This window comes from Hordeum vulgare, chromosome 7H, assembly GCF_904849725.1.
Source record: "Hordeum vulgare subsp. vulgare chromosome 7H, MorexV3_pseudomolecules_assembly, whole genome shotgun sequence".
Classification (NCBI taxonomy): Eukaryota; Viridiplantae; Streptophyta; class Magnoliopsida; order Poales; family Poaceae; genus Hordeum; species Hordeum vulgare.
The window spans coordinates 613,891,444-613,963,532 of NC_058524.1; the positions used below are offsets into that span (position 1 = coordinate 613,891,444).

Sequence of the window (72,089 nt, forward strand, 5' to 3'; positions counted from 1 at the left end):
GTGCTACCGTCTCCCACCGGTTGCATCCAGTAGCCAAAAGCTCCATGGACTCCACATTTGTGAGTAATGACCATGTACGGATCCACGTCGTAGCTCTGTAGATAACCTGTAAAAAGTTCTTGAAGTTTTTGTTGTTAAATATGATATCATTTCTGCAGTTTCATATAGCCCAGAATAAAGCACATATTCCTATCCGAATATGACCCGCAATATTTGTTTGCACTCCATTTAGCCACGTCCCAAATAACGTGTTCATACTAATTGAAGGGCCAATGTTAAAGGCTACATGTATAGTATGCCAAAGCAATTGGGCAAGCGGGCAGTCAAGAAAGAGGTGTTTAATAGTCTCATTATGATCACAAAAACAACATCTGGTGTTTCCGACCCAGTTTCTCTTAATGAGATTGTCCTTCGTCAAAATCACTCCCTTGTGAACGAACCACATATTTTTTTTTGATTCTTAATGGTACTTTAACCTTCCAAATGTGAGGTGATGTCGGTAATGTCCTAGAATCAATAAGATCTAGATACATCGATTTCACGGAAAAGCTGCCATTCGCGGTTTGTTTCAAGTGAATAGTATCTTGCTGGTCCGTGAGTTGAACTTCCATCATCCTACGGACTAAGTGTAGCCAAGAATCCCATAGCTCCCCCACCAAAGATCTCCTGAATTGTATATTTAGGGGAACCATGTGTAATACTGTAGCAACATATTCTTCCTTACGTTCAGCAATCTTCTATTTCTAAATAGCTATAACCCACTAGCTATTTTTTTCTAGACATGTAAGTACGCCACATGAGCAACTCATACATGTAAGTCATAAATTACATTTTCATTACTCTATGCATGCAAACACCACATCATTAATTCATGCATGTTACTCTTAAGTTACTTTTTGCATCAGATTTTGTATTGATAATATATGTGTTGGTCGCATGTACCATATATCTGTAGTTCACATTCACATTTTTGTTAAAAATGACATTCTTTTTACTGTATTTTCTCTTTTTAAACTCTTTATATTTCTTATTTATTTGTAAGCTTACATTTGCTTGCCATAAGTTATAGCTGTTATTTTTAGCAACTTTCATGATTTTTTTAGCAAGTTTCCCGTAACAAAATTCTTTAACATGTTTCCGCAGCAACGTGCCGGGGCACCATCTAGTATTATACAAGGAGGGATATTATAGAGCCAAGGGCATCTTCCCTAGCCATGTATCTTCCCAAAATCTAGTAGTGGCGCCGTTACCAGCATTAAATTTTACCCTATGGAAAATAATAATTTTCATCTTCATTAACCGGCCCCTTCCAGAAAGGTGAATCAAAGGGTCTAATTGTAACCTGTACCAAAGTCTTAGACTGTAGGTATTTATTCCGAAGAATTTATACCCACATTCCTTCCGTCTCAATAGCCAATCTGAAGAGCCAACTACTAAGAAGGCATCTATTTTTAATTTCTAAGTTCTCAATCCCTAACCAACCTTGGTCTGCGTTGAACGTTGGAAAGGCAGGAAGCGGAATCTTGGTAACTAGTGAAACTAAAGATGCATTATTAGCTCTGGATGCTGTAAAAGAGAGAGATATTTCAATATCTAACCAGGATGATGTAGTAGTCCTTCAAATGTTCATATATTGCACTTGGAGGTGCAATGGTAGGTGGACATTACCAAAGAAAACTTGAAATGATTGGAGGGGACATTGAAGAACTCGCATCTGGCAACCACGACAGTGGGTGCACGGCTCCGTAAAACCTCACAAGGTGAGATTTAGATGAATTTTTTTGACTAAAAGTAGCCCCCACACCCCGTTGCATAGTTAAAAAAGCAATTTTTCATAGGAAGCAATTCATAGGGTTGCATATTATAAATACTTGTAGAAATAAAAGAAAAACAGAATAATGAAAATGAGGAATTAATTTTTTTGAGTGCTGAGTAAATTTTGTTTTGAGAGGTAAAAGATGAAAATAGTATTTATTTTTTGAAAAAGTGTCTATTTCAACCGACTGATTTCTTCCTCGCCTCAGCCGCGTCGCGAAGCGTCCGATCCAGGTGGATCATGCGGTGCTTGTGTCTCTCGCGGGCACTCGCGTCAAGTGGCTGCAAACACGCCATGCTTTTCATCAGCTCCACACACCGCAACCTTTACACATCAAGTCAAGGCGTTTCGAGGGCGCGACGAGTCGAGGGGCGGTGATGTTGCATTGAAGCTTTGATCATATCATGGCCGGCGCTTCGCCGGCAGTGCTGTGAGAAGGGCGCTCCTGCAGGGCATGGCGACTCGAGGCGGCGATGCTGCACTGAACCGTCGACAATGTCGTGGGCGACGCTTTCGCCTGCAGTGATGTGGGGAGGACCCTGCTGTGGGCATGATGAGTCGAGACGATGACGCTGCATTGAAGCATCAACCATGTCGTGGCACTTCGACGGCAATGCTATGAGTAGGGCACTGTCGTAGCGACTAGCGAGTCGTGGCGATGATGCTCCAATGAAGCTTTGATCATGTCGTGGCTGACGCGTCTCTGACAATGCATGCAGCAAGGTGAGCGCTGGTTGTGTTGTGCAGTTGTGCGGCAATGATGCTACATCCATGCTCGGGCGTCCGTCCGTTTGCAGCTACATGAGGAAGGAAGCAGAATGTCGTTGTGCATTGACCAAATCCAATGACCATACATCATGCAGATCATCCAAATCAGACGATCATTGACCCAACTAATTTTTCGGGAAATCAGTCGGTTAATATATAGCATGCGCCCTATTTTTCAGGGATAGTTTTTTTTAACGGTGTTTTTAGGGATAGACGAAAATAGTAAAAAAAAAGCAACGCTTCATACTCTAACTGGCCCGGCACAAGTGGTGTGAGCGGGTGCGAGATGGCCGTCCGGACGGGACCTCCTACTGAACGCATTTTGCGTCCAATAGCAATCGCTTCGCATAGGAGGGACGAAGCGACTGGGCCGCCGTCGCTAGGGAAACAACTAGGCCAGCTAGTTAACCGTCTCAGGTTTTTTCGCCTTTTTTAGTTATTTTCCTTTTTTTTCTCTTTTTTTCTCTTCTTCCTTATTTTCTTTTGTGTTTCTCTTTCTCTTTTGTCTAGAAGGTTACATTTTTTTTTGAATTTATGAAACTTAAACAGCCTTTGTATTTACGAATAAAATTTCTAAATGAAAATCTTTTTGACTTTCTGAAGAATTAATAAGAACAAAAAAATTTTGAAAACAGGAGCATTTTAAAAACTTAGAACAATTGTTTTAGAAAGGAACATTTTTTGAAATTTATAAATAGGTTTTAAATCGGGAACATTTTTCAACTTGTGTACACTTTTCGAAACACGAATATTTTTTAAATTTACGAACATTTTTTGAAAATACAAAAATTCTTTAGAAAATGAAGAATATTTTTCAAATGTCGGAACATTTTTTAAAATTATGGATCATTTTTTCAAATTCCAGAACATTTTCCAAATTCCAGAACATTTTTCCAAATTCCTAAACGTTTTTTCAAATTCCGGAAGATTTTTTCAATTTCCGAGACATTTTTTAAAAATCCGGAATATTTTTTGAAAATATGGAACATTTTTTAGAAAAATGCAAAACATTTTAGTTAAAATTCCAGAACATTTTTTCAAATTCTACAACATCTTTTCAAATTCCAAAACATTTTTTCATATTCCAAAACATGTTTCAAATTCAGGAACATTTTTTAAAATTCGAAAACAATTTTCGAATTCTGAAACATTTTTTCAAATTGCGAAACATCTTTTCAAATTCCAGGACATTTTTTCAAATTACAAAATATTTTTTCAAATTCAGGAACATTTTTTTAAAATTCCAAAACAATTTTCGAATTCTGAACCATTTTTTCAAATTCCGAAACATCTTTTCAAATTCCAGGACATTTTTTCAAATTACAATTTTTTTTTCAAATTCAGGAACATTTTTTGAAAATATAGAATATTTTTGGAACAGAAACAGAAAAGAAAAAAGGAAAAAGAAAACAAAAAAAGAAAAACCGCTTCGGGGAATCTTCTAAAAAGTTTCCAAAACCAGGAAAAAACGGCTGAGAAAGTATAGAAGGTCCCAAAACCGACATCCCTGCACTTGTTAATGGGTTGGCCTAGATCATGTTAACTCGCAATCTCTGTGTGCGAAGGCGCGACAATTTGTCGTAAGAGCAACTTCAATGTGGCGATCCATTTCGTCTGCCGCCGTCCGTTTGGATCGGTGCGCATAAAAATGATGGACCAACGCGCCGATCCATTGTCTAAGACGCGTTCGCGCCGACCCATTTCGACCCAAATTTGAGATTGAAATGCGTCGGCGCGGACGCTAAGCGGACTCGCGCCCGCCCCCTCGGTGTCTCCCCCCAACCACCGCGGTCAACATTATTTATGACGGCCGCCATGCTCGGGCCCACGCTTCAGCGACCGCGGCCGGTCTTTTTTAATCTGAGCGTGCGATGGGTTCCGCTATCTGCTTCGAGAACCCCGTCCGTCCACATCCAGTCCCCTCCTTGGCGACCAAAACCATAACACACCATGGCCGGCGGCTTCCCAAAGAAGGGCAAGGCCCCGCTCTACATCCCTGCCGCCGTCTTCCCACCGGCATCGCCAGCGCGTGAGCGTCCCGGTGCACCAAGCGCGGTGGCACTGGGAGCACCGCATGCCGCTCCCTTACCCCAATGTCACGCTGCCGCACGGCTCGCATCTGGATCCGGAGAGGATTCCGGTGCCGGCCGTGCCGCGGTCGGCGCGGGTGCATGCGGAGGAGGTGAGCCACCGTCGTCGTCTGCTGACGACGGAGCAGTGGTGAGACCATGCATACGTGTCAGACTCCCCTAACTGGGAGGTGTGGTTCGCGGTGGAGCATGAGTCGCAGAGTCATCGTGGTGTGCGTGAAGTGCAGCCAGGAGGCCCTCCGCCGCCCCCGCTTGTCGTCAGCGATGAGGACCAGGAGGCTGAGGCCGCCTACCAGGCGTCGCTCGCAGCTGTCCTCCGCGACAGCGAGGAGGAAGCGCGGCGTAGGGCCGATGAGGAGGCGACGTACCTGGAGCAAGCCTACCTCGAGCACTGGAGGTCGCAGCACCTGCTGGCGGAGCGCGTCGAAGGCCTTCGGCTCATGGAGGTGGAGAAGGAGGCGAAGGAGGAGCGGCGGGAGGCGGAGGAGGAGTGTGCCCGTGCTGTTGCGCTACCACCGCCACCAGCACAGCCCACGCCGGCGGGATAGACGACCGAGGCGCAGGCAGCTGCGCTCTGGAACACGACTTCCCCTGGGTCGGCCCTGCGCCTACGCTGGTCGACCTCACCGGCCTCGATGACGACGACAACGACGCTTAGGGCTGCCCTCGTAGTTTTAGTTTTTTATGTTTAATTAATGTAATGCGGATCTGTGGACTCTCGCCGGCCTTCGTGACCGGCTTTTAATGTTTAATTATTCATTTCGTGGCCAACTTTCTATTTTTTCGAACGCCGGTAAAAATGAATCCGGTCAGCGCTGAACGAATGTCGACCCATTTACGAAAGCGGATATTTATGTCCGTTTGATCGACCCAAACAGATAAAAAACAGAGAAAATCGTGTCGCGTTGGAGTTGCCCTAACCCGCGGCTAAACCTGGGAATGGTTATTAGAAAACCAGGTGTAACGGTTCGGTTATTACTTTGGGTTTGATTGGTTTAGGTTTTATTGGGCTGAGGTTTTTTTAGTTTGGTTTTGGTTTGGGTATGTGGAGAAATCAGTTTTGGTATAATTGGTTATGGGTTTAAACAGTTTGATTATAAACGGTTATAAACTATGGGTTCAAACCGGTTTTTAGGCATTGGTTAGGCATTGGTTATGTGCAATAACCAATGATGACCGAGAATGAATATCTTTGATCCGCATGCATGTTGTAATGCACTGTGTAACTATGAGGGTGTTTGTTTTCAGGGATTTATTGGTTTAGGGACTTCAAAAAGTCCCTATAAGTCCCACCTAAACCAAACACAAGGGACTTATTGTGGTGATTTGGGACTTATCAAATAAGACTCTCAGGGAGGAGCTTATTGGGACTTATCCCGGGCCGGACCTACCCCGCGTCGCTCCAGGCTCGTTCCCTGCACGCCGCCCCGCCTCTCGGTCCAATCGCCGCCGCCGCCCCGCCTCTCGCCCCGTCGCCGCCCCGCCTCTCGCTCCCGTCGCCGCCCCGTCGCCGCCCCGCCTCTCGCTCCGGTCGCCGCCGTCGCCGCCCCGTCGCCGCCCCGCCTCTCGCTCCCGTCGCCGCCCCGTCGCCGCCCCGCCTCTCGCTCCGGTCGCCGCCGTCGCCGCCCCGCCTCGGTTCGTTCTGCCTCGTTTCGCCGCCCCGCCTCGGTTCGTTCTGCCTCGGTTCGTTGCAGCGGTGCCTCCAATCGCCGGACAGGCCCTCTCCTGAGCCTCGTTGCAGTGGTGCTTATCCTGTGTGCCGTACGCGTTGGCTGATGACGATCCATGTGAATAAGTATATTATTAGGTGCAACATGGACTTATAAGTCCCTGTAAACAAACAGTTAGGGACTCGGGACTTATAAGTCCCTGTAAACTAACAAGTAGGGACTTACGACTTATAAGTTGGGACTTAAAAAAGTCCTAGGACTTATGAAACAAACAGGGCCTATGTATTATGGGGAAATACCACATGAAAATCGGAAGTGTTTGCTTATGCTTTGACTAAGTAATTTTGTTTTAATACACTTGTTAGTGAGCTATACAGACGTGGGCATTTTTTTTGCCTTTTGTTGTGTGTTGACTATATCTCAAGGATAACTTTATTCTTAAACTATTGTAGATGCACTTATGCCTTTTCTATCTCATTTGCTTCTTAACTTGTCAATTTATGCAATTATATGTACATTAAAGCAAACCCATAGTTATGTATTGGTTTTAAATCCACGGTTATGTATTGGGTTTAAGTTGGTTTGGGTGGAAAAAATAATGGGTTTAGTTCTGGTTGGACTAAAAATGACATTAAATGGGTATGGTTTAAGTATGGTTTTGAGAGATAAATGTATGGATATAGTTTAAGTATGGTTAAGTATGAAACCATTCTAGGTTTACTGCCGCGGCAAATAGGGCTTTCCCGTCCGGACCACAAGCTTCCCGTTTCCTCCGGCAGCAGTCTAGCGGCGATGGAAGGCGGCCGACGTCTCCGATGCTGGTCGGCGGAACTTCGATCCGCCGGTGGGAGCCGACTCGCCGTCCGAAACTCGAGCTGCCTATGGCAACGACGCCGCCACAGGTCTCCGGCAGGTGAGCGCAAACCAGCGAGTTCTCTGACTCGGATAATCCCTTTTCCATTCCCGTGTGGCAGCTTTACTCTTGGATTAATAGTTAATTTCCAAATTTCTGAGAGACCTTCGGATTTCATCAGAGGAGAGATGCAACTCGATTTAGGGGTAATTGTTTCTCTGAGAAATTTCGCACTGTACTGTTTTGTACAGATTAAGTTTGATCTTTCTTTTTAATTCGCTGGAATAGGGTAAAGACAGTATATATATCTGGAGTATACAGTTAGGACTGGACCGTGTTGTGTGGTCGGCAATAATTTTCAGACAAATGACAAGAACTGACCGTTCTGTGTAAGAACCTACCTGGAAACTTGCTGCTGCCTTCAGGGTCAAGCGTACCGCGTAGTACTGTCCTAGTATATATGTTTATACTACTGCATTATGCATTATGCGTGCTGTTAATCAGATAACCTTGTCGTATGTAAAGCAAGGCAGTGGGTACCAACCAGAGTGGTTACACATGAGTCGTCCAATCTGAAATTGGACCGAGTCTTGTTCATCTTATATTAGTTCATAAGTCATTATGTTTTTTGTTTTTTCGTTAGTAGCATAATACTGACATGATAGGATCCATTTGGCCTTATTATAAAAGCACACCAGAAGGAAGCAAAGCATTAGTTCAAGCATCTCTCTCAACTGCTACTATTTGTTTATGGGTCTTAGCTAGCTGTCACCGGGTGCATTACCAGGAGTTATATTATGTACATACAGGTCCTGGAGTCAAGCTATCTAGCCTTCTATCCCCTCTCTGAAAGCTTGCCATGGCGGATCCAGTTTCCATCGGTGCTGCTGTAGGCTGGGGCGTATCCGCAGTAGGCTGGCTCGCCTCGCCTATCATTTCAAGGGTCCTCAACAAAGGTTTCGCCCACCTTGACTTTGACGCGACAGAGAAGATGAGCATACTCGACATACAAGTTTTACAGCTGCAGCGCATAATGGAGGTAGTCGACGAGAGCACTTACAGGGTTCACTTGGAGCCACTTCTAAACAAGCTTAGATCCGCTCTCTACGAAGCCGAAGACATCTTGGATGCTGTTGAATATCAGCGTCTCGAGAGGCAGATCCAAGATGCCAAGTCAGAAGGAAACATACCTCCAACTCCAAGTATGATGGATTCGCTGTGGAGGATTCTTTGGTCTTTCATGCCCAGCTCCCTACTAAAAGATAAGGTATTTCCCTGCCCTCATGCTTGGATGTTTACTTTTTTTACTGCAGGTCCTTCATCTTTTTATGCCATGTAAATACTCCCTCCGTTCCTAAATTAATATGAGGTCTGCTTCGGTAGACCCCCGTCTCACAAACCGTATAAAGATAATATGATCGACCTCGTAATCTAACAAGAACCACACTAACCAACTAGGACAGCCTAATGGTTGTGTCTATTTACTTCTTTTTCTTATCTGATGCTAACCAGTCCTTTTATCACTATTCTTTTTTGTCTTTTCTATTCGTTTTTTCTTTTTTCATTTCTTTTAATTTTTAAAATATCTCACATTTACAAAATTTTGTTCAGATTTAAAAAAAATGTTCGCTTTGTAAAATTTTGTTCATAAAGTACAAATATTCGCATTATAAAAAATTAAAGATATGTCAAAAAATATTTGTTTTAACAAAAAAATGCTCACATCATATAATTAAATTTCTGAACATATATTAAATAGAAATTTTGTTTGTTTAAAAGATAATCGTTTATTGCTTGTTTCAATAGAAACACGCTCACATAAGAAAAATCAAACACAATCAAACAATTTTAAGTTATTTATTAAAGAGAAAAGTAAAAATCAAACTATATAAATCAGTGACTTGTTTATTATCCATTTTTTGTTCCTTTTACTTTCTTATTGTTCTTCGTTTTGCCTTATTTTTCTTCCTTTCCTTTTTCAAAAAATGCTCACATCAATAGAATGGACCTAAATTTTTCCACACACACTAGCATCATCATGCCAGGCATACATCATAAAATTTATTGCGTTCTCACACTTTACGCATTTTCTAAGGTTTTTCGGGTGAAAAACCCTAAAACACTAACCTTACACATGTTGCGTCATGTTTAGCCGGTGTTTTAGGGCATTTTTCTCCGTTGTGCATGCATACAATGTATTTTTTTAAAATTACATGGATGCTTGTGATGATGATGACAGCGTGTGAAAAACAATTGAGTGCGTTTTATGGATGTAAAACGGGAAACTTTTTAGACGTGACCTATCGGCACAGTAAGACAACACTGCTTGTACATGATCTACGTCACTTTATTCATGTAATGACACCAACTTTTGGCATCATGTGTGAACATGCATTCTAGCCCCCACGCGAGGAATGAACAAATTCGGACACCAAATGCACGTTGTGCCACGTCTAGTCGGCCTTTAGGGCATTTTCCTCTTGAAAACTGTAATAAATGCATACAATATAGAAAATTATTGAAAATTGACATGAATGCTTGTGGTGATGATGAAAGCGTGTGGAAATAATTGTGTGCATTTCATGGATATGAAACGAAGAACGTGTTGGACACTTGTCCTACCAGCACAATAAGACGGTACTGCACATGGCATGCGTTACGTTGTTCATGAAATGACACCAACTTTTGACATCATATGTGAACAGCCATTCTAGTCCCACACGCAAGAAATGAATGAATTCGGTCACCGAACGCACGTTGCGTCACGTCAGGTCGGTGTTTTAGTGCATTTTCCTCTGGAAACAGTAGTAAATGCATACAATGTAGAAAATTGTTGAAAATTGACATGGATGCTTGTGATGATGATGGCAGCATGTGAAAAAAAATTGAGTGCGTATGAAACGGATAACGTGTTGGACACGTGCCCTACCGGTACAATAAGACGGTACTACTTGTACATTTTCTTTGTCATGTCATTTATAGAATGACACCAACTTTTGACATCGTGTGTGTACATCCATTCTAGCCACACACGCAAGGAACGAACGAACTCGGACACATAACTCACGTTGCGTCACGTCCGGGCAGTGTTTTAGTGCATTTTTCTCTAGAAAACCGTAATAAATGCATACAATATAGAAAATTCTTGAAAATTAACATGGATGCTTGTGATGATGATGCTAGCGTGTGAAAAAAATTGAGTGAGTTTTATGAATGGGAAACGGAGAACGTATTGAACATATGCCCTACCGAAATAGTAAGACGGTACTGCTTGTATACATTATGCGTCACGTCATTCGTGGAATGACATCAACTTTTTTCATTATGTGTGAACATTTATTCTACCCCTCACGCAAGGAATGAACGAATTCGTACACCGAACGCACGTTGCGGTCACGTCCAGCCGATGTTTTATGACATTTTTCTCTAAAAACCCATAGTAAATGCATAAAATGTAGAAAATTGTTAAAAATTAACATGTATGCTTGTGATGATGCTAGAAAAAAAATTGATGTCATTTCATGCATGTCAAGAAGCATATCGTATTCAAAGGCGAGGATTAAGGTAGGCCCATAGGGCAAGGCATTTGTTATTCACAATCCCTGTCATTATCAATCAGAATGAACATTTTCTTATTTCCTATTTACTTTTTGAAAATTTTCAACAATTTTAGGATTCAAATTGTGTTTGAATTGTTTTTAACATGAACACTCTTCCCAAAATTGTTAATAAGTCCCAAATATTGATGTTGTACGCGAATTACAAACCACATACTTTTTAAAATTTATCATCACTTTTAAAACACAAACATTTCTTAAATTTATGATTTTTCTTTCAAAAATTGGTACATTTTTTGGAATTTAGAAAATAATCTTGTATTCAAATTGTTTCTACACAAAAACTAAAAATGTTCACGAAAATTTAAAATAAATTGGTGTCAATGTTTTGTTCATATTTTCTGATTTTTTATTTAAATTTTATATTTCATAGTATTCTTCAAAAAATGTTCGTGTCAAAATATTTTTCGCTGTTTTTAAAGTATGTTCGTGTTATGACATGCTGAGCAATTTTGAAATGGGCAAACAATATTTTGACATATTTATACAATTTTTTTCAAAATACAATATTAGTACTTTATGAATAAAATTTAAGAAAATCAAACATTTTTAGAAAAAATTACAACAATTTTAAGCGTGAGTATTTAAAAAATAAATAAGAGACGAATTTCGAAAAAAAAGGTAAAAGAAATAGTGATAAAGTGCAGATTTATCAATGGGCCGGCCAGCTGTGAATTAAAGTAGAACAAAACATAAAAAAGAAGTAAATATGAACAAGCATTAGGATGTCCTGATTAGAGTATCTCTAGCAGACCCTGTATAAAGTCAACCCACATAAGTCGTTTATAATTCACGAAAAAAAGGTTTTACGGGCTGGCGAGGACGCGGACAGAGTCTGATCCCGCAAATCGAACCCGTAAAAAGGATATTCGTAGAACATGCTTTTTTACGGGTCGGCAATGCAGGGTCTGCTCAGGCGACACCGCGTCGGCCCCGCAAACCGAAGACCACGTAAATCAGAATTAGTAATGTGCAATATAAGTAAAATTCAATATTACAAATACAGTAATCATCCAAAATACAACAACATAGCAAACTAAATAATTCAATACAAAAGTTGTCCCGCATACGAATCACACACGAATGAAATGAAAATGAATGGAAAAATGGAATGTGTTACTGCCCAGCCCTTTGTCAATGGTGCTCAATGAGATCTTTCTGAAGTTGACAGTGGGTGATTGCATTTTCAATCTCCCTGTAGGTTTGAAGAAAAGCTCTAATTTGGTTAGGGTCTCTAGCTGTTTTGACACGGCTGCCCACATTGTCATAGAAAACTCTAAGTTCATGTCTCTCTCATCTTCGACAATCATATTGTGAAGAAGAACACATCATGTCATGATGTTTTTCAAGGACCGCTTGTCCCAAAATCGAGCAGGACCACGAACATTGGCAAACCTAGATTGCAAAGCCGCAAATGCTCTTTCAATGTCTTTTCGGGCCGCCTCCTGTGCCTTTGCGAATTCAAACTCTTTCCTATTTTGGGGTCTTTGATGCTCTTCACAAATGTGCACCAAAAAGGGTATATACCATCTAGAAGATAGTATCCTTTTGTGTATTCATGTCAATTGATAGTGTAGTTGCAAGATGGAGCATCACCACTAGCAAGCCTAGCAAGCAAATGAGACCGTTGCAACACATTGATATCATTTAGATTACCCGACATATACCAAAAAAGCAATCCCAAATCCATAAATCATGTGAAGCTACAACCTCTAGCACAATTATTGCATCACGAGACTTGCCATGCTTTTGGAAAAAATTTCGTGCCATGCTTTTGGGCAATTTTCAAAGTGCAATGCATACAATCTATGCTTCCTAGCATGCCAGGCCAACCTCTTCTTTCATTAAATGCCATCAATTTCGTTGTGTCTTCCTCGTTCGGTGCCTGAAGATATTCAGGATCAAAGGCACGGACAATCACTTTGACAAACCTACGCACTGACTCAGTTGTACTATCTTTCCCAATGCGAAGGTACTCATCGGTATAGTTAGCCGGAACGCCGTATGAAATTACCCACATAGTTGCCGAGATTTTTTGATATGCACTAAATCTTTTCAAGCCCGCAAAATTCCTTCTTTGAGTAATATATCGACAATTGGCCTCGCAAGCTTGAATTTTTTACAAAGAGGGATCTGCACATACGGTACCTTCTCCAGAAAAGGTTCAACGGGTATATTGGATTGGCGGCGAAGTAGTCTTGCATCAGCATCTCATTCCCGAGATGGCGGTTTCAAGGAATGCAAAGACGGCCGACAGTCGATCCTAGCCGCCTCTTTCGATGCTCGTCTTCGTGCTCCTTCATGGCAAGGACCATCACCAAACTCTGCTGGCGAAATGTGAGAAGCATCGTCTCAATATCCGAGTCATACGAATCGGATGAATCCTCGAGCAGAAACTTCTTGCACAGGCTCAACTCCATCTCCGGTGGTGGCTCTCCCACCACGATGGATTGGCAGATCCGGGGAACTGGTGCAATGGCTCGGCGGAAGACGGGAGGGGCGCCCAACCGGCGCGATTCACCCCACAGATTTGGCGGAGTCGCCGGCGGTGGACTGGCGGAACCAATGGCGGGGCGGCGACGGAAGGGGTTGGGGAAAAGGGCGCGGGCTGAAATTTCCGTCCTGCCAACCGCTTCCTTGGGATACAGGGCACCGTATAGGCGAGGCAGAAACCTGTGTTTTCACGGGTTGGGAAGGGGATTTTGCCGCCCCCTCAAAAACAATTACGGGTCGGACGCGTTTGCAGGGTCTGGTATGGCAGCATTTTCTGCGCGGACCCTTATTTTGACGGTTATTTTACGGGTCAAGGTATTATACGGGATCTACTACAGATGCTCTTAGTGATTTTATCAACCATAAGGTCTTGAGTTCAACTCTTATTGCTTGCACAGTTTTTTTCTTTAAAAAAACGTGCAAAACTGTTGAGGGTGCACAATAAGAGAAAGACACCCCGAGAAAAAAATGGATGTCGCGTATATGTATGTGTGAGCAGGCCACGTATCGTGCACGTGAAAAGACCATCCTATCCTTTATTATGAAGGGGTATAGAGAGATCTCAACTGTCAGTGTGTTTAGAGGGTTTACTGAAGCAAAAAAGTGAATTAATATATGACCTTTTAGAGATTTCACTATATATTACATATTGATGTATATAGACATATTCTAAAATGTAGATTCACTCATCTTGCTTCGTATGTAGTCTATAGTAAATTTTTTAAAAGATCTTATATTTAGGAATGGAGGGAGTATATCTTACTTGGAAAAAAAGGCAACTTTAGCCCCCAATCAGAATGGATTCTCACTTATTTGCCATAATTATTTAAATAGAGAGATGATAAGATTTTGAAGTACAGTAAGAGATACGATACCGGTTGGTAGGAAAAGTAGGATTTGTTTCCTTGGATCCACCAATATCACTACATGATGGAGACGTGTGCGGTGTGCCCTATATGAATTCAGCAATGAATCAAGAGTTTATATATTAGGAGTACTTCTTAGAGTAGATTGGCCTAGTTATCCTGGAAGGATCCAAGATTGTTCCACTCTCCCATTAGAAGTGTTCTTCCTCAAGCTCATCTTCCCTGTGTAGCCCTGAAATACTATTTGGTCCTCTCGTGATGGGACAACGGTGCTTCTTGATGCACTCCCGTCTCGCACGACACCGAACTCAATGTCGAACCAGGACCCCAAACGGCGTCATAGAGTTACCAAAGTCCCTCGAAACAGGTTTTCATTTCACTTATAAAGCAACAACCGAAGAAAGACCACGACCGAATGATAAAGGTGGCGAGATCACCCTCTTTCAAAGCCGATCCCAGAATAATCGGATCATGCAGAATGCAAGCGACTACGCCTACCAACCAAGAACACATGAATACCTAGACACACCGTCACACTACAACCTAATACACCTTCACGACAACGATCTCAAGAGGGAGAACGGCACCGAGAGTCACCACTGCCGAGTCCACAACGGACAAATGCCTTTACCCCTAGCCCTGGCACGGAGAGAAGAACCACGGCGACGTCTTCAAGAAGAGTGCGACACCCCCGGTATTGCCGCCGTTGACGCCAAAGGCGCAGAGTTTTCGCTCGGCAACTCAACGACACCACCACAAGGCCGTCAGGACGACACCCTAGAGGAGGATACGCCCGAGCCACCCCCCTCTACACCTCCCGTCGCCCACACGACCATGAAGGAGAGCTACCACCGCCGCAATGGTCCGTGTCAACAAACTATATATGTGGACCACCATCCGGGGCCGCTGCCCAAGCATCCCTGCCGCGAGACACCGTCCACAACGCACTTCACAACTCATTCAGTCATGATAGAAAGAGCATAGGCACGTCCCCTAACCCTAGCCCGACATGAGTCTGGGTAGGAGCCTCCAGTGTAAGAGGCACCCACGCCTAGGTCCTACCAAATTCCCGTTGATTGGGGGGGGGGGCACAACTCCATGACTGCTGACGAGCATCGATAAGAAGCCCATGTCCTGGCCCAAGCTAGCATGCACGACGTCGTGTCCATGGCCACCGACGATGATCCGCCAAGCAATGCAACGGTATCATGACCACCACCATCGACCACCGCGCCCGCGAGCACAACCCGAACCGCTCCCCACCTGACCTATCTGGAGCAATCTCTCCGATCTGCTTCGGGCCCAAATCCCCCCCCCCCCTAGCACAAACCCCAGGTCGTGGTCACCACGACGAGTGCGAGCCCGCACCCCGTTTGCATGTACCCAGTAGAAGGGAGGTTGTCACCGCCACCCGCACCCCATCGCCAAGCAACAAACGGCGTGCCATATCCACACCAACGTGCACAGCTAGCAAGCTAGCAAGATGGTTGATCGATCCGAAGCAACACACGCAGGTAGCCGGCATATATCAACAGGCTGGTATCGAGCCTTCTTCGTTTTCTTATTGATCGGGTTCGGTTACAGAGGAGGTTACAAGAATATATATAGGAGCTAAAACCAACATCACCTAACTATATAGAGGATTTAGGATTAGGATTCCTATACTATACAATGATTTCTTCGAGTCCTAGCCGCACAGGACACAGGTGTACTTCGTGTTTAACTCCAACAAGGAGGAGGTCCCGCCGTCGCCAATGCCGACCGGGCTTTTCCCGGCGATGCGCCCCGTGGCGGCGAGAAGGAGAGGTAGGAGAAGAGGCACGGGCCTGACGGTGCTAGAGTTGCCGAAGGAGCTGAAAACATTGGACGCATTTGGGATGCTAGCGCCCACGTGAGTCTCCGACAACCACCACATGTCGGAGTTTGTGTTTTGAATTTTGGCAAAAAGAATAGATTTCGGCCATCTTGACCTATAGTGAAAAATCTTGGTCAATTTTTGGTCAAAATTGAGCCAAATATATTTTGGTCAAAACTGAGCCAAATTTTAGTCAAATTTTGGTCAAATTGCAGCCAAAAATTTTATAAATGGCCGAAATTCGGCCATCTTGGCCTAGAGCGAAAAAATTCACAAACCAAAAATCAAAATCTTGGTCGGACTCGAGACATATCACCCATGACACGCACAATGGAGGATCGAGATCGACATAAGGTGCCCTGGGATTGCCCAGATGAGCTAGTGACCTCATCGACGCACTTGGGACCGGAGGGGAACACCAACATCGTACTTCTTATCTAGCATGCCTCCGTTACGGAGCTGCCTTGTCCTTCTATGGCCTGGATTCTCTTCACCCGGTGTTCACTTTTCTCTAGATATTAACAGGGCATAGAAAGAAAAAGAAAAACTTACTTCGCACTGTATTATTAATAAATCTATATGGGTGAGAAATAAATACGCTACATATATTCTTCAAACGGAATTGTTCTTGATACCCTCAAGACCTCAACATACCTGTTATTTGGCTTTGCAGGAGAGTGGTTTGCCAAAACTACAGTTGCAGAAGAGCCTAAAGAAGATAGAAAGTTCTATAAGTGATGCATGTAAAGTGTTAGAACAACTGAACTTGGCAGGTGCAAGTAATGATAACGGGAGTAGAGCTGTTGCTACCAATTCACTCGGTGCAGTCACTACGGCAGATCCTCCAATAAGAGTAATTGGCCGAGATCAGGATCGTGACAAGATCATAGCAATGCTTCATGAGAAGGAAGACCACTGTCAAGCAAACACCGTCAGTGGTACATGTTATTCTGTAGTTGGCATTCATGGCATTGCCGGGTCTGGAAAATCAACACTTGCACAGTGTGTTTATCATCTTGAGAAAAAGTACAAGCATGGGACAATGGAACGCCATTTCGATATTGTCATGTGGATTCATGTTTCTCAGAAATTTGATTTGGACTCCATTTTTAGGGAAATGTTTGAGGGGGCTACAGGGGAACCATGTGATGAGTTCAATAGTCGTAACGTCCTAAAAGAAGTGTTGGAGAAGAAACTTTGTGGAAAACGGATTTTGTTGGTGCTGGATGATGTCTGGTACAACATTAGGAATTCAGGAGACCGTGAAGAACTACAAAAGTTAATTTCTCCATTGAATGTTGGAAAGGCAGGAAGCATAATATTGGTGACTAGCCGAACTGAAGCTGCATTAGTATCTCTGGGTGCTGTAAAAGAGAGATGTATTCCAATATCTGACTTGGATGATGAAGTGTTCCTCGAAATGTTCATGCATTATGCACTTCGAGATGCAAGGGTAAGTGACCATGATCGAAGGGTACTTGAATTGATTGGAGAGGACATTTCGAAAAAGCTTAAAAGGTCACCCCTAGCAGCCAGAACAGTGGGTTCGCGGCTTCGTGAGACACAGACTGTTGAGTTTTGGAAGAGTCAGAAAAATCTGGATCTTATGAACTCGACTATGGGGGCTTTGTGGTGGAGCTACCAGTATCTTGATGAACATGTCAGGCGATGCTTTGCTTACTGCAGTATTTTTCCTAGACGACATCGTTTGCAACGTGATGAGTTAATTAAGTTGTGGGTGGCAGAAGGGTTTATAAAGACTAGTAATCCTGCAGAGGAAATGGAAGATGTTGCTAAGAGTTATTTTGATGAACTGTTATCGGCCTCATTTCTGCAATTAGGAGGAAAAGAAATGGTAAATGGACGTGAGGTTGATTACTTTACAATTCATGACCTCCTGTGTGATTTAGCAGAGGAGGTTGCTGGAAGAGATTGCTTCAGGATTGAAAAAGGTTTCACAGGAGAAGTTCCTCAAGATGTTCGGTATCTTTATGTTGGGACTTATGATAGAGAAATGATTACTGAGAAGATATCTGGATTGTTAAATTTACGCACTCTCATCATTGATGACTACATAAGGCTTGAATCAAATGAGTGTGAAGTCTTTGCGAGTATGTTCACTATGCTGACGGGGCTGTGGAAATTGCGGGTAATGAAATTGCGTTTCAGAGGACTTGGTCTTCGTAAATTCTCGTTCCCGGATTCTATTGGTCAGTTGAAGCATCTGCGTTATTTTGCTTTCATGGTGGGTGGACTTACCAAGCTAAAGTTGCCATGTGCTTTCACCAAGCTTTACCATATGCAGGTCGTAGATTTTGGTAATTGCACGAAATTGAAATTTGCTAGTAGCGAAGATATGGTGAACCTCGTCAACTTGCGATGTGTAATCAGCAACGCAGATCTGGAGTTTCCGAACGTTGGCAGGCTAACATGGCTCCAAATGTTACCGTCCTTTACAATTAGGAAGAAAGAGGGGTATGAGCCACATCAGCTTAAACACTTAAACAAGCTTCAAGACAAGCTGCAGATTTTTGGTCTTCAGAATCTTCGGAGCAAGGACGAGGCTCTCGAACTCAATCTTGCTGGCAAGGGAAACCTCAGAGAACTGGTACTTCGATGGAAGAATAGCTCAAGGAGCTCCATAGAAGTTAAAGAGGAGGTACTTGAGGGTCTTTGCCCATCAAAGTATCTTGAAATACTAGAAATTCATTCGTACTACGGGAGGTTACCAAGTTGGATGATAGGTATGCATAACGGAGGCCCAAAGAACCTCCAAGAACTTAGATTCCTGTTCTGTTAACCGGAACTTGCTTCTGACCTTGGGTTTTCATTCGTCTTCGTTCCCTAGAATTTCATTTGTGCAACTGCTTTGTCTTTCCAGGCAACATGGACCACCTCACGTCGCTCAAGAAACTGGAGATCGATGGCCGTGAGTATATAGGGTCGCTCCCAATACTGCCCAAGTCTCTTGAGGAGATTAAAGACACACAATCTTGTGCAACGGTTGCTGATCCAATTGGTAGAAGATTGGTGAGATTGCCACTTCAAGCCAGACATTCTTCTGAAGAAGGTCCATACAGAAGGTACGTATTTAGATTTCTTTGATGTCTTGTTTTTCATCGTGTGTTAAATAAATATTATTTCAACAGTTAGCCATTAAGAACGCTGCTATATTTCTGATTCGTTTGCTAATTGCCAGATTCAGGCCCTTTTGGTGAGGACGGGAGCTAGAGGAGATAGAGTTGCCAAACGAACAGGGCCATTTCTGTGCTCTTGTGTCTTTGTTCAGTTTTACATACTCCCTCCATTCCATAATCCTTACGAGTTTCATGGGAAGGAAGGAGCACTTTGGTTTGCATGCGTGTTTGCTGAAATGCCATATCTGCATGCAGTGGCGGACAATGGATGTAGTCGTCTACTGTGGTACTCCCTCCGTACCACAATATATGACGTTTTAGCAGTTCATTTGAGCTGCTAAAACGTCATATATTATGAGACAGAGGTAGTAGTATATATCAATATATGTAATGTAATGTGGAATGATGAACACCGGATTCATTTGCTTCCTATGTACTATATGATTTATAACACTGTTGAATGCATGATGAACCTTAAACTGTATGATTTCTGTCGTTTTTAATACTCACAATGAAATGGTGACCATTGAATGTGTGTTTTTTTTGGAGAAGGAGGAAACGAGCCCCGGTCTCTGCATCAATCGATGCATGATGACCATTGAATGTGTTTGTTTCCTGTTGTTCATAAAATTGTTAGTGCATGAACCCCCCGCGGCTGCCATGCGTCGCCTCCACCCGGTGCTGCCACCGCTGGTGTGTGGCCTTTCTCCTCGGCTTTCCAGTAAAGACGGTGATGATTGCGGACCCGTTGAGGGAACAGAGGCGAGGGATGCAGCTGTACTCCCTCCTTCCATCCGTGGGCTGCAGGCCAGGAAGCGAGTGGTCAAAGCGGTGAGTTCCTGTGGAGTCCGCCTCCGTAAAACTCCCTTCGTCCGGAAATACTTGGGCTGCAGGCCAGGAAGCGAGTGGTCAAAGCGGTGAGTTCTTGTCGAGTCCGCCTCCGTAAAACTCCCTTCGTCCGGAAATACTTGTTCTAGAAATGTATAAAATGAATGTATCTATAACTAAAATAAGTCTAGATACATCTACTTCTAGGACAAGTATTTTCGGACGGAGAGAGTAGAATTATTTGATGCGGTACATTTTTTGGAACAATCGGGGCTGTGGTCACGGTGGACGTAGGACTCAGCTTAAGGAATACTCCTATATGGCAAAAGAATGAATAGAAGTGGTAGCTTTGCAGGAGACGATCAAAATAGACTTTTCTTTTCGCGACCTGCTTGCTTTTGATCCTATGCAGCGTTTTGAGTGGCACTGGCTGCCTCCCTCCAGACACTCCGGACATATTATCATGGGCTGTAATAAAGACATTTGTGAGGTTACCACGTGGGAGTCGGGGATTTCTTTTTAGGGGTTTGGGGAATTTTTTTTTCATTGCCGCGACGGTTAAACACCGCGTTTCAGGGCTGTCTTGGGTGATGGTGTGTGTTTAGGCTGGTTATAATGGGGAGTATCATATACTAGTATCATGCATATGATACTACATCCGTAATGCATAGTATCATGTCCTAGTATCATAGAACAGTTCATTTATTACCATGCATGACACATAGTAGCACAACATTTAATATGATACGGTATCATAATATGATACTCAACCCTCTCTTTTCTTATTTAATTTCATGCCACCTCATCAAATATGTCTAGTTGACATGCATGATACTACTTATGATACTCTCATTACGACCAGCCTTATGGCCCGGCAGATCACTCGAGATGTGCTGATCTCCTCAATGAAATCTCTAGCCTGGTAGGGGCCAAAAGGGCGGCAAATCTCCGATGATCATTGGTGGCGACTTTAACTTGATCCGCTCAGGAGCAGACAAGAATAATGGCAATGTGGACCGGTCTAGGGTGGCCCACAATGCCATCGCCTTGGCAGTGCTTCGAGAAATCGCATGATCGGGTGCTCGTTGCGCATGGACTAACAAATAGCTGGTGCCGATCCGTAGTGTTCTAGACCGCGTTTTTTGCTCTCTAGAGTGGGAGCTCCTCTTTCCCATGTGCTCCCTCGTGGCTGAGACTCGGATCGGATCCAATCACGTCCTGCTAATTCTGTCCCCAGGGGAGGATATGAGACGTAGAAACAAGAGGTTCTTCTTTGAAACTACGTGGTTCGAGGCGGAGGGCTTCGAGAACCTCGTCTCTGACCGGTGGGCATTAATCGTGTCTCAGACCGGCCCCAGCGAGGCCCTCTTGAGGTATGGAATAAAGCGGCTGCGGCTTTGCGTGCTTTCTTTAGGGGCTTGGGCGCCAATCAAGGCAGTGAATCCAAGCGGGAACAAGCATGCCTGGTGGTTGAGATTGCGGGGCTAGACGCGCAGGCCGATCCCAGAATCTTCTCGGAAGCAGAGTGGGCCCATCTAGAACAAAATGTTGGGTATCCTCCTTGTGGAGGAGGAATAATGGCGTCGTAGGGGCGGTTTCGAGTGGGTTACAAGGCGGGCACAAACACAAACTAATTTCATGCCTTTGCGAATGGGCGGAAATGCAAAGGATCTATCATGCGTGTGCAGGGCAATAATGGCCTCCTCCTCTCGCAGAGTGTGATCGTTTCCCACATCTACGAGTTTTTCATTGGCCTGCTGGGGACGAAGGATGAGAAACTGCTTAGACTTCGAGCGGATTTGTGGGATCCATCGGAGCAGGTGTCGCCACGGGAAAATGAGGTTTTAGCCCTATCGCAGGAGATCGATGTGCCCTTGGAAGAAACGAAATCTAATACGGCGCGGTGCCCTGACGGCGGGCTTGTCGAATTTTTTAAAAAGTTCTGGCCTGGCATCCGACACCAGTTTTGTGAGAGTTAATGGATTTTCTCTTGGCACGATCGATATTGCGCGGCTGAATTACCGTGTCATTAGCCTCATTCCTAAGGTGAAAGGTACGAACAACATTAGGCTGTTTCTGTTGGAAATATGCCCTAGAGGCAATAATAAATTGGTTATTATTATGTTTCCTTGTTCATGGTAATCGTTTATTATCCATGCTAGAATTGTATTGATTGGAAACTCAAATATATGTGTGGATACATACACATCACACTGTCCCTAGTGAGCCTCTAGTTGACTAGCTCGTTGATCAAAGATGGACAAGGTTTCCTCGCCATAGACAAGTGTTGTCACTTGATAACGGGATAACATAATTAGAAGAATGATGTGATGGACAAGACCCAAACTATGAACGTAGCATATGACCGTGTCAGTTTATTGCTACTGTTTTCTGCATGTCAATGTATCTGTTCCTATGACCATGAGATCATGCAACTATCGGACACCGCAGGAATACCTTGTGTGTATCAAACGTCGCAACGTTACTGGGTGACTATAAAGGTGCTCTACAGGTATCTCCGAAGGTGTCTGTTGGGTTGGCATGGACCAAGACTGGAATTTGTTACTCCGTATGACAGAGAGGTATCTCGGGGCCCACTCGATAATACAACATCACAATAAGCCTTGCAAGTAATGTGACTAAGGAGTTAGTCACGGGATCTTGTATTACGGAACGAGTAAATAGACTTGCTGGTAACGAGATTGAACTAGGTATAGAGATATCGACGATCGAATCTCGGACAAGTAACATATCGAAGGACAAAGGGAACAACATACGGGATTAACTGAATTCTTGACATAGAGGTTCGACCGATAGAGATCATCGTAGAATATGTAGGAGCCAATATGAACATCCAGGTCCCGCTATTGGTTATTGACCGGGGAGTGTCTCAGATCATGTTTGCATAGTTCTCGAACCCGCAGGGTCTGCACACTTAAGGTTCGGTGACGGTTCGTTATAGTTGAGTTATAGGTGTTGGTGACCGAAGGTTGTTCGGAGTCCCGGATGAGATCCTGGACGTCACGAGGAGCTCCGGAATGGTCCGGAGATAAAGATTGATATATAGGAAGTCCTGTTTTGGTCACCGGAAAAGTTTCGGGCTCATCGATAGTGTACCGGGAGTGCCGGGAGGGTACCGGGGGACCACCGGGAGCGGTGTGACGAGCCAAAGGCTTCATGGACTGTGAGAGGAGGCAGACCAGCCCCTAGTAGGCTGACCAAAGCCTCCCTAAGGGCCCATGCGGCTAGGAGAAGAGATAAAAGGCAAAAGTCCTTTAAAAGAAAGGGAAGGAGGAGTCCTCCCAAAGTAGTCCACCTCCCTTGTGGGAAGGTGAAATCTTTCTTAGGGTTCGGCCGAACCTCTCCTTGGAGGATGGGCTAAGGCAGCATCCCCTCCTCTCCCTCCTATATATACTAGATGTTTGAGAGGTAAGGGCTAACCCTAATTGCCACGTGCTCCCTCTACTTCATCTAGATCGGTTTCTCCTCTAGTCTAGTTCCAGCAGCGCTTACGCGAAGCCCTGTTGGAATAGTTCACCACCACCACCACCACACCGCCGTGTTGGAGAACTCATCTAGCTCTCCGCCCCTCTTTCTGGATCAAGAACGCGGAGATCGTCATCGAGCTATACGTGTGCTGAACGCGGAGGTGCCGTCCGTTCGGCACTAGATAGAGATGGATCGTGATGGGATCGCGGGACGGATCGTGATGAGATCGCGAGACTTGGATCGCGAAGATGTTCCACTACATCAATCATGTTATATACGCTTCCGCTTAGCGATCTACAAGGATATGTAGATTCACTCTCCATTCTCGTAGATGATCATCGCCATGGATAGATATTGCGTGTGCGTATGATTTTTTTCCCATGCAACGTTCTTCAACAGTGGCATCATGAGCTAGGTTCATGCGTAGATGATATCTCGAGAAGAACACAAAAGAGTTTATGGGCATTGATGTTCAATTTGCTGCCCCTAAGTCTTTTCTTGATTCGGCGACATTGTTGAATTAAAGCGGCCCGGACCAACATTACTCGTACGCTTACGAGAGACCAGTTTCATCGACTGACATGCAACTTGTTTCATAAAGATAACTGACGGATGTATGTTTATTCAACTTTAGTTGAATCGGATTTGACCGAGGCGGTCCTTGGAGAAGGTTAAATAGCAATTTGCATATAACCGTTGTGGTTTTGCGTAAGTAAGATGCGATCATAGTAGATACCCATAGCAGCCATGTAAAACATGCAACAACAAATTAGAGGACGTCTAACTTGTTTTTGCAGGCTCCGCTTGTGATGTGATATGACCAATGACATGATATGATATATTGGATGTATGAGATGACCATGTTGTAATACTTAAATATCGACTTGCATGTCGATGCTACGGCAAACAGAAGGAGTCATAGGGTTGTCTTTAAATTCATTTTACGCTTGCAGATGCTCTTGCTATATCGCTAGACAGTAGCTTTAGTAGTAAACAACATAGATAGCATCCTGGGATCTGCTCCTGATGTTGGAGCTTTTATTCACCTTCACTCGTTATTTGTTTCTGAATGCAGCTGGGATACCTTACCAGGGAATATGGAGCACCTCACAGCGCTCAAGAAACTGGACATAGAGTCATGCAACAATATTCGGTCGCTTCCAACACTGCCCAAATCCCTTGAGCAGTTTGCGATCTCGTACTACAGCTTGGATGCTTTACCTGGCAATATGGAGCACCTCACAGCGCTCAAGAAACTGGAGATAGAGTCATGCAATAATATTCGGTCGCTTTCAACACTGCCCAAGTCCCTTGAGCAGTTTGCGATCTGGTACTGCAGCTTGGATGCTTTACCGGGCAATATGGAGCACCTCACAGCGCTCAAGAAACTGGATATATGGTCATGCGAGAATATACGATCGCTTCCAACACTACCCAAGTCTCTTGAGGAGTTTACAGTCTGGAACTGCACTAGTGAGTTCATGCAATCTTGTATGACGACTGATGATCCAAACTGGCAGAAGATTGAGCACGTTCCAAACAAAAGAATTGGATTTCTATGAAAACGATACATACAGAAGGTACATATTTAAATTCCTTTGACGTCTTCGTTTTCCATTTTTGCGTGCAGTAAATGTTTCTGCAACAATTAGCCGTTAAGGTTCCTGGTATTTTTCTGATTCAGTTGCTAACTATTAGGCGCGTGCCCTTTGGTTGAGGACGGGAGATGAAGTCGAAGCCGAAGCCGTTAGAATCTTGCTAAATTTACGGTCTCTCTTACTGGATAGCCTCTTGGTTGGTTATGCCTACTTTGGTTGGTTGAGTCTTGCATGTTTATGCCTAAAGTGGTGCAAAATGCCATCTCTCCATGCAGTCACTGTTAGATTGATCTCTTTCCCAATGGGCCCAACGGCCCATTGGACCTTGACTCACGCCCTGATCGGGGGCGTCCAGCCCAAGCAAGGCTGATGGATCCCTGTCGCGCAGTGCTATATATAGAGAAGGTGGGGACCATGGCACAAGTTACGAGGTTCGCCGCCGCCACTGGTTCCCCACTTCTAACCCTAATCCGATCTAGAGGGATGCACTGAGCCGATGGGAAATTGTGAATTATTTTACAATATCAAAACAGTTTTTTTAAATCATCAACATTTTTTGAGTCCATGAACATTTTATGATTTCCCGAACCTTTTTTTGAATTCCCAAACATTTTATGATTTCATCAGTATTTTTTAAATCCGTGAACGTTTTATCATTGCCTAAACATTTTTTTGAAATCCCAAAACATTTTATGATTTCATGAATATTTTAGCTCAAAACTTTTTAAATTTGCAAATTCCGAATTCATTTAAAGAAGTAAAAAACAAATGGAAATAATAAAACAGAAATGCGTGACGAATTTCTCCTTCCCCACCGTCGTCATCACTTCACGACGGTCTCTGGAGGGAGCTCATCGAGTACGGGATAAGGTAATAAACCACCACTCTCACCGAACACATCTAGCCTTGTCGATCCACGGGATCTATCAGTCACAACTCACAAACAGTGGATTTATGAATTGTTTACAATATATGGATTTATGGATGCAATAACGTGTAATGATGAACAGCTGATTGATTTGCCTTCATATATATATATGTGTGTGATTTGTAACACTGCCGTGTGGATGATGAACCTGGCCCAAACTGTTTGATTCCTAGCTATATATGATTTGTAACACTTTGGAATGATTATCACTGAATTCGTTCCTTTCCTGTCGTCGTTTGTATCATGGTTCACCAAAGTATCTGATTTGATTGCGAGGAATTGGGGGCTACATAAGCATGGTATGGTATGAGGTTACCAGATTGGGCAAAGCTAACCGGAGGAACTGCTCCTGACATTGAGGCTTCCATTCATTTTCAGTAATAGAATGCTAAAAGGCTTTAGTGGTTGCAATCAACGTGCATTGTAATTAGTGATTGCATTTTTTTCTACTGGTTGCCCATTCAGGGAAAGTGCTCTCACACGGCGGCATGTTCTCTGTTCTGCACACGCTCTGGTTTTGGGCAGACACAAGCTTTGATGTGTCCGCTTGGGCCTTCAAACACGATGCAACATATTCTGCAAACACAATTGAGTATTTTCTTTCTTAATTTTTGCTCATCTTAATCAATGAAAGCATCGCTAGCTGCTACCTTTCGTTCACAAAAATGTTTTAAAGAAGGATGCGACCTGTAGCATGAAAACAAGAACGACATAGACTTCTGACCACTGCCAAGTGAAATTCTGTAGATCATCAGAACACGCTATATTGTCAGAAAGGTGATGACATCTGTGACAAGTCCACGCGCTCGAAACAACAACCACTTTGAACTCTGAAAGCTGATCTCATGACGACTCCACCAAATTGGGTCCAACTTGTACACATATTGGAGACCTTATGATCGAGCCAGTATGAAACGAACAAATTACAGGCGCTCATGTAGTATCTCATTGGTAATGCTACCACACAGGTTGGACTACAACTTAGAGATTGCACTACATGTAGTATCCCCCCTGTTCATGGATGGATGGACCTCTCAACTTAGAGCTGCTGTCATCCCAGTGGAGAAGAGCAGTAACAAACAACCGAGACCAACTACATGCTGCATGAGTGCTTTTCTTTTGTCCGACATCACTTAAGAATAATAAATATGAATTGTAGACATAGATCACGTAGTTTTACCCACAGCCGTCTGTCGATTGAAACTGGTCATCTCACTGTCACATTCTTAGGGCAGGAACCGCCATATAAAATGTCACAGTAACTGAAGCAAGAAGTAACATAGAAACAAGACTAACATATACTCCCTCCGTTCCTAAATATAAGACCTTTTAGAGATTGCACTATGAACTACATATGGATGTACATAGACATATTGTAAAGTGTAGATTCACTCATTTTGCTCCGTATGTAGCCTCCTAGTGAAATATCTAAAAGGTCTTATATTTAAGAACGGAGGGAGTACATGACTACTGCCATGTGAAATTCATTGCCATGCGCCATCTTGTGTGAAAGGTAGATGCTCACATCTGTCACAACCCCACGCTTGTCGCCTTGAACTCAGAAAGCTGATCTGATGACGACTCCACCAAATCTGGACAAAGAAGATCGACAAAAACCTCAGACAACACACAAGATTTTCCACCCAATTTGGGCATGCTAATTCAAGAGTTTTACAAGCTTAAAAGGAAAAAAGTATAAGGTACTTGGGTAAGTAGTACTCCCTCCGTCCCAAAATTCTTGTCTTACATTTGTGTAGATATGAATGTATCTAGTCACATTTTAGTATTTAGATACATCCATTTGTAGACAAATCTAAGACAAGAATTTTGGGACGGAGGGAGTATCACAACAAGGTGCAGAATAGCATAATGTTGATCTCAACTAAATTTGAAACATGTGACTGCAGGCAGGCAGACACTCACTTTAGTGTATTTGGCATCATTACAAGTTGGGATACACAGCCAGATAGAGGCACATGAACATAAAGGAATTCGGTCAAGAAAAACTCGTACGGAATTGGTTTTGCAGGAGTTCATTTACTGCCTAGGCACATTCTATCAGTATAACAAACTACAAAGGAAAAGAACCAAACTGGGGGTGTTGGTAGTGAGGAAAAACAGCACAATCGCCTGAAACTTTACGTTTCAGTCCGTCATCTCAATCAATATGATTTGCATTGAGATTCAGAGCACAACTATGATACTGAGATTCAAAGAGTGGTGGAGACATTGACTGCAATAAAGAGCAATTTCAGTTGCCCGTGCTGATAAGCACTCACTTCGATCTCATGAGGTTGATTCACATAAAACAACATACGTGGGATAACATCTCAGTTGCCTGTGAGCACAAGTTATGCAGGTTTATCTCGAAACAGCAACGCAAGATAAAATTATACATCTGAAGATGAAGAGAAGAGAACTTCTCTGCTTCCTTACATCTATCATAAGAACTGTACAAAATGAACAATCTTTGACTTGAACGAATTTTCTTGAGATGAAACAATCCAAGGTAAAACAGGATATGAAGTTGTATTCCTTCTACATTTATCTTGACCATCAGAACTACTACGTACTCAAAAATAAATAAAAATAATGAGCTGGTGTTTCTAGTGATTCCATCAGGAATTCAGGACTCATGCATAAGTTATTCATAGCGTACAAGATCATTCCCCTTACTAACCGCATTCTCTTCAAATGGCGATCGAAACAAACAACACAAGAAACCCAATTATGTTCCTGAGCTTTCTTAGTTTTCCCAATGATCACAGGAAATTAAACACTATTAAATCAAGCAAGATATACCAATTGCCATAATATAAACATTGAAGCAATAGACAAGTCGTGTTAATATTATGAAGGGAAGGACTGAGATAACTTGGAAGCGATAGAAACTTTACCAATTTATATTCTCCTTGAAGACAACAATGATGGTGGGAAGTTGATATATGGGTACGTCTCATGCAAACGATAATAATGTGTCTCATAAACCCTCTGAATCTGCAACGTCTTGACATCCATTGAGAAATATCCAGTAAGTCGATCCTTTAGAGATGATGAGGCTTCTAGCCTTGTGAAGAGCAAGTACCTCTGTGTTGCATCTCTGATAAAATATATGTACCCAGAATCTAGTGAGATTGTCTTCTCCACCTGCCACTGGCTGGGAATCTCGCCTTTGTTCCGTGCAACAGTATAGCTGAGAATGGATGAAGTTTTACCATGGAAACCAAAGATCCCAAGCCTGCCTTCCCCTGCTTCTACAATGGCTATTCCTCCTTCCGTGCTCCATTCTCCAGGCGGGAGGTCAGCAATGGAGAACTCCATCTTCCTGGTCCTGGTGTCAAGCAAGAGCAATTTTTCCCTCCCGAATTCCACCCAGTCCCACTAGGTGCGGGCGCCGGCGGCGGCGGCTGTATGCGGCAGCGGCAGTGCGGGTGCTGCTGCCGAAATGGGCTTTGGTCGGGCCGTTCTTGTGCCCAAAAATGTTCAAAACGATCCAAACTAGAGCAGAATTTAGAATTCTCGACTAACTGGCCTCTAATCTTCAGCGTGTCTGCACTTGTCATCTCTTTCTAGCCTATAAAAAGAAAAACTTGTTATCTCTTTCTTTATACCGTGCGTTGCAACGGAAAAAAACAAAATGTTGCACACTCCTAGCTACCCATCTAATTTTGTTGTTATTTTTTCTATTCATCACAATCGCTAATGATGTTCATATTGTCCATTATACTTTTCACCATCGCTAACGATCAATTTCAAGATGATGTGCTTTTCAGTATACTTTGGCACAACACAGGAGCATCGCTATAGAGTAAACGGCTTCTGATAAGTATTTTTGTAATGTGGTCAATGTTCACCAAATACGTATGCCTCATGATCGTCGTGCTCTAACCTGAGGACGGCACCTGCTGTTTATGGAGAGGAGACCGTTATGGTAAGATTAAATCTGTTGTATAATGCAGATTTTCGCAATTTTTTTTGCTTCGGTGAACATTTTTTTAAATTTCTTACACATTTTCTCCGAATTCAAGGATATGTTTTGAATACATGATCATTTTCAAAATCATGAATGTTTTATATTTGCTGAATATATTTTTCGAAAATGTGAAATTGTGAATTATTTTACAATATCAAAACAGTTTTTTTAAATCATCAACATTTTTTGAGTCCATGAACATTTTATGATTTCCCGAGCCTTTTTTTGAATTCCCAAACATTTTATGATTTCATCAGTATTTTTTAAATCCGTGAACGTTTTATCATTGCCTAAACATTTTTTTGAAATCCCAAAACATTTTATGATTTCATGAATATTTTAGCTCAAAACTCAAAAGTTTTTAAATTTGCAAATTCCGAATTCATTTAAAGAAGTAAAAAACAAATGGAAATAATAAAACAGAAATGCGTGACGAAAAAAATGTAGGTTCCAGGTATCAAACCTGGATCACCTAGGTGGAGTACCGGCGCTCCAACCACTACGCCAAGCACGCCAGGTTTTTGTTCGGGACCTCGTCGTATAAGTACCGCAACGGCGATGACTTTGACTGGGAAAAATTCGAATCTTTTTCTTCATTTATGGGTGGCATAGTAGGTAATTTAGGACAACATTGGGGGTAATTGTAGTGACGTACGACAGAAGCACTAAGTGCTTTATTGTTAGAGAGAGAGATATGAAAAATACATCCTACTACCCAGGGATAGTTACCCCACATGTTCCATATATTACCATACGGGAGTGTATATACTAATTTATCATTGTATTTATGTTCATATACTATATATAAGATTTTCAAAGGGAGTTACATGAATAAATTATAATAGAAAGTCTACTCATCATTCAGGTGCACAATAAGTTATTCTTCATCCGAGGTAATCTTACAGTCGCTTCATATATAAATTACATTTGAAATGCAAATATTTACATTTATATTGATTCATTACATAAAGTTTGATATTAAGAAACAAAAATATAGGTCGTAAGACCAGAAAAATCACATTTTATGTATATTTTACACTATGTGTTTTGTGTTTGTAATTTTACATGATATATAGTATTTTTTACTGTGACTATATATTTTTTATGATCTGTTTTTACATATGAAATAAGACAAAATTTATGAAACATAAAATTACGCTGCATTGATATGAAAATAGAAGGGGTGAAGAATAAATATTTCTCACCCAGGGTGACGAATAAAATAGAGGGGGTGAAGAATATATATATAGGGATAATACATCCTACCATATATATGCCTACGAGGCTCAAGCAATATAAAAACTATTTCACCAATCTCTCTCTCCCTTCTAACAACAGGGAATGACGGTGGCCCCGTGTGGCGGGGCAGAGGAGGGTTGCCGCATGGAATGGCGGTGTCAGCGTCCTGGAGATGGAGGATGCGAGTGATACCGCCCATCACATGGTGCTATGATCAATCCATTTATCATAAAACATGCCTCCTTAAATATTTGCATCTACCGCCCTCTCACAGTTGGCATAAAACACGAAACCCAAAGCCCGAAGCCGAAATACATTTGCATGGAAGATGGATTCACCGGCGCTGGGGTCGGAGAAGTCGAGGTTGAAGGAGAGGGAGAATGCCCAGCGCGGCGCATAGTACAGGCATAGCAGCAAGACTAGGGTGGTAGGAGGACGACGGCGAGAGCCCATCGTTGTGTTTGGTTGGTGTTTTGGTAGTACGTACTGTATTTGTGAAGGAGGAGAGGAAGCGTACGTGAGGACTATAAAATAGTAGGAGCGGGGAGAGAAATGTAAGCTGGTCGACTTGTAGCATTTTTGTTTCGCACCAGCGGACTTGCCACCGCTTGGAAGAATGGGAGCCGCGTGAGTTCTCCCAACTGTAACTGATCAGAGACTTGTCTGAAAGAGCATGATTAGAGCCCTAATATCGCCCTAATATACCAGGCACAGAGGGCACCGGCGGCAAAATAGTCGATGGATATTGTGAGATGTGGAGGCAGTGGTCATGTAGAACAACTCCAACAGGCGTGTTAGAATTTTTTTCACGAACCCAACCCAGCCCAGCCCAGCCCAGCCCAACGAACGAATATGATGGAAGAGGCCGGTCAGGGCTCCTGATACGAAGACCGACTCGGAGCCGACGGTTCCCCTCGTAATATAATATATACGCGCGCCGCGCGCCGCTTTTCGTTGAGAAGAGAAGATCCCACGAGAGACACAGAGAAATCCACCAAACCCTAAACCAACCAGCAGAAGAGGGGAGGGAGGCGGAGCGGATCCGGAGGAGGCGACGATCAAGGCCAAGGCGGGGGCGGAGGTGGAGACCATCACGACGGAGGAGGAGCTGATCAAGTTCATCGCGGAGCTGGAGAAGGAGGAGGCGTTCCTCAAGGCCAAGGCGGAGGCGGAGAAGCAGGCGGGCTGCGGCTCCAAGAGGAAGCCGGAGTTGGAGCGGGACGAGGAGGGGGCGGCGTTCGTGGCGCGGATGGAGGCCTTGAGGCCGTTGTACGGGTCGGACTCGGACGGCTACGACTCGCAGGACAACGACCCCGACACCACCTTCGACGATGTCATGGCTCAGATGCAGCAGCAAATGCAGGCCAACAACGCTCGCTGGTCTTTCTTAATCGGTGGGGGCCAAATCCCATGAAGATACTTACAGAAGCTACAAGTTGATCAATGGATATGTAATATCAACCTTTAAAACTACGTAGATATTTGGTGCCCCTTGTGGCCTCCCTGTTGCTTATTTCGATGTCCGTGCTTGCTACGTACTCTGGTTAGGCCTGAGAGCTCTTAACAGTCCCGGATGCTGTGTTCTGTTTTATTAACCAAATTTATACATACACATCTATCAATCGATCTGTTGTCTCGTTGGAATACATCCAGAAGATGGTGAAAGAGAGGCCACTGGCCTGATGGTAATCATCCAGTAGACTAATTCGTGCGTATAGACGGTACGAGATTTCACGGTGATGCTTGATCAACAATTCGTACATAAGGCCGATGATTACCAAGAGGCGCCAATCCAATCGGCAATGTTCCAGGGCCACGGGCTGTGGAGCAGAATCACTTCCGAGGAATATTGTCTCAGGATTGACGAGGGAAGCCGCCGGACCAGGAGATGTACGTCAAGGCCGATGATTTTCGAGCAGCGCCGACCAAAGAACATGGCCTTGAACTGTGGAGCGAGATCGCTTCCGATCGACCTTGTGCCCACGCGCCCCTACCTAGAGGCTAGAGCAACCACACTTTGTGCAGATTTTTGAGGGAGCGTGCAGCGAAATCACAGCGGCCTCAAGTCCTCAACATCTATCTGATCCGTGCATGATGTACGTGATCATCAGCCTCGTGCTTAACTTTAAGATCGAGAGACTCGAGGAATATGATTTTCCGCAATCCTTCTCGACGTCGCAACCATCACCGCAGCAGTAGCACATCTCCTACGGTCCTATACCTCACTAGTGTACCGAGCAGCGGTGTACATCAACTGGTAAATGTGAGGTTTACATGCCTCAAATGTCAAGGCTCTTATCTTCAGTTCACCCCTCTGGCTTATCCGCTTATGTGATTGCCTCCTGTAAGCATTGGAAGTAGTTTGAGAAGGTTAGTTGTCTGATTGATATGTGCTATAATCGGTGCCGACTTGGACAGCACAAGTAAATTTTCATGGTTGGATTGCATAGAGGATAAATTTACATATGTTGTCTTGTGTGTGTCTTGTAAGCAAGCAAAACGATCACAGGTGGGAGAATGCAAAGTTTCTTCCTAGCTCGAGCTCCACGGGATCTATCACGGGTATGATTACAGCTCCGCCAAATCTGAAGAAAAAAGGGGCAAAAGGTCGGACAACAGAGAATATTCCACCCAGCAGTTTGTGGGTATTCAAGATTTCACGAGGAACAATTCTCAGTACTTCTACTGGTCATCCGAACTTAGAGCCCCAAGGCCCGAGGGTATACCCTGCAACAGCAAGGAAAATAGATCCCAGAGTCCCTCCAGCGGCAGGTTGGTGCTGCATATATTGTTCTTGCGTTGGTTATCAGTTCCGTTGTTTCCGTTTTACCAATAGTCAGACTATTCCTAACTAAAAATTTAAGAAAAACAATCAGACTCGAAAATACAAACCAGCTACTCCCTCCGTTCCATAATGTAAGACGTATTTTGACAAAAGTATAGTGTGAAAAAACATCTTACATTTACTACTGGAATCGGGATATACGCCGAGTGTCACGGACACTCGGCAAAGGGCCAATAACTGTCGGTAAAGACTTTGCCGAGTGGTGCACTCGGCAAAGGGCATCCGGTATACACCTTTCAGGCAAACAGGAATTTATCGAGAGCCAGGATACGGATACTCGGCAAACAGTTTGCCGAGAGTCAAACAGTGCCTCTCGGCAAAATAAAGTAGCCAACGGACGACCGAAGGGGACGATGGTTGCCACGTGACGTAACTTTGCCGAGAGTGACACTCTGCAAATAGGGCCAATAAGAAAGAGCCACGTGTCCAGCTCCTAACATGTGGGTCTCTGAAGAATAGTCCGAGTCGCGAGATTGCTTTTCTGAGTGGTACGCTCACTAAAGATGTTGAATAGAATTGGAAAAATACTTGCGGATGGGCCTTGCTAGGTAAATATGTGGTGAGTTTTCACGCCCGGTATCTCAGTTGAGACTACTTTTCTTCCAATAAAAAAGGAATCTCGGCAGCTCCTACCCTTCGCTCTATGCAGCAGGGAGTCGGGGGCACGCACAGGGGGTTCACCCTGACTCGGCCGGCCCAGCTTTTGTTTTTGTCTAAAAAAACAGATAATTTCCTTTTTCCCCTTTTTTAATTATTTCATTTTTCTTATTTCAAAATCAAAATGAACAAACGTTGAATTTATCAACCATTTTTTTGAAAGCATGAACATTTTGAAAAATAAATTTAAAGATGCAAACAATTTTTGAAAGCACGAACATTTATTGAATATTTAAAAAAAATAAAACAAATAATAATTTTAAAAAATGTTGAACAAATTTCGTACCGGAAAAAATTTTGAAAGCACAAATATTTTTTGATTCTTAAGAACAAAATTTTGAAAACCCCAAACAAATTTGGAAGCGTGAACAATTTTTTTAAAGCACGACATTATTCAAATCTCGAGAACAAATTTAAAATGATGAATAATTTTAAAAAATCTTGAAAAAATTTGGGAAGGGGAACAAATTTTTGAGGCGTGAATATTTTTTCATATTATGAACAAAATTTTGAAATGGAGAACAATTTTGAAAACCCCAAACAAACTTGGAAGAGTGAACAATTTTTTTAAAGCACGAACATCTTTTGGATCTTGAGAACCAATTTTTGAAATGAGAACAATTCTGAAAAATCCTGAACAAAGTTATGAATGTGAACTTTTTTTGAAAATTCGAACGGTTTTTTAATTTTGAGAAAAAATTTCGAAAAAGAACAACATTTTATGAAAATAAATTAAAAAAATCTAGAACATTTTATGAATATCCATAACATTTTTAGAAAATTCATAACATTTTTCTGAAAATAAAAAACATTTTTATTGTTTGAAGAACAATTTCGGACAGTCCCAAACACATTTTGAAAATACAGAATATTTGTTTGAAAAAAGAAGAAACAATTTCCAAATTTGAAGAACATTTTTTGAAAACTATTTTTTTTAAGTGACAAGAATTTTCCTAAAAATCAAGAACATTTTGTGAATTTGAAGGACATTTTTTAAAACCCAGAACATTTTTTCAAAATTCCGATATTTTTTAAATCCCAGAACGTTTTTGAAACATTGACAGAAAAAAAGAAACCAAAAGAATATTGAAAAAATAAAACAAAAAAAAAGAAAAAAGATTCAGGGAAACTTTTAGAAGTTTTCGAACACCGAAATAATCAGCTGGAAAAGTCTAGAAGGTTCCCAAAACCTTATCTGTGAAAAACGCTAAACAGGCCGGCCCACTGCATCCATCGCTCACGCCATCCTGTGCGAAACGTCGACAATTGGACGCACTGAACGGCATATAGGAATTTTCAGGAAATTCCTTTGTGTCGCGAGTGGACGCACATACTACGTCAAACTGGGTCAGCCCATTAGTGCAACACAGTGAAAATACCAAAATAAGTGCAAAGCATCGACAATTGGACGCACTAAGCGGCATATAGGATTTTCCAGGAAACTCCTTTGTGTCACGAGCGGACGCACATACCTCGCCAAACTAGGTCGGCCCATTAGTGCAACACAGTGAAAATCCCAAAATATGTGCTCAAGGGCCCATTGCGTCCATCACTCACGTCACCCTGTGTGAAGCGTTGACAATTGGACGCACTGAACGGCATATAGGATTTTTTTTCCAGAAAATCCTTTGTGTCGTGAGTGGACACACAGACGACGCCAAATAGGGTCAGCCCATTAGTGCAACACGGTGAAAATACCAAAATAAATACGAAGCGTTGACAATTGGACACACTGAGCGGTAGATAGGATTCTCCAGGGAACTCCTTTCTGTCGCGAGCGGACACACAGACGACACCAAACTGGGTCGTCCCATTAGTGCAACACAGTGAAAATTCCAAAATACTCCCTCCGTCCGAAAATACCTGTCTTAAAAATACATGTATCTAGACATATTTTAGTTATAGATACATTCATTTTATTTATTTATAGGACAAGTATTTCCGGACGGAGGGAGTACGTGCTCAAGGGAGGGATCGAACAAGCAACCTCCTATTCCTAAGGACGTGTGGTTTGTTAACGGGAAAAAATGTGTTTTGTTGGTTTCATATGGTGCACGAAGATAAAGGTAATGTCCTATCCGAACATTTCTTTAAATTCCAAAGTTGGACATTATTTGGAAAAAGTGATTGCGAATACTTTTTAAATTTGGTTAGAAAATATAAAAATCACCAACAATGTTTTTTGGGCTGCTATGCGTGTACCAGCGGATGTTTAATATACATCTGTCACCTCGACGGCCGTTCGATGTACGCGTGCAACCGTCCGATCTATATGGCCCCGTCGCCTCCCCGCACCCAATAATTTCTAAAACAACGGTCGAGTTGCAGAAATAATCGACTTGTTGCAAAAAATTAACTTTGGACCCATTAATTTCTGAAACAATGGTCGAGTTCCAGAAACAATCTCTTTGTTACAGATTTTTTTTCTTCGTCTTTCTGCAACATAGGTACTGTTTCGAAAGAAATTTTTGCAACGAAGGTCAAGGCCATGTTAGAGAAAACTTTTGCAACATAGCATAGGTTACATAAAACTTTTGCAACCGGATATTTATTCCATTTTTTTGAAACTGAGGCCATGTTGCGGAAACTTGTCAATGCATCGTCACCTTCCGGCCTCCACCGTCTTCGTTCAGCTTCGGCTCGCGCATGCGGGGGGTGGGGGTGGTGGAGGAGAGGGCCGGTCGGCCGGCCGACATCGAGGGCGGAGGGGCTGCAGCGTTGTAGGAGCTTGATGTGGTGGTGGCCATGGCGCTGCATGAGTTGGGGAAAAAAAGCGACGTCCACTGGGGTTGGGGGCAGGGGGGGAGGAGGGGAGGAGGGGGGAGGGAAGGGTCGGCCGCCTGTCATCGGGGGTGGAGGGGTTGCGGCGTTGCAGGAGCTAGATATGGTGGTGACCATGGTGCTGCATGAGTTGGGGAAGGAGATAAGGAAAGAAAGATGTAGCGGTGCAATGGGTCCACATGAACAAGCATCGCATGTCCGAGGCAGCAGATGCCCATCTTCGGATCAGCCGGATGAAGAAAATACTTTCCCATGTTTGAACGCGTGAACTAATTTTGATAAACAAAATATTTTATAAAACTCACGAACATTCTTTTTAATATGTGAAAAACAATTTGATAACAGGGATTTTTCAAAACTCCAAACAAAAATTTGGAAATGCAAATTGTTTTTATATCCATGAAAAAGTATTGAAACATTTAAAAGAAATTCAGAACAACATGTGAAAATGAGAACCTTAAAAAAATATTTTGAATTTTTTTCAAAAAGATGACCATTTTTATGAAATTTCGTACATTTTTAATATTTATTAGAAACCCAAAGATATTTTCACACTACAAACACTTTTCCTAATTAGCAAACATTTATTAAATTAGAAAACATTTATAAAAAATTGGAAACGCAAAGAGTTTTTGAATCCGTGAACAATTTTTAGAAAATTTTAAAAATTGATAACAACATGTGGAAATGAGAACATTCTAAACATTCTGAACATTTTCTCGAAATCACAAACAGTTTTACTTACTTATTAGAAACCTGATGTTTTTTTAAATTACAAACATTTTTCCAAGTTAGCAAACATTTTTTTAAATGATGGATGTAATTTGAAAACCAGAAGAAATTTCTGAATTTCGAACAATATTTGAATGTTCAAAACTATTTTTGACAAAATTAAAATAGATATGTAAACAAAAAGGAAATGAAAATGGAAAAAACAAGGAAAAAAGAAACAGGAAAAAAATAATAGCTGAGACTATGATCAGGAGAAAAAAAAAGGAACCAAAACCAGAATGAATGAACTGGTTAACTGGGCCAGCCCAGTCGTTTCATTAGTCGGTCTGCCCTGTAAGATGCAGCTACAATTTGCCGCAACGCGTGGCAAATAGAAATTTGCATAAAAAAGGCAAGGCTCAGACTGTTTTTTCAGTTAATCCACACTAGTTCTTTTTTAGTTGAACTTAGACTTAGTTTTGAGAAAACAAGCTGCGCTCAGACTACCAGGCCTAAAAATTGTTGAACTCGTGTGGATAATTAGAGATGTGTGTAGGGTACTTGAATGTCTCGAACAATATTTTCTAACATCAAATTCTACTAATGACAAATATAATGCGATTAAAAGTTGTGGGTTCCTTTGATTCAACTGAATCTCGTTCAATGTTTACAGGATTGGGACCCTTATGATTTTTTTTTTGTAATGGCCTTTTGATTCGTAGGATTTAAATCCTTGGAATTTTCCCACGGTATCAATTTGTACTACACTTTGGAGGAAAATTTTCATCCGCTAAATTTTTGCTGTAGAATTCCTTTGTTTTTTATGCGCTATCAACCATTATCTCAATTCATGTAGAGTACTATAGGATATGCCACCCTCTTTATGTGTTTTTCTTATTCCTGTGTTTTAAAACTTATGCGAATCAAAAAGGCCCTCAGGTGCTCGTGGATAGCTTTTTGCCAGTGCATCTGTCAGTTCCCCTTGCCTGTATTGTCTTTCTGGCTCCACCGAAATATGCGTGGAACCTTACATCAATACTAAAATGCAGTTTTTCCATTTCTATGTGGTGATGACGAACATTTCACCAAATGAAAGTTCCACAACTTTATTCCCTTTCTTATTTGAGTCTTAAGTATAACAAGGTCAATCTTAGAGATTATGTGGTGATTTCATCGAGTGGATAGTGCCTCTTCATCTCATGGTTTGTCAACCGTGCATCGGTCTCTTTGGGGGGGGGGGGGGGGGTGTTGGTGATCAAAATAGAGGGTCATCTGTGCCACTGTTTTGATTAGTATTCATCCTAATTTTATCCGAGGGAGTACATCGTTGAGTTTAGGGCTAGCGACCTGCCCTACAAGGATGCATGTTTCTCCATCCTCAATGCTTTTCAACAATACTAGCTAGGTTCTAATATGTTGGAGTGGGTGGTTCATGCCTTATCTCTTTTTTAAAACAACGATGAGATAGGCTTCGGCCTCCATTGAGGATTGTACCCATGGTAGCATTTGGTGGATTCGTTGGGAATATAGAGCCACCTAGGATAAACATAGCGCACTCCATGAAAGTCACCAGTCGCAATGAAACGAAGTGCTCCCATCGACCGCCATTCCGAACAAGTGAGCCACTAAAGAATCAACAGGTTGGGAAGCATTCTGCCACAACCTAGTCCAGGAACAACCTCAATGGGATCCACCTCTTGGCCGTCTTCAAGACTACAGAAGTATCATGACTTGCACAGGCATGTCCCTTTCTGATGGATCTTGTGCACATAATTCAAGAGGAAGTACCCGTTTTGAACATGAAGATATCGCTTACTAGAGTCGCCTTCCTGCACATTAAGACGAAACATGTTTCAAACTTTTAGACAAAGTGCGTGAGAGCAAATGTCCTTACTGGTCTAACAAAAAGCCCTACACACATTCCACCACCTCAATAATGTCATAGGATAATAATGAGAGTTGATGCAATAAGCAGAGAGTTTATTGAGAACCGCATTGCACAAGGATGAGTTTCCCACTAGAGAAGAGTAGCAGAGCATATCACCTGGAAAGAAAACCACCTCCGAAGGAGGGGGTCATAAGAAGATAACGAATGCTCAATGGGAGATCAGGAGGCCTAACTAGGATGGAGAAATGTCGAGATTAGACAATCCTTTTCCGTATTTCTTCTTAGACAAAAGGTACCCCTCATTATTCGGGTGTGAGGAAAGCTAAACATTCTTATAGAGCAAGAAAGTAAAACTTGGGTACAACCCAAACTAGCAAATTCTATTACCCAAAATAAAATCCACAGTCACACACACACACACAAAATTCCCCGTTGCATAGTTTAATAATCCATCCAGTCTTCTTTATTTTTCATATAAGTTTTTTATAAAGACAAACTTTCTAAAATTTGACCATATTTATATGAAAGAAATATCAATACCTACAATACTAAAGTTATACAATATGAAAATTAAATTCAGAACACACCTAATGATATTGATTTCATTTTGTGAATGCTGAATTTAACAATAAAATTTCAGATAAATTTTATATGCGGAGTAAAAAGGACCAGATGAAGTAGTTGAAGTTTTCTTACACGAGTAGATACAAACATTCACTCGCTAGTGTGAATGAAGCAAATCCTAGTGGTCAAACATTGGTAAATTTCAGTGCAGATAGAAAAAAAAACATGACGAATGATAAAATAAAATAAGAAAAAAATACTTCTTTGGGTTCATATATCCATATCTAGACAAATTTAAAACAAGTAATTGGAACTCAAGGGAGTAAAATAAATTAAGAAAAAAAGGGAGGAAAAAATCGCTTCATATTCCAATCGGGCCGGCCCAAGTATCGTAAGAGGGTGCGAGCGGGCCGCCCGAACCACAAGCTCCCGTCTCCTCCGGCATAGTCGGCGGCGGCGATGGAAGGCCGCCGACGTGTTCTAGGCTGCTTGGCGGAGCTTCGATCCGGCGGCCGGAGGCGACTCGCCGTCAGAAACTCGAGCCGCCTACGGCGCCGGCACCGACACAGGTCTCCGTCAGGTCAGCGCAAACCAGCGAGTTCTCGGACTGGAACGATCCCTTTTCCATTCCCGTGTGCTAGCTTTACTCCTGGATTTTAAGTGTTGATTACCACATTTTTGAGAAACCATCGAATTCCATCAGAAGATAGATGCATTTAGTAGATCGGCCCCTTTTCTCTCAGAAATTTTACACTGCCTTGTTCTTGTACTGATTAATTTAGGAGCGAGTAATTTTGCTATGGCGTTTTCATTCATTGGATTTGGGTAGAGTATATGTAGTATGTGGATCATATAGATTAATAGACAGGTATACAGACCGTGTCGTCGCGTAGTGGCTAGCATTATTTCTCACACCAATGATAAGAAGAAGATGATGAAATTTCTTACTGCCTTCAAGGTCAACTGTGCTGCCATCCATGTGTAGTTCTACAATCCTAGTAGTATATACTAGTACTATTATGCAAGTTGGTTATAAGATAAAGCAAAGCCAATCTACTTGTTTACGCGTTTTATCTGTGATGAAAACTTCAAATTTGGTTCCGGAAGAGCTGGCCTGAATCGCCCGTTCTGAAATTTGGCCGAGGCTTATTCAACTTAACACTTCGCCGAGATGATTCTGCGCATTGCCGATTGGCACTACGCAAACATGCTGGTTCCAGTAGTGTTCGCTTGAGGTTTAGCCTTGGAGATGCGCCCTTCTTTCTCAGACCAATGATGAGGCGATGAAAGTGAAACTGGTCATGCATGCTAAACAAAATGATGAAACTGGACCTGTGCTGTGAGAAACTGAGAACCTGTCTGGAAACTTCCTACTGCCTTCAAAGTCAAATGTGCCGTGCAGTGCTGTCACTATTATGCGCGCTGTCACACTAGGTACAGTGGCCACGCAAGAGACGTCCATTCTGAAGTTGGACCAAGACTTATTAGCCCACCGTTGCTGTACTGAAAGCATCCCTCAACCACACACACCCGTCCTCTCACTTGCCCCAGCATTCATTTTGCACTTTGCTAGTAGCTTCCACCGCACATCATCGCTACTGCTCTTCTGCAATTTTCCGTTCTGCTTTCTTCATCTTCGTTCGGAGGTGGACACCAGGTCCAGCCTCTCGGCGACGCCGGATCAGTTCTTTGTGCGGGAGGCGGAGAAGAATCACCAGGTCCGGGCTCGCCCTCAGCGAGAACGCGCTCCCATGTTCAGGTCAGTTTAGCCTTCTTATATAAAGCTAATCAGTGGGAAACAAAGTATTGGTTGAATCATCTCTCTCAGCTGCTACTTATCTGTGTGTCTTGGTTGTGACCAGGTTACTGGGTGCACTACCAGGATTTATTTACGTATAGATATTGCAGCCTAGCTAGCCTTCACCCCAAAGCTTGCAATGGCGGCTGCAGTTACCATTGGTGCTGCTGTGGGATGGGGCGTATCCGCAGTAGGCTGGCTCGCCTCGCCCATTATTTCAAGGGTCCTCAACAAAGGTTTCGCCCTCCTTGACTTTGATGCAACGGAGAAGCTAAAGATACTCGACATACAAATTTTACAGCTGCAGCGTGTGATGGAGGTAGTCGACGAGAGTACTTACAGGGTTCGCTTGGAGCCACTGTTAGACAAGCTTAAATCTGCTCTCTACGAAGCCGAAGACATCTTGGATGCTCTCGAGTATCAGCGTCTCAAGAAGCAGATCCATGATGGCAAGTCTCAAGATGGCAGTAAGGTGGATTCGCTGAAGAAGAATGTTCGGTCTGTCATGTCCAACCCCCAAAATCATAAGGTATTTCCGTGCACTCATACTTGTTGAACGGGTTTTACCGCATTCATCAAGATCTCGTTGGTCTCGTTATAATTCGTCCGGTGGCCAGGAAGAGATCATGGGGCCCTTCCGCCGTATCTCATGCATCTCCTTAGAGCATCTCCAACAAACGCACAAAAATTCCGCGCTCTAAAATAGTTTTAGCGAGTCATTCTAGCAACTTTAGCGCGTCGGGAGCAACATTGCTTTAGCAATTGCCCAAAAACGCGCGCCCAAAAAAACGTGTAGTGTAAACTATGAAGCACGCGCAATCTGGCGTCGAAAATATGCTGCGGGCGATAGCGTTTTTCAGCGATTGCCCAAAAGTTTTTAGCGCGCGCACTCTTTTACAGCGTCTGTTGAAGCTGTCTGGCGTCCAAAAAACGAATCTTTTAACGCGTGGAGCAGTTTTTGAACGCCTGTTGGAGATGCTCTTAGTGGCCGAATCCTGGGTCACCCGGGAGCCAATTGATGATTTCTCCCAGTGAGGCCTGCTCCTTGGCAAATACTCCCAATATTCTAGAATATAAGGTGCATTGATTTTTGTGCAAGTCAAACTAGTGTATGTTTGGCCAAGATCATAGAATAAAATATCAACATTTACAATACACAATAAATTAAATATGAAATGTTTTCATGATAGATCTAATGATATAAATCTTGTATTGTAGATATTAATATATTTTTTCTAAAATCTTGATCAAACATGCACATGTTTGTCTTTCGAAAAACAAATGCACCTTATATTTTAGAATGGAGGGAGTGTATACAAATATTTTTCTAAATATAATAATGAAATACTATTCAAAAACTATATTTTTTTTTGATAAATACATGATCATTTTACAAACTGCTTAATGTTTAGAAATTTTTCAAATTTTAAAAAAGAGCTTTTGAACCATTTTTAAAAATTACACAAACATTTATAAAATATATAATTAATTTCTAAAATACAAGAACAATTTTAAATATGCAAGAAAAGCTTGTTAACTTCAAGAACGTTTTAAAATTATAGAAAACTTTATAAATACAAAAAAACTTTTTACATGAACATTTAGAAAACAAATATGTGAACACCTTTTTAAGTACATGTTTCAAAAAAAATACATGAACGCATTTTTTAATTATATGGACTTTTATAAAAATATGTGCATGTAAAAATAATATGTGAACTTTCAAAGAAATGTGTGAACAATTTTAAAATTAAATTAACATTATTTGAAATTCATTAAAAACGTTAAACAGAGTAAAATACACCGGCAGTCCTAAAAGTATTCGAGGTGTGCCAGGCCCTAAAAGTTTGAAAACACACATATCTGTTCTATATATGTGTAAGTCTGACCAAACTGCGTGGCCCGTTGACTGACGCCACATTGGCAATATTTTGTCAAGACCTCCTGGTAGGCATCTCCTTCTCCCTTGTGGCCCCTCTTCTTGGTTCCTTTTCACTTGTGGCCACTCTTCTTTTAATCTTGTTAAATTACATAAAAAAATTAAAACATATAAACAACTTTGAACTAAATGATTATTTAAAAAATGGCAGTACCTTTTAAAGTCCATGATTTTTATCAAAATACTAAATATTAAAAAAATCTTCTAAACTTATAAAATATTTCATTATAGTTATTATCAAACATATAATAATTTATATATTTTGTTAAAATTTTCAAAAAAAGAAAACCAACAGTATCTTTTTAAGGGATCTCACTGTTGCGGCCCATTAGCACCAGAATATTTTTATAAAATATAATTTATAGTTTTGTCAAAATTCAAAAAGAGAAACAAGATTTCCTTTTTCTTTTAATAATGGATCTAACTATTGCGGCCACTTAACACCAGATGTGAGGGGCCAGCTTGCTACCAGCGCGTTATAGTGTACCCAGGGAACACAACTGGCTTTCTTTTGTTTTCACCCGCCTCCATACCAGATATTAACAGGGCACAGAGAGAGAATAACTTGCAAACTTATGTGTTTATTTATTTTCAAATGGAGGAGTTCTTGATAGCCTCGACTCGCTTGTTATTTGGTTTTGCAGAAAAGTGGTATGTCAAAAGTGGAGTTGAAGGAGAGCCTAGAGAAGATAGAAAGTGCTATAAGCGATGCATGTAAAGTTTTGGAACAACTGAAGTTGCTAGGTGTAAGTAATGATAATGGGAGTCGAGCTATTGCTACCAATTCACGCAGTGCAGTCACTACTGCAGGTCCTCCGACGCGAGTAATTGGTCGGGATCAGGATCGTGACAAGATCATAGCAATGCTTAATGAGAACAAAGACCAATTCCAAACAAATATCGTCAATGGTAGTGGCGGAGCCTCACCGGGACCATTTTGGGCCCTGGTCCGGGCTTTTCAGAAAATTCTCAGAGCATATGTCCTGTATTGGTGTAGTGGACTTATTGCTTGGTTTTATAGATCTGAACCAACTGAGCTAGGCTTTGCTACGGCCGATGCTCCATCACTTAGTGGAACTTGCTACTCTGTAATTGGCATTCATGGTATTGCCGGGTCTGGGAAATCAACACTTGCACAATATGTTTATGAACATGAGAAAAAGTACAAGCAAGAGAAAATGGAAGGCCATTTTGATATTGTCATGTGGATTCATGTTTCTCAGAAATTTGATTTGGATTCCATTTTCAGAGAGATGTTTGAGGGGGCTACAGGGAAAGCATGCGATAACTTCAGTAGTCGTAACGTCCTAAAGGAAAAACTGGAGGATGAACTGCGTGGAAAACAGATTTTGTTGGTGCTGGATGATGTCTGGTATAACATTAAGAATTCGGGAGATCGTGAAGAGCTACAAATTTTGATTTCTCCACTTAATGTTGGAAAGGCGGGAAGCAAAATCTTGGTGACTAGTCGAACTGAAGCTGCATTAGTAACTCTAGGTGCTGTAAAAGAGCGATGCATTCCAATATCTGACTTGGATGAGAAAGTGTTCCTTGAAATGTTCATGCATTATGCACTTCGAGATACAAGGGTAAGTGAACATGATCGCAGAATACTTGAAATGATCGGAGAGGACATTGCCAAAAAGCTGAAGGGATCACCTCTAGCAGCCAGAACAGTGGGTTCACGGCTCCGTGAGACACAAACTATTGAGTTTTGGAGGAGTCAGAAAGATCGGGACCTTTTGAATGACACAATGGGAGCTCTGTGGTGGAGCTACCAATATCTTGATGAGCAAGTCAGGCGATGCTTCGCTTACTGCAGTATTTTCCCTAGACGACATCGTCTGAAACGTGATGAGTTAGTTAAGTTGTGGGTAGCAGAAGGGTTTATAAAGACTGGTAAGGCTGAAGAGGAAATGGAAGATGTTGCTAAGAATTATTTTGATGAATTGCTGTCGGCCTCATTTCTGCAATTAGGAGGGAAAGACAAGTTATTTGAACGTGAGGTGGATTACTTTACTATTCATGATCTGTTATGTGATTTAGCAGAGGAGGTTGCTGGAAGAGATTGCTTCAGGATCGAGAAAGGCTGCACAGGAGAAGTTCCTAAAGATGTTCGGTATCTCTTTGTTGCGACTTATGATAGAGAATTGCTTACTAAGAAGATATCTGGACTGCAGAACTTACGCACTCTCATAATCGATGCTTACATAGAGGTTAAATCAAACGAGTACCAAGTCTTTGCGAGTATGTTCACTACGTTCATGGGGCTGCGGAAATTGCGTGTACTGAATTTATGTCTCATTGGAACTGGTCTCCGCAAGTTCTCATTCCCGGATTCTATTGGTCAGTTGAAGCATCTGCGTTATTTTCTTTTTTGGGTGACTGCACTTACCAGGCTAACTGTACCGGCTGCTTTTACGAAGCTGTACCACATGCAGGTGGTAGATTTTGGCGGTTGTCGTGATTTGGCGTTTTCTAGTAGTGAAGATATGATGAATCTCGTCAACTTGCGCTGTGTAATCAGTGAGGCACGTCTGGATTTTCCAGACGTGGGCAGGCTGACATGGCTCCAAATGTTACCGTTCTTCACAATAAGGAAGAAAAAGGGGTATGAGCCACATCAGCTGAAACACCTAAACAAGCTTCAAGGCACGCTGTACATCTGCGGTCTTGAGAATGTTGAGAGCAAGGAGGAGGCTCTTGAAGTCAATCTTGCAGCCAAGGAAAAACTCACAGAACTTGTACTTCAATGGAAAAGGGGGAGCTGCAGCCCAGAAGTTCAAGCAGAGGTAGTTGAGGGTCTTTGCCCATCGAAGTATCTTGAACGACTAGAAATCAGGAATTACCTTGCTTCGGGGTTACCGAATTGGATTGTGGGTATGCATAGCGGCTCCCCAAAGAACCTCCAAGAACTTATCTTCAGGAACTGTGGCCAGCTGGGACCTGCTGGTGACCTTGGAGCTTTCGTTTATCTTCTTTCGCTATGTCTTGTTGAATGCAGCTGGGATGCATTACCAGGTAATATGGATCATCTCACGTCGCTCAAGAAACTGGAGATCACAGTTTGCATGAATATACGGTCGCTTCCAACGCTGCCTATGTCTCTTGAGGAGTTTACACTCATGTACTGCAACCGTGAGTTCATGCGATCTTGTACGACGGCTGCTGATCCAAATTGGCAAAAGATTGAGCACATTCCAAAGAAAACAATTATAAGTTCTTGAGAAAGGCCCATACAGGAAGGTACGTGGTTAAATTCATTTGGCATCTTGTTTTTTCCATTTTGTCTTCAGTAAATGTTACTGCTACTATTTGCCGTCAAGATTGTAGCTGCCAACTGTCAGACGTGTGAGATGGAGTCCAAACCCTTAGACTTACTGGGTAGCGATTTCCATGTTCATCATGTCTCTTTGTCGATTCTTGCGTGTTTGCAGGTGAAGTGCTCAAGTGAAACTATGGATAATGCAAAGTGCCATCTCTGCATGCAGTGATGACTGATGAACACTGAATGTAGTTGTTTACTATGGTATGTAAGTAATAATCTAGTTCTTTGACATTGGAACTAACTCTGTTGTAGACTTTGAATACATTGCTAAGTCGTGGGTTAGTAACAAAAAGCATCAGGCGATTAACCTTGTTCATGTAGCAACCTTAATTATGTGCCGTTTGGAAACATAGAAATGAACTCTGCTTTAATAGATGTTCATGGCTTGGTATGTGCAGGTGGTTCTGAGAAGAAAAGTGCGTGCTGGAGATGACAAGTTCGTTGTGGATGCTTGCCAGGAGCCCACCTCCACTGATGTGGACGGATCCAGGCTGATGGGGTATCGGCTGAAGCTTTTGTCACCGTCAGGCCTGCCGGCCTCCGAGAATGCCGCTGAATAGGAAGCCGCCATTACTGGGTTAGCGAAGCATGTGGAGGAGTCCTCTCGCAGTCTGATTGAAGATGACATCTGGTTCAAGATTGCGTGCCTGGATCCTGTGCTTCGCTTGTTAGCCTACATTGTTCCTATTTCTAATAATGTACCGCATGTTTTCTACATTGTTAAACTTTGGGCAATGCTTGTTTTCTCGGTGTAGTTTCTTCTACTTTTAGCTGTCTGCTGGGGTTGGCATGCTCCCGCAAAGGTTCATGTAAAGAACTGTGTTTGGTTTCATTTCAATGAAATGGAGCCCGGGCTCGTGCTCTTTTCCTCTGAGAAAAAATTATGATTGTAACATGATCTACCTTTTAATTACAAAAAATGATTGTAACACTGTCGGATGCATGATAAACCCCAAACTGTATGATTCCTACTGCTTTTGTAATACTTAGGGCCAGTTAGGCCCCGTTCGGTGTCACTCCGCTCCACGGCTCCGCTTCGGGAGCGGACGGAGCGGTAGTTCAATTTTCTGGAGCGAGCAAACAGCTGCTCTGCAGATCCTAGGAGCGGTGGATTATTGAACAGGTCTTTAGTTTGGGATTTCTGTTTTTGGACAGCGTGCTGCTCGACGAAGAGCTGGATTTCTTGGCCTGCCCAAACCTGCAGACTGTAAAGATGAGCCGCTTCTCCTTACCAATCATATTATTGTCACCATATGTGCGATATCTGAGCATCAGACTGCGCTTTCGTTTGTGCTACGAAGAGAAACTTGCTCTCATTTCTGTTCAAGCCTCGTCTACTTGTATGACCAGGAACGGCGTCATACATATATGCCGCCGCTCATGCCCAAGCCCAATCAAGCTGATAATGTGCATGTGGTATTCGCACTGCTTCTGGCATAGCTACCATTCATTTTCGATAAAATGCGAAGGCTTTAGTGGTTGCAATCAGCGTGTAGTGTACTTATCCTCAACGACATCACAACTATAGTAGCTAAGGAAAAAATGTGACATGGAAGCTTGCATCTGCAATCTGCAAACGGTTGTTGATCGACTGAAACTGATTTTTTTTTCACTGTCACATTCAGTTTTTAGGCCACGTTGATCTTACAGTAACCGAAGCTAGACATAGCATGCAAACAAGAATAACATAAACATGACCACAGCCAAGAGAAATCCTGTTGATTGAATGCGGAACATGAAATTATCTGATTCCTATTTATTGTTTGTAATAGTACTATGATGAAAACTGAACGGCGGCGTCTGGGTCAGGGATCGGAGCTCGCCTATCCCCAGCGGCACCCAGCCGGACCTGCCCCCTGTGGCGGCGGCGGCATCTCTTCACCACAGTGCCAGATCTGAGAAGACATGCCATTTCCCGGTCGCCGATGGGGGGGGGGGGGGGCTCGGCAAGATCGGATCCCAGGTTAAGATTGCAGGCGGTGCCCGCGACCAGGCGGTGGAGTATTCTTCTCCCCTGTCGTCCTCCATCTTCCACTGCCACACCGCGTCCCTCGTCGGGGGCGCTAGGAGTAGTGGTGGTCCGGGGGATCAGCAGGACGGCGGCGGAGCCATGGGGTTCTTCGCACAAGTACTGGAGGATGAGGTGGCCTTCGATCAGGTCTCTGTGCTGGTCTCCACTGACCCTGTTGCGGAGGGCGAGGGGTCCTCTGCTCAAGTATGTGGTGGGGAGATCAGTTCCTCCAGTCCCGACGACGGGAAGACCTTCGTGGAGCTCCGGCAGCCGTCGCGCGACACCAAGGTATGTACTGAATTTTTACAAAACTGTTCTGCAGGTGTTCATCATATCTGGGAGGTGAGTTTCTCGATCTCTAAGGATGCATCTAAGGTAGATCAGTGTGGTTCGCTAGTTGTTCATCATTCTTCTGGGTGGGCAACGATTAGAGATGCGGAGGAGATATTCTTGCAGGTTCTTACCTTATTCCTAATGATTTGAGGATTGGGTTAGAATTTGAGATGGATGGCATTATAGTTTTGCTCATTAAACCTGATACCTTCGAGAGTGATTGTGGGGACAAGTTTGCTTCGGTTCCTCCTCGGGTCGGTGGAAAATTCTGGGTTCTTGCAGATCATAATTCCGATTCAGACATCGACGAAGAGACTCCTCCCTGTTCTTCGGTACCATCTCCGGTTTCTCTAGCATCGCCTGCTGGGATGACGGTGGAGTGCAAGGTTCAGCGAGATTTTCATATACCGATGAAGAAGATGGATGCTCCAAGGCTGAAACCTTGGATCGGGCCACTTCCTAAGGTAAATAGGAGTCCTATTTTCCTATCTGATTTTCTTGTTTCGGGTAGCTGGCCCGTGGGAAGGAACCGACGACAGCGTAAACTGCGGACTTCCAGCCAGTCTGCGCCGCCTATGCCGCTGTTGGTGCAGTCCACGAGAGCTGTGCGGGACTCTTTCCTTGCGGCGGCTATTGTAGCGGACGGGATGGGTTCTGATTCTGTGCCGAAAGTGGAACTGCAGGCTGGGTATTTGGCCCAGCCGGGTTCTAGGCGGCCCAATGATGACCAAGAAGATTGCCAGGAGGACTCCAACGGTGCTGATTTGCTTGCTGCCGATAAGGGCGATGTCCAGTTGGAATCGATCTCGGCTGTTCGGCAGGAGGGCCACCAGGCGGATAGCAAGTTGGGCTCGGACTCGGCTGTTCGGGAGGACTTCAACGGTGCTGATTTGCCTGCTGCCAATGAGGGCGATGTCCAGTTGGAATCGAACTCGGCTGTTCGGCAGGAGGGCCACCAGGCGGATAGCAAGTTCGGCTTGGACTCGGCTGATCGGGCCTTTATAAAGACTGCTAGGGTGGGTTTCCCTAGACAGCAAAGCACAAGGGCGCCGCGAGTTCCTTCTTTTCGGCCGCCCGTCATGACTGGCAAAGATGCCCCAGTACCACCGCTACAGCGTGCGCCGTCGGCCTCGCAGCAGGTCTCAGGTAGTCGAGGACCGTTACCTCGGCTGCCTCCTCATCCGGCTCCATCGGTGGCTAAGTCAGGGGCGGGAGGTGTGCAGACCGCTGCTAGATCGGCCGAGCCAGGAGGGTACGCTGGGGGCGATGTTAATCGCATGCAACCCCGCGGACGTTGGGGAGACGATGGGGTAAATGCGTACGGCGCTGGTCATCATCGTGGTTCGTCATCGCAAGGGGGAGGTCGAGGATATGCTTGGCAGTCTAATGCTGGTTCTGGACAGGGTTTTTCAGGTCCCTCTGGTAATTTCGTTCCAGGGCCAGCAGGTCCCAAGAGAGGTGGGTATAGAGGACGGTGGGGAGGCCGTGGTGGTGGTAGGAGAATACAGCCTAATGTGGTTCCTGTTGCTGTTGACAAGGAGGCAGCGCAAAAGCCCGATGATATTCCATTAACTGCGGCCATTGGAGGTGTAGCATCTACTGTGGCTGTAGACAAAGAGGTTGTGCCTCCACGGATAGAAGGAGCAGATCGCCCAACAAAGTGGGCGCGTAAGAAGGAAAAGATGACGTGCTATCGTTGTGGTGAGAATGGGCACTTTGTGTCTGAGTGCTCGGCGGTGCTTTGTGAGCTCTGTCTTAAGCCCGCGCATGGATCATCCTCATGCCCTCTGCTGAAGGGTCCGATGCCCGTTATGACTATCTATGGGGTCTGTTCTGAGGAGTTGATGTTCTTTGAGTCCCCTGCTATTTCCACTTTGCCACATACGCCAGATGTAGCTCTTATAGGCAAGATAACCGTTGCCAGTGGTAAGATGACTGTTGACCAGGTGGTGCAACAGCTACGAGATCTGGTGTCAGCTACTTTTCGGTGGGAGCCGATTGCGATTTCGGATTCTGTGTTTAAGGTGGTGTTTCCTTCTAAAGAAGATCTGGCCCGTTTACTCAAATTTGGCATGTGCAGAGTTCCAAGCACGAGTTGCATCCTGGAGTTTGATGTATGGGCGGATGATGAGCCTCAAGGGGTGCCTCTGGACCAGGTCTGGGTTCGCTTTTATGGTGCTCCGTCTAAGGCAGTCAACGATTTTTCTGTGGCTTGGAGTTTTGGCTCTCTAATTGGTAAAACAGAGCAAGTGGATATGGTGTTCACTCGTGCTAATGGGGTGGTTCGGTTGTTAGTGAGTGTTCTTGATAGTGCATTGATTCCGGAGGAAGTACTTTGGATTTTCGAGGGTAAGAGATTTACCCTTCGACTTGAGATCGAGATACCGTCGGCAGCTGTTCACACGGCGGTGGACCCTGACACTGACATGCCGGACATGGACGGGGATTCGGGTGCTGGTAATGCGGATAAGGGACAGTTTCCCTCTCAGTCTCATACTGCTTCTGGGTCGGCAACACTGGATTCGAAGGAGGGGGAGACTGGGCCGGCAGCAGGGGGGTGTGACTCCTGGGGCTCAGTTACGCTTTGGTTCCTTCCTGCCAGACGCCTTGCCGGTCAGTCTCGTCGATTCACAGATGAAGAGGTCCTTTGGGAAGCAAGTTGCTAGTGCATCGGTGCAACCTTCTTCACCAGCTGTGGGTCTACAGCCGATTACTCTGGATCGTTACCTGCTTCAGGTCAGACAGGAGGATGATAGGACAGCGTTGTCTGTGTCGAGTATGGGGTCAGCGCAGGAGGTTTCTGGATTTTCTAGTACGTCCAGTCAGGCAGGGACTATGGTTGCCGATTCTCCGGTGGCTTCGCTGCTGGAGACGCCTCATAATTATATCTTTGAGGATGCGGTCATACAGTTTGGGGGTATTCCAGATCCTGTGACGTCGAACCGGAGGGTTAGCGACCGGATTCAGAGCCAGCCCGATGTGGATGATTTGCAGATGGGTCGATGGCTAGGATTGCAAAATTGAAGGATGTTGAATCGTCAACAGGTATGTCGGTTAATTTGGAGCATTCTATTTTGCAGTTTTCATCTCCCGAAATTATTAAAAAAGCTTCGGCCATTGGGGTTTCTCTTGGTAATTCGAATGCAGAAGTTGCGAAATCTATTAATGAATTATTAGACCTAGAGGTCGATAGGACTGTGGATATTGTTAGGAACTTAGCCGCGGTTAAACCAATGACAGATGCAGAAATTTCCAACCTTGGGGGGTTGAATTCTTTATGTCAGAATTTATACACCATAGATGAGCTTAAGGAAGGTCAGGATTCGGTTCTTGATAATACTTTAGGTGACGAGTGTGCTGGTCATAATGACCCCGATGATCCTGGTTATATGGACCAGGGTCAAGGGCAGAAAATTAAACGGACCTGGAACAGAAAAGTTTATCCGGTCTCTGCTATTCGTAGGAGTGCCCGCTTTAAGACTGCTAAGAAATTCTACGATGAAAGATGAGAGGGATTTTTTGGAATAACAGAGGTCTACGCGACTTGGCTAAAACTAGATTCCTCGCTGAAGCCACGACGGAGCATAAGCTCGACTTTATTGCCGTCCTAGAGACAGGGAGAGATAAGTTCTCCTCTCAGTTTCTGAGTTCTCTTTCAGCAGGGATTGATTTTGATTGGCATTGTCTACCTCCAAGAGGAAGATCTGGAGGGATCTTACTTGGAGTTAGATGTGATACACTCCAGGTTAGGGAAGTAGTGTTCGGAGATTTTGCGGTTAAATTCAAAATTACATCCAAATTGGATGGTTTTAGGTGGGCTCTAGTGGCGGTGTATGGGGCTGCTCAGCCTGAACTTAAATCTGAATTCTTGGCCGACTTAGTTCGCATCTGTGATGAACAACTGCCTTTACTGATTGGTGGTGATTTTAATATTATCCGTTGGGCGTATGAAAAGAATAATAACAACTTTGATGGTAGATGGCCATTCTTGTTCAATACTATTATTGAGAGCCTAGAACTGCGGGAGATAGAACTCACAGGTAGGAATTTCACCTGGGCAAATTCCCTTCCAAATCAAACTTTTGAGAAGTTAGATAGAGTTCTTACCAGTGTGGACTGGGAACAGAAGTTTCCTTTGGTTACGGTTCGTGCACTCCAAAGGGCGATCTCCGATCATACCCCCTTGTTGTTGGATACTGGGGATGCATTATATCTGGGTAATCGAGATAGTTTCTCTTTCGAATCCAGCTGGTTCTTAAGGGAGGGATTTCTGGACCTGGTACACAGGGAATGGAATAGGTCTTCGGGCGGTTCAACGAGTATACAACATTGGCAAAATAAAATTAGACACCTGAGACAGTACCTTCGTGGTTGGGCCAAGCATGTCTCGGGGACATATAAAAGATGAGCGGGATAGGCTCATAAACTTTATCGATGAGCTGGATAGAAAGGCTGAGAACTGTGTTTTGGACGGAAATGAACGTCAACTCAGATTTGAGGCTGAACAGAGGCTCCGCTCTCTTCTCAGAGAGGAGGAGATGAAGTGGGCGAATAGAGCTAAAGTTAAAGCTATTATTCTTGGAGATAATAACACGAAGTTCTTCCATTTAATAGCTAATGGCAAGCACAGAAAGAAAAGGATAGTGCAGCTTGAACACGATGAAGGTACCATAGTTGGTCATGAGAACCTAAAACTATATATTTCTAACTATTATAAACAGCTGTTTGGTGCTCATCAAGATAGTTTTGTGACTATGGACGAGTACCAGGTAGCAGATATTCCCCAAGTTGGGGAGGCTGATAATGAGTCTTTATCTGCTCCCTTCTCGGAGAAAGAGGTGTTAGATGTGATAGGAGGTTTGAAATGTGGTAAGGCACCTGGTCCAGATGGGTTTTCGGCAGAATTTTACAAAAATTGCTGGCACATCATTAAGAAGGACCTTATGGCTATGTTTGATGATTTGTATGCTGGTAATCTCCAACTCTTCCATCTGAATTTTGGTACTATTACATTGATACCAAAGAAGGAAGGAGCGTCTCGCATTGAGCAGTTTCGCCCGATTTGCTTGCTTAATGTTAGTTTCAAAATTTTCACAAAGGTTGGAACGGATAGACAAACGAAGATGGCGCATTCCGTCGTGCAATCTTCGCAAACCGCATTTATGCCTGGGCGTAATATCCTTGAAGGGGTAGTGGTTCTCCATGAGACTCTGCACGAAATGCACTCAAAGAAACTAGATGGAGTTATCTTTAAAGTGGATTTTGAAAAGACATATGACAAAGTCAAATGGTCTTTCTTGCAACAAACATTGCGGATGAAGGGGTTCGATGAGGTTTGGAGAAAGCACATAGATTCCTTTACAACAAGAGGGAGTGTTGGGATCAAGGTCAATGATGATATTGGTCACTTCTTCCAGACACTAAAGGGACTAAGACAAGGTGATCCTATGTCTCCTATTCTCTTTAATATTGTTGCGGATATGTTGGCTTTGTTGATCAAGAGAGCTAATGAAAAAGACCTTGTATCTGGATTAGTACCTCATCTGGTAGATGGGGGCGTCTCTATTCTACAATATGCTGATGATACGATTCTCTTTATGGAGCACGATTTACTCAAAGCCAAAAACCTAAAACTCATCTTGTGCCTTTTTGAGCAGTTATCTGGGTTGAAGATTAACTTTAATAAAAGTGAGTTGTTTTGTTTTGGTGAAGCCAAAGAGCAACAACACATATATAATCAGCTGTTTGGATGTGTGGCAGGGGAATTTCCTTTTACGTACTTAGGAATACCCATTCACCATCGTAAACTATCTAATGCGGAGTGGAAATGTATTGAGGAACGGTTTGAAAAGAAACTTACTACTTGGAAAGGCAAGCTTCTTTCTTACGGAGGCAGATTAGTCTTGGTTAATTCAGTATTAACAAGTATGCCTATGTTCCTCCTATCTTTTTTTAAAGTACCTGTTGGGGTACGGAAAAGATTGGATTTCTACCGCTCTCGCTTTTTCTGGCAGAGTGATGAGGTTAAGACTAAATATAGGTTGGCAAAATGGGATATTATTTGCCGTCCTAAAGACCAAGGAGGATTAGGTATTGAAAATTTGGAAACTAAAAATAGATGTCTGCTCAGCAAGTGGTTGTTTAGATTGTTAATAGAAACCGATGGAATGTGAGTGCAAATTCTTACAAACAAGTACCTGCACTCCAAACCTTTATCGCAGGTGGAAGCGAGACCTTTTGACTCGCCATTCTGGAAGGGTCTAATGCGGGTAAAAAGCGCATTCTACCACAGATCGAGGTTCATCATTGGAAATGGGAAATTGACTAGATTCTGGGAAGACACCTGGTTAGGAGAAGCGCCTCTGGCTGTTCAATACCCGCGGTTGTACCATATTGCCCAATGTCGACAAGTGACAGTTGCGGTAGTATTGCGGGAGATTCCCCTTAATATTCACTTCCGCAGATCTTTAGTTGGGGATAGATGGGTTTCCTGGTTGCATCTAGTTAGAAGGTTAATGGAGGTTAATCTTTCTGATAGGTGTGATCGTCTCTCCTGGAGATTAACACCAAATGGGCTGTTCACGGTTAAATCCATGTATTCTGATCTCATTGATTCAGTACCAATTCCAAAATCAATACATATTTGAAAGGGTAGGATTCCTCTTAGAATTAAAGTTTTCTTGTGGTTTGTTCACAAGGGAGTTATTTTAACTAAGGATAATTTGGCCAAACGAAATTGGAAAGGAAGTTCCAGATGTTCTTTCTGTCCAAGCCTAGAAAGTATTCAGCATCTCTTTCTCGACTGTCCTTTGGCTAAACTTGTTTGGCGATCAATTCATATTGCTTTTAACATCGCTCCTCCTGTTAACTTGAACTCGTTATTTGGAACGTGGTTACAGGGAATTGATGTTCAATTGGCTAAATCTATTCGTGTCGGAGCATGTGCTCTTCTTTGGGCTTTATGGAATAGCAGAAATGATTTGGTTTTTAACAGAGCTCGTGATATCCAATTCTTGCAGGTTATCTACCGAATTACCGCACTGATCCGCACATGATCGTTACTAACTCCTGTGGCAGCCAGGGAGCTTATGGTTACTGGGTGTGCCCGCTGGGAGATGGTAGCACAGGGTATCTTCAACCGGTTTGGATGGCAGCATATTAATAGGATAGGTGTTTAGTCATCTTGATCTTTTAGCCACTCCAGGCTGTGGCGCGATGTTCGCCATGTATCTTTTTTGTTTTTTTTTATATATACTCTGTACTTTCTGAATACTTAGTTTGTTTAATATATGGTTGTATGCATCCCTCGATGCAGAGGTCGGGGCAAGGCCTCCTTTTCGAAAAAATGATGAAAACTGAATTTGTTCACCCGCAAAAAAGAAAAGAAAAGAAAACTGAATTTGTTTGGTTCCTGTCATTTGAAACATTGTCGAATGATGGACGCCAAGCTATTTGAATGCTATATGATCGAGCACATCCCTGTGAAGAAGTGGGAATTCTTGTGGTATGTGCTTTCCCTGGGTGTTTATTTGAACTCCTATAGTTTGTTGATATTGTTCCTTGTAATTTGGGACTGAAAACAATACTCATGTCAAGCAAGCAGAGCAGCAGACACCATACAGTAAACCTATTTGCAGTGATGTTGGCAGTATTAACCTAGATATGTCGGGCACATTATCTGTTAATATTGCCTCCGCCAAAAGAATTAAGTTTACTTTCAGGGTTACTGTTTGCAAAATCAGGCATCAGAGATTCAGAGGATCCGGAGGACCAGTTCAGATGCACCCGCCAATCCCTACAGTATTCCAGTTAGCTGATTGTATTCGACAATTCCCACACCTTTGTTTTCTGAAGCATGCATCTATCGTCGGGTATTTTCACTTGGTCAAAGTTCCTCGTTCCCATGACAAAATCACTGTTTTTTACCTTGTGAAAAAAAATTAGTACGACTTAACACCATTTCAAAAGTTTTTTATCATGCATAACTTTTGAAACGGGGTAAAATCGTGCTAAGCTTCTTCCACAAGGTTAAAACAGTTATTTTGGTTGGTTATTTTGTCATGTCTAGTTAAGAAAAAATAAGTTGGGACTTAAGATATACAGCAGTAGCAAGATTTACCCACGGCTCTTGATTGACTTAAAACTGTCAATTTCTTTGTAAGATTCACTTATTAAGCAGGGAGCAGCCAGATCCACCTCCCACTAACCTCACTGCAAATAGGTTTATCCACGCCCACAAGCAAGTGACATGAAATAAAGACATGACCACTGCCAAATGGAATTCTGGAGATTGTCAGCAAGCTGATCACATCCGCAAGGGATCCACGCTATCGAAACCGCTGTCGCTTTGAACTCGGAGAGCTGATCTGGTGACTGCTCCACATAACCTGGATAAACAAGAACAAAGTACAACTCAGACATCACCGAAGATTTTGGGGCCAACTAGTGAATACTAAATCAATAGTTTAACGAGCTTAAAGGAACAAAGTTTTAGGTACTTAGGTAACATCACAGAATAGCATAATATTGATCTCGACTGAATTTGAAATCTGTGACGGCAGACAGACACTCACTTCAGTGTGGGCATCATTGTAAGTTGAGACACAATTACGTTCTCACGCTTTCTTAGTTTTCCCGCGAGCCCAAGAAATTAAACACTATTAAATAAAACAAGAATTAGTGAATTACCGATTGCCATAATGAACGCGAAGCAACAAACAAGTCATGTGCTAATTATGAAGGGAAGTAAATAACTTGGAAGCAATAGAAACTTTACCACTTCATATTCACCTTGAAGACAATAATGATGGTGGGAAGTTGATATACTATGAGTATGTCCCATATTTAAGAGACTGCGGTTGGTCATAAACCCTCTGAAGCTGCAATTAATGTCTTGACATCCATCGAGAAATACCCAACAAGTGGATCCTCTAGAGATGAGGCTTCTATCTTTGTCAAGAGCAAGTACCTCTTTGTTGCATATCTGATAAAATACGTGTACCCAGAATCTAGTGAAATAGTTTTCTCCACCTGCCACTGGCTGGGACTCTCGCCTGTGTTGCGTGCAACAATATAGCTGAGATGGGACGAATTTTCACCGTGGAAACCAAAGACCCCAAGCCTGCCCTCCCCCGCCTCCACAATGGCTATACCAACTTTGCTCCATTTTCTGCACGGGAGATCAGCAATGGAGAACTCCATCTTCCTGGTGTCAAGCAAGAGCAACTTTTTCCTCCCAAACTCCACCCAGTCCCAGTAGAAGCAGCCATAAGCATAGTGGCGGCTGAGAAGAAAAGTGTGGATGCTTGACATCTCGGCCATGTCGCGCTCACCAAGGCCCAGATCACCCCAAACCTTGGATGCAGCGGCTTGCCATTGCCGGTGCTCGAAGAGAAGACGAATGCAGCGAGGCTAGTTTCGCAATGCGCCACCGAGATCACCCTGAATGCCGTCTCCCCCGCCGCCGCCTCCTCCTCTCCGAGGGGAACGAGGAATGGCTTGCACCGAGCCGGGCGTACCATGGGGAACGGGTGCTCAAGCGAAGCGGCTAGGTCGCGAGTTACCGGCGGGAGCAAGACGTAACGCCGGTACAAGGGGTCGCACACCGCGAGGAGGGCTGGCGGCGGCAGCGGCTGTGTACTGCTGCTGTGCTGTGTGCTGGACTTGTTTTTTCGTTTTCTTTGTACTACCAAAATGGGCTTTACTCGGCAAGACTGTGTAACGGGCCGTTCTTGTGCTAAAAAGGGCCCAAAATGCCTAAAAAACACGAGTGCTTAAGTTGGAAAGTGAACATCTTCCAAACTAGTAGAGCAGTATTTACGTGCCTAAAAAACAAAAGTAGAGAAGTACTCCCACCGTTTCTAATTATAAATCTTTTTAAAAATTTCACTAGGCTACATACGAAGAAAATGAACGAATCTACATTTTAAAGTGTGTCTATATACATCAGTGTCTATATACATTTTAAAGTCTGGTAGTATTTTTGGCTAACTACAACCACATATATTATTTGTCATAGTTGGGTGGTTGTAGGTGCTTTGCATGTAGCTCACAAAGTGCTATGATGCAGTTTATGACAGATTATATAGTTTTGTCATTTTGATGTTTGTTAGTGCTTAATTGATGTTGTGGTGTTCTTCCTTGCTCCAATCCATTCATGTTGGGTTTTTATATGTCTTGGCAATCTGGGAAAACCAGATTTGTGCCATTTGAGGATGTGGTGTTGATTTTGACACGGAGGGCTTCATATCTTGTTTCGTTGATTTCCGTTGATCCGTAGCTCCGATTGTAATGTTCTTTATATGGTTTTGCATCGTTTTCACGAGACGCATCTGATCATGTCATTATCATGCATGTCAAAATAGGTTAGCATGCAGTTCTGTCCAGGAACTTGTTTTAGCTCCTTAAGCTTGTGTTAGTGATAGAAATAGTGATGCATGCATTACACAAATGCAAACAGGTTAGATAAAGAGTAATATTACAAAGCATATTTCTCCTAAGTTATTTTATCCCATGAGTTACAAAAACTGGGGAGATAAATATTTTGCAAACAAAGTATGTGATAATCTTGCTGATTTGTTTACAAAGTCATTACCAAGTTCTTTATTTGAGAAGTACATCAATGGGATTGGTATGAAACGAATTCGTGACTTGCAAAGTTCAGAGGGAGTGTATCCCTGAATGATAATCTGTTTGTGATTCTCGGATCTTTGATATTGCACTCTTTTCCTTTATAAGTTTTTCTTGGATGGTTTCTTATGGAAGGTTTTTAATGAGGCAATAGTAATGCAGACAATGTGATATGTCAGTTTCATCTTATTTTCCCACTGGGTTTTTGGAAGGAGTTCTTGATGGCATATTGTATATATCTCCTCATATTTTTCCTACAGGGTTTTTGGAGGAGACTAATCAAGTTGATTATGATGATGATGATGTTACAAGAATAATTGAAGCAGAGATTAGGGAGAGTGTTAGAATTTAATTAATTAGTTTAATTAAATAGAATCTCTGCCCGTGGGACCATCGCATCCGAATACAACGGACGCGTCGTTTTGATCGTGGCTAGCTGTTGTAACCATCGCGTCTGTGCGATGCGCCTCTTCAGGAGGTATATATATGTACATCATCGCTGTCAATAATCATCGGTCATTACTGTTCATCGCATTGTTTCTTTACAATCTAGTCAATCTAAATCATTTGATTCTCCTCACAAAAAAAAGTATCTATGTGCAACACATGTCCATGTAAACCACGAGAAACGTTAGAGAAAGGACACTTATCCAGAAACATTTGTTAAATAACCCCAAAATTTTAAATTACAATTAAACTCGCGAGGAGTTTTGCAACTGTAATGACCATCGCATGTTCTGATCCGACAAAAGGGCTTTCTGAATCAAAGAAGTTTCCCATATGCAGCGGATAGCACGTTAACCAAGGATTGTCACCATGCTATTTTGAACCTCAAACTCATCATATGTGGTCAACATCACCAGCGGACCCCTCTCGTTCTCGGCGTCGTCTCTTTGGCGACACGGATGAAAGACTCATGTCTCGTGTTTCTTTGATCTCGCTTTATCTAACAAATGATATACAGAGCTAAGGTTTGTAGATACGAGATTTGAGACGAGAGTCCGCGTCGCCGCCGCGTCGGGCGATCCGATCGACAATTTTCCGCTGCCGCCGAGATCGACGGGAATTGGGTCGACGCAGTCGCGTCCTGGTCGCCGAAGCCACCGCGGTTAATCTGCTACTCCCGAGGAGATCCATCGCTGCAGTTACTACGTGAGATCGCATCAAGGCTCGAAGTTGCGTCGACATGTCCAATCCGCCGATCCCGCTGTTGCCGCGTACGTCTCGCTGTCCGATCCGCCGATTCCGCTGCGTCGTACTTCCAGAAGAAATATTGTTCGCTGTGCTGCTGCAGAGTTACTGCTGAGTCACGTGAAGCTAATCTCCAAATCAATTTAATACGCTGTTGCTGCTGCCGGCCTGTACGTGCGTACGTACGTCGCGAGTCCGGTCGCAGTTAATGGCCCTGTTTGAATACTCTAACTCGGTTAGAAGTTAGAGTTAGATTCTAACCTTGGACTAACCCTAAACTAACTCTAACTAAAGAGGTGTTTGGATGGAAGGGTTAGATTGTCAATAAATACACCTTTTTCAATCATTTGGCTCCTTTATCAATGATTTGGTATGGTGGAGGTGGAGAGAAAAGTAACTTTTTGTGGGCCTAACCCAACTCTAACCCAAATAAGCACCTCTTGGATGGGTTAGTTTTTTTGTGTGGGTTAGATGCATCTAACCAACTCTAACCCTCCCTGTTTGGATGTTTTTGGGTTAGATTGGTTCAATCTAACCAACTCAAACTCTAACTCATGGATCCAAACAGCGCCAATCCATCATCCATCCATCAGCACGTGACGATATACTAGTTGGTACTCATACTAGCTGGTCCCTTGTTCTTCTATTGCTACGTCTACCCGAAGAGTTACCAGGTGCTATTTATCCTATTTTGTTTGATCCGTAAATTAATTCTTCAAGAATTTTCTACCGGTTTGCACTACTTTGTGTACACAGATTTATCTACGCATGACATCCATGAAGTACGATCTTCCGCTGTTGGACCGTGACACAAGGTTTACCGTATGGCAAGTCAAGATGCGGGCGTTGTTGGCGCATGCCGATTATGATGATGCACTGGATAGTTTTGAGAAGAATAGAATTAAGAATTGGACTGCTGAGGAGAAAAGAATGGACCATAAGGCTTTGTCACAAATTCAACTCCATTTGCATAATAATATTTTGCAGAAAGTTTTGAGCGAGAAAACTGTCGCTGCTCTATGGTTAAAGCTGGAAGGGATTTGCATGACAAAAGATCTCACCAGCAAGATGCATTTGAAGCAAAAATTATTCATGCACAGGTTACCCGAGGGAGGTAATGTTTTGAATCATATTTCAGAATTTAAAAAGATCATATTTGATCTAGCTGCAATGGAGGTTAAGTATGATGAGGAAGATACTGCTTTAATGTTACTTTGTTCACTGCCAAGTTCTTATACCAATTTTCGAGACACCATATTATATAGTCGTGATACTCTCACGCTTAATAAAGTTTATGAAGCTTTGAACTCTAAGGAGAAGATGAAACTAATGATGCCTCATAATGGTTCGAGTTCATCCCAAGCCGAGGGATTATCTGTTCGTGGCAGGACAAAGGAGAAGAACTCACATAATGGAAACCGTGGCAAAATTAGAACGACCAGAGGGGACGATCGCAATCCAGAGACAAGAAGCAGTCTTGCAGGTATTGCAAGAGAGACGGGCATGACATCTCAGAATGTTTCAAGTTGCAGAACAAGGAAAAAAGGAATGGTACGTATAAACCGAAAGGTAACAAACAAGGTGAAAATTCTGCTAACGTTGCTCGTGATGATAGTTTCGATGATGCTTTCGTTGTTATTGCTGGATGTGCTGAGACCAATGATGAGTGGGTATTTGACACTGTGTGTACTTTTCGTATGTCCCCGCATAGAGATTGGTTTACTACTTTTGATTCTACTACTGCTGCTGGGTCCGTTTTGGGTTTTGATAATTCACCATCCAAGATTGAAGGCATAGGTTCTATTCGAATCAAGATGTTTGATGGATCAATCAAAACTTTGACAGATGTTCGGTATATTCCAAAGATGAAGAGAAATCTTATCTCTGTGAGTGCCCTTGATGCAAAGGGCTACAAGTATTCAGGTGGAGATAGCGTTTTAAAGGTCACCAAAGGTTCTCTCATTGTGATGAAAGGTGATTTAAGTTCGACCAATGGTCTTTATTACCTTCGAGGTTCTACCGTTTCAGGTAACGCTACTCCTGTTATTTCAAAGAATTCTGATTGTGATGCTTCTAACCTTTGGCATATGCGTCTTGGACATATGAGTGAACTTGGTTTGGCTGAATTAAATAAGAGAGGTCTTCTTAAAGGATATCAAACTGGTAAATTGAAATTTTGTGAGCATTGTATCTTCGGCAAGCACAAGAGGGTGAAGTTCAACACTTCGACTCATACAACTGAAGGTATTTTGATTATGTGCATTCTGATTTATCGGGACCATCTCCCAAAAAGTCATTAGGTGGTGCTAGTTACATGTTGACTATTATTGATGATTATTCGAGAAAGGTTTGGCCTTATTTCTTGAAGCATAAATGGCAAGCTTTCTCAGCTTTTAAGGAATGGAAGATTATGATTGAGAGACAAACTGAAAAGAAGGTAAAAATACTTCGCACTGATAATGGTATGGAATTCTGTTCTAAGCAAGTTGGGAATTATTGCAAGTCTGAAGGCATTGTTAGACACCACACCGTTCCTTATACTCCTCAGCAAAACGGTGTTGCTGAGCGTATGAACAGGACCATTATTTCCAGAGCTCGTTGCATGTTGTCCAATGCAGGTTTGCATAGGCGTTTTTGGGCTGAGGCCGCTTCTTCCACTGCTTGTTATCTCATCAACCGTTCACCATCTATTACTCTTAATAAGAAAACTCCAATTGAGGTATGGTCTGGTTCACCTGCTGATTATTCACAGTTGAGAGTTTTTGGTTGCACTGCTTATGCTCATGTTAATAATGGAAAGTTGGAGCCTAGGGCTGTTAAGTGCATCTTTCTTGGTTATAAATCTGGTGTTAAAGGTTTTAAATTGTGGATCCTGAAACACAAAAGATTGTTATTAGCAGGAACATTATCTTTAATGAATCTGCTATGTTACATGATGTTGCATCTACTAATGTTCCAATTGAGAGTGAACAACAGCTTACTGTTCAGCAGCCTACTGTTCAGGTGGAGCATGTTATCGATTCAGGTGACACTTCTGATAAGGAAAATGTTGATGCACATGATGAACCCGTCTTTGATGATGAACATGTCACTCCAAATCAGCCTATTGTTCCACCCGGTTGGAATCTCGCACGTGACAGAGTTAGTGTAGTGCCCCAAGTGTGTAACTTGCCATAATTGGAACCTTCTCTATGTGGGTCCACCTTGTCATTGCAAAGAGAGCTTAATGCATGTGTTAATTCATGTGTCACCTTGTCATGTTTCCTTCCTTGCATGCATGCATGGCATATCATCTCTTCCATGTATGTTTGTGACTTGGTATTGCTAGGTGGTAGTGATGATGTGGGGTCTTGTGAGTTCTTGTGATGTGGGTGCATTTGTGTTGTGGTGATTAGAAGTAATGTTGTGGTGATAGTTGGTTTGTGAAACCCTTTGACTACAAAACCCATCTCTCTCTCTCTATTAATCCCCTAGTTCAAATATTTACTTGTACCTTCCCTGTTTTTAAAATGTCCAATGTTTAGAGAATATTGTGAGGATGATGGAGTGACATATTTGGTGTTTTGTTGAGTTGAGATAAGGGTGCAAATAAATCCAAAACAGTAAATAAATTGTTGTTTTGCATTTATTCAAGTTGCTCAAAAAATTTCCTTTGCATTTTATTCAAATATGTTAAATGTTTTCATGACCAGGGGCATTTTTATTTTGTTTTTATCTCCTACGGAAAACCCTGTGTTTATTTTTTCTCTTCTCTGGTATTTCTGTAAAAGAAAAGCACCAGGGTTACATCTCTCTTAAGTGGCGCCTCAGGTGGGCTATCTCCCTCCCTGGCGGCCCACTCCTTCCCTCTCGCGCAGCGACCAGGGCCCGTTTCCCTTTCGTTCTTCTTCCTGACGCCGTCACCCCCCCCCCCCAGTGCGCACCTTTCCGTCAGGCTGAGAGACAGAGAGAGATGTCACCGTTGACTAACGTCGAGGGGCCCCATATAAGCATTGGCGTCCGTGCCTTCCCCCCCCCCCCCGCCTAGGGTTCATCTCCATTCCCTCCTGCCGCCGCCACCATCTTCTTCCCCTCGGTAAGGCTCTGTAGGTTAGGGTACCCGAGAGAGAGCAGCTCCTCGTCGGCGTCCGCCGTGCTCCCGTCTCCGTTCGCCGCCGTCGCCATGTCCGGGAGCTCGGGGTGGATCCCCGCGATCCATTCCCGGCGCTAGGAGCCCCGGGGACCGACTGCACCGACGGCCCCGAGCTCGTCAAGGGCCCGCCCGCGGTGCTCCTTCCCCTGCTTCGGATCTGCAGATCAGGGGTTTTCTTTGTCAGCATCTTCTTCATCTCCAGGGCCCTTCTCCTCCGATCAGGCTCTCCTTCCTTCCCCAAGGTGAGGATCAACCCCTCCTTCCTTCCCCTCCGTAGATCGGCCGGACCTGGTAGTGCTCGCGTGTCTCTGTCAGTAGATCGACATCATCGTGCTGTGTGTGGTGCAGTGCTCGGGTGTTGTCGCGCCTGTATGTGGTGCACCAGGTGTTCCTCCTCCTTCGTAGGGCATCGTTGGTAGAGGAGGTGGCTCGCCTCCCCTCTTGGCGCGTCAGCAGCAGCAACGTTGAGGCAGCCCGTCGTTCTCTGTGTCGCTGGAGTGCAGAGTAGAGATCAGGTGGATGCGCTAGTATTCCTTGCATGCGTGCCTTTCTCTGTTAGTATTCGACTCGTAGCACAGTGGAGTGTCTCCGTGATTGTAACCTCCAGGTGCTGGGTTCGAGTCCCCACGGTGCCACCCCCTTTTTTTGTTGTATTTTCTCTCGGGCACAGTAGCGCATGTATCCCTCTGTTCTGTCGATCTGATGACACTAGGAGAGTGGTATGAGCAGAGCTTGTGCACCAGGGGCACAGGGGTTCGAATCCCAGGGTGCCCCCTTTTATTTTTTCCTTCATGCTATATTTTTTTTCCTTCTTTGCTTGTTGCTATTCTTGTGCAAAAATCCATAGGTGACAATGGCATTTTATTTTTTTTCCTTTGCTGCTATAGAAGTGCCATATGATGTGATGCATGTGTGTGTTCATGTGAGAGGTGTATGTGTGTGTGTGCATACACATGGTGTTAGCCACATGTGTAGGTGATGTGTGTGAGGTGCCTCCCTTGTAGTTGATGATATGTAGGTGGCTTGTGATCTTTGCTTGTGTGACTAGTTAGATGGCAGTAGATGATGTGCATGTGTGTGTGTGTGTTGCACACACATGAGGTGTTGCTAATGTAGGTGTGCAAGTGAGTGTAGCTTTACTATCATTTGCTTGATAGTTTCCCTTATGTGTTCTTGGAGTCTTAGAGCTTATGATGAGATTGTGGTGTGATGTGTAGGTGGTAAAACAGCCCCATGTGCAAGTTGTGCACCTCCTCATGTTTAATATGAGAGAGAGCATGATGTGTGTGTGTGGGTGTCTTAGTGAGAAGTAGTTGTGTTGTTGATGTGCCTGACACCAACATGGGGTCCAAACCCTCATGTCCATATTGTGTTTTTGCACATGAGCATAGCTAGGTGATAGTTGTTCTAGTGAAAGTTGCATGAAATGTTGCACTATTCACTATGTTGGATTCTATATAGTTTTTCCCTCCTATTTGAGCTCACTTGCTCCAAGCAAGTGCATATGTTTCATATATGGTTTTGGGGTAGAAAGATCCCAGGAATCCATTGATGAAATCATTTTTGCCATTGGAACATTTTCTGGAAAAGTCATATTTACATTTTCTTCTAAGTTTAGAGCTTGGTTCCATGACTTGTGAAGTGCTCTTGTATTTGTTTCTTGGTTGTGGTAGTAGAGGGTGACCCCCTCTACCACATGTTGGTTTCAATTCATGATTTGGAATCCATGTGTGCAAGTTGTGCCCATCCAAAGTAGGTTTGGGGCTGGAATTCCAGATTAGTGAAAACCTGAGATTTTCACTAAGTCTGAGAATCTGGTTATATTTTCTCCCCCTGTAGATGAGCTGTGCTGGTCATTGTGTTGTGATCTAGCCTTAGTTTAGTGCTAGAAATTTGGACCTGATATGTTTGTGAAGCACCGTGTAAAATTTCATCCCATTTGGAGTCCTGTAGGTTATGTTTTGGCTGATGTCAAAAAGCTTCAGAACAAAGACAGAAAGTCAGGTGCAGGAATTTCACTAAGTCCCTGAGATCTGATGGTTTTGGGAAAGTTTGCAGCCTTGTATCTTCCTGTGTATAATTCATTTTTGTGTGATTCTTGCTTGTGCTGGTAGTATTCTTGGCTAGCTACAGCCACATATATTATTTGTCATAGTTGGGTGGCTGTAGGTGCTTTGCATGTAGCTCACAAAGTGCTATGATGCAGTTTATGGCAGATTGTGTAGTTTTGTTATTTTGATGTTTGTGAGTGCTTAGTTGATGTTGTGGTGTTCTTCCTTGCTCCAATCCATTCATGTTGGGTTTTTATATGTCTTGGCAACCTGGGAAAACCAGATTTGTGCCATTTGAGGGTGTGGTGTTGATTTTGACACGGAGGGCTTCATATCTTGTTTCGTTGATTCCCGTTGATCCGTAGCTCCGATTGTAATGTTCTTTATATAGTTTTGCATCGTTTTCACGAGACGCGTCTGATCATGTCATTCTCATGCATGTCAAAATAGGTTAGCATGCAGTTCTGTCCAGGAACTTGTTTTAGCTCCTTAAACTTGTGTTAGTGATAGAAATAGTGATGCATGCATTACACAAATGCAAGCAGGTTATATAAAGAGTAATATTACAAAGCATATTTATCCTAAGTTATTTTATCCCCATGAGTTACAAGAAACTGGGGAGATAAATATTTTGCAAACAAAGTCATGTGATAATCTTGCTGATTTGTTTACAAAGTCATTACCAAGTTCTTTATTTGAGAAGTACATCAATGGGATTGGTATGAAATGACTTCGTGACTTGCAAAGTTCAGGGGGAGTGTATCCCTGAATGATAATCTGTTTGTGATCCTCGGATCTTTGATATTGCACTCTTTTCCATTATAAGTTTTTCTTGGATGGTTTCTTATGGAAGGTTTTTAATGAGGCAATAGTAATGCAGGCATTGTGATATGTCAGTTTCTTCTTATTTTCCCACTGGGTTTTTGGAAGGAGTTCTTGATGGCATATTGTATATATCTCCTCATATTTTTCCTACAATGTTTTTGGAGGAGACTAATCAAGTTGATTATGATGATGATGATGATGATGATGTTACAAGAATAATTGAAGCAGAGATTAGGGAGAGTGTTAGAATTTAATTAATTAGTTTAATTAAATGGAATCTCTGCCCGTGGGACCATCGCATCCGAATACAACGGACGCGTCGTTTTGATCGTGGCTGTTGTAACCATCGCGTCTGTGCGATGCGCCTCTTCAGGAGGTATATATATGTACATCATCGCTGTCAATAATCATCGGTCATTACTGTTCATCGCACTGTTTCTTTACAAATCTAAATCCTTTGATTCTCCTCACAAAAAAATTATCTATGTGCAACACATGTCCATGTAAACCACGAGAAACGTTAGAGAAAGGACACTTATCCAGAAACATTTGTTAAATAACCCCAAAATTTTAAATTACAATTAAACTCGCTAGGAGTTTTGCAACTGTAATGACCATCACATGTTCTGATCCGACACAACGGCTTTCTGAATCAAAGAAGTTTCCCATATATATGCAGCGGAGCCAATGTCGATGTAGCACGTCAACCAAGGATTGTCACCATGCAATTTTGAACCTCAAACTCATCATATGTGGTCAACATCACCAGCGGACCCCTCTCGTCCTCGGCGTCGTCTCTTTGGCGACACGGGTGAGAGACCTAAATCACACCGCCGACAGCCCTCACTCTACCTCTCCCTTCCTTCATTGTCGCCGGATGACGTGCTCGGTCTATGCCCGTGGAGTGGATGACGGCGGCGACCGGGGGGGGGGGGGGGGGGGCTTTTCTCGCCTGGGCCGACATCTCACGATAGCGGATGCTCGTTGTGCCTCGGCCGCGTAGTGCGACAGATTCGTCGTAATCACGGCTCGACGCTCTTCGTCGTCGTGTTGAAGAGGGGTGGAACGTCACTTCTTCTCCGATTGTTCACCTATAGTTCCTTGCAGGATCTGTCCTGCTCGACGGGCTTCGTTCGGTGGATCCACTTTGATGTGATAACTTCTGTGTAGCCATCGTCTATACGACCTACCATGACAGATAGTTGGTAGAAGGTGCTTCTAATGGCGATGCCTTTAACAAGGTAACAACGAGTAGACGACGTCATCACCTGCCATGACCATAGTTGGAGCTCGGTTTTTATCGGCAGCCACTCCTCCCCAACTGGCTGTTGGCACTATAAGTGAGATCAAGAGATCCGCCACAACTAGTCGGCGGACCAACTCCAAGGAAGGAGGAGGCCGCCACCGCCTTGCCCAGGATGCTGTCTAAGGCTTCCTCATGTTGTAGGACTAACGCAGGAGCACCTGCGCGTACCGTCATCGGAGCCATTGAGATGCAGAAGGGACAGTCACGTGTAGGCCGCGGCCCGCCCAGACCCTACAACACTGCCGCCAAATCAGGCAAACCTGCATCATGCCGCGGCCACACAGTGTCGTCTACGCCGCAAGCACGCCAAGTTGCGTTGTGTGCTGCCACCCTACAACACTGCCGCCAAAGAGGCCGGGACGGGTGCCGCCGTCGCGGTCCAAATTGTCGATCGAGGAGATCCGTTGACGCCATGCCACACGGGCTTTTGCCCGGCGGCGGCGGCAGGAGAGGCGGCGCGAGGGAGGACTATTGGCGGCTGGCGGTAAGTGCCCCGGTGCGGCTGGCGCGACCTTTCTGGGGTCAGAGGACGCGTGTATCAAATCCGCCTGTATTCATCGATCCTGTTGCAAAAAACTCGATCCACCAAATTCATACAAGGTCTCCTGAACACAGTCCGGAACAAAATGAGAAAACACACAAGAAACTATAACTCTTACAAGAATTGGCCAAAACATGAGCCAGTACATTACAGTGCCGACGAACATGCTTGAAAGCGAAGTAATTTTCTTTTATATCCATCACCATAACCACATTAGATCGACCCCGGATGTCATAGTTAGTTCGTTGTACCAAAGAGAGGCAATCCGAGGGGAATATCGTCTGCGCTCGTTTGTGTCAGGCGAATGTGACCGCTCGATGTAGCACCATCTCCGGATCAAAGTATTCAGTGATGGGCTCAGAACATGCTGATCAATAGCCACCACATCCGAACCAGCTTTGTTGAGATTAACAAAAACAATATACTCAGCATCAGAATAAATCAACAATTTGGTGGAGCTGGAACCTGATGCCGAAACAGTATGTTCGCGGAGCCCCATGCATGCATGCATGTGGTGGTGGCCGGCACACGTACGTGTCACGCCGCGTGTGGTGGTCGACGCGAGCGTACGTACAACCGCTAGGAGTAGATTGGAAACGTTTGCCTGACGCTTTCCCAAACGATCGAATCATCTCTCCTGACACTGACACTGACACTGACAGCTGAGCTAATTAACGCTGGGGTTTTAACTAATGACTTGCAGGCCTTCACATCCATACAAACAGGGTGAAGGAATCCATAGTAGTACTAATATTACTGGAAGACTTACGCCTATGGCCCTGTTTGAAATAATAATAAATTATAATAATTTAGATTATGAAGATAGATTATATAATCTAGTTTATAAAAATAATTTAGGTGAACATGTTTGGAGGTCAGATTATATAAACTGTAATCCAGTTTTTATATTGCATAATGACCCGTCTGTTTTTTAAAGAGGAGGATGGCGGTGGTATAAATGTAATTATCTCCAAGTTTACAAGGGTAATGGGTCATTACCAATCCATAAACTGATTTTAGCTGGGGTAGAGTAGATTGTGAGTTTTTAATAATCTGTCCATCTAGTTTTTTTATAATCTACATCATAATCTATTCTGTTTGAAGACATAATAAATTATAAAAAACTGGATTATACAATCTGAGTTGTTTCAAACAGGACCTATATCGCCTGTCAACTTATGATATGTGTAAGAAATGTGTGGAAGATGCGTGTGTAGAACGCTAATTGTCGTTGTTATCTCCATTCAGTCTTGAAAAGCTGAAGATATGAGAGCTTGATGTGCACTATCCATGTCCATTTATATGCGGAAAATGAGTGGAAGGAAGCACGTGCAAAATG

At 43.3% G+C, this 72,089-nt stretch overlaps 2 protein-coding genes across 3 annotated transcripts; both read left to right on the top strand.

Annotated features, from left to right (window-relative positions):
• Positions 1-7,921: 7,921 nt before the first annotated feature.
• LOC123413014 (putative disease resistance RPP13-like protein 1) lies at positions 7,922-19,649 on the top strand. 2 transcript variants are annotated; one of them, XR_006613660.1, is made up of 5 exons: positions 7,922-8,464; positions 16,702-18,772; positions 18,910-19,111; positions 19,228-19,448; positions 19,531-19,649. XR_006613660.1 is itself a non-coding variant. In XM_045105961.1 (4 exons), exons 1-4 carry the CDS (start codon positions 8,057-8,059, stop codon positions 19,244-19,246), a joined length of 2,700 nt encoding a protein of 899 aa, XP_044961896.1. In that variant the 5' UTR covers positions 7,922-8,056; the 3' UTR covers positions 19,247-19,649. The 2 variants fall into 2 exon arrangements, 1 of the variants encoding a protein (XP_044961896.1); XM_045105961.1 differs by having other exon boundaries at positions 19,228-19,649.
• A 22,378-nt stretch (positions 19,650-42,027) lies between these two features.
• Positions 42,028-48,644, top strand: LOC123412156 (putative disease resistance protein RGA3). Its single transcript, XM_045105101.1, has 5 exons — positions 42,028-42,425; positions 42,529-42,993; positions 45,048-47,649; positions 47,841-47,932; positions 48,130-48,644. The coding sequence occupies exons 2-3, from the start codon at positions 42,604-42,606 to the stop codon at positions 47,628-47,630; spliced, it is 2,973 nt and encodes a 990-aa protein (XP_044961036.1). The 5' UTR covers positions 42,028-42,425; positions 42,529-42,603; the 3' UTR covers positions 47,631-47,649; positions 47,841-47,932; positions 48,130-48,644.
• Positions 48,645-72,089: the final 23,445 nt, after the last annotated feature.

Bases quoted from the DNA above. Each gene is read 5' to 3' on its own strand.
- LOC123412156 (XM_045105101.1), top strand. From the start codon at position 42,604: ATGGCGGCTGCAGTTACCATTGGTGCTGCTGTGGGATGGGGCGTATCC. The intron at 42,994-45,047 runs GTATTTCCGTGC...TTGGTTTTGCAG, and splicing joins CCAACCCCCAAAATCATAAG to AAAAGTGGTATGTCAAAAGT.
- LOC123413014 (XM_045105961.1), top strand. From the start codon at position 8,057: ATGGCGGATCCAGTTTCCATCGGTGCTGCTGTAGGCTGGGGCGTATCC. The intron at 8,465-16,701 runs GTATTTCCCTGC...TTGGCTTTGCAG, and splicing joins GCTCCCTACTAAAAGATAAG to GAGAGTGGTTTGCCAAAACT. The intron at 18,773-18,909 runs GTATGCATAACG...TTGTCTTTCCAG, and splicing joins GTTACCAAGTTGGATGATAG to GCAACATGGACCACCTCACG.